Source organism: Pygocentrus nattereri, chromosome 11, assembly GCF_015220715.1.
Source record: "Pygocentrus nattereri isolate fPygNat1 chromosome 11, fPygNat1.pri, whole genome shotgun sequence".
Classification (NCBI taxonomy): domain Eukaryota; kingdom Metazoa; phylum Chordata; class Actinopteri; order Characiformes; family Serrasalmidae; genus Pygocentrus; species Pygocentrus nattereri.
The window spans coordinates 33849715-33906537 of NC_051221.1; the positions used below are offsets into that span (position 1 = coordinate 33849715).

Sequence of the window (56823 nt, forward strand, 5' to 3'; positions counted from 1 at the left end):
ATGTCACTGCTTACCACTAATAACCTTTCAAATAACCCACATTTCATTATAGGAAATGTGCCAGTGCCAATTTGTTACAATCTCATTCAGCTGAGGCGAGACACTACAAGTGAATAAGGTAATTTTTCAAACAATAGGCATCACAATAAACCTTTGCCAGTTGATTACTGGCATTGTTTCAAGTATTGCTTGTTTTTGCAAAAAAAAAAAAATAAAAAATGTATAAATGCAAATATGTTATCTACATAAATAATGCACCGACTAGCATATTTTAAACACACAAAATCTGGCAACTGGATGATGGAATTAAAATGTTTATTTCATTTTACATAGTATTATTGAAATCACATTGTTTTATTGCTTGATGAAGAAAATATTTTGTAGGTAGTACACAAACTAGTGTAAATCTAGCTATGAGCAATATATAAGAAAATCCTTCAGAATGGGCTTAAGAATTAACTTCTAAATGCTGTGATGTTAAATTTTAAATTTTTATTATTATTATTATTATTATTATTGATGTTCTGTTTAGACTCTAGACGAAACAAGCTTTTCAGTGACAAATGACATGGTTATGCCAAGTGATGCAGAGCTAAACTTTAATAAAAGTTGCTAATAGGCCAGTCACAAACGTGAAACTTCAGCTGATGATGAATTGTTTGAATTATTGAATCAGTAATTGCGATAAATTTTCTCTGTTTGCTGTTCATTGTACGGAACTATTAAAATATAAGCCTAAAGTGGTTGAATTGGCTGATTAGCCATCTTAATAATGGTATTAGTAATAAATCCCAATAAACACACACATTTTTGAAGCCACTTATCCTTCTGGGTCATGAGGGATGCTGGAGCCTATCCCAGCGGTCATTGGGTAGAAGGCAGGATACACCCTGGACAGGTCACCAGTCCATTGCAGGGCACACACACACATACACACACACCTAGGGGCAATTTAGCGTGTCCAATTGACCGGAGTGCATGTCTTTGGACTGTGGGAGGGAACTGGAGCACCTCGAGGAAACCAACACAAGGAGAGAACATGCAAACTCCAGACAGAAAGGACCCTGGACCCCCAGCAAGAGAACCGAGCATGAGCTCCTCTTGCTGTGAGGAGACACCATACTGCACCTTAAATCTCAATACATAGGTTTTATTTATATGCATTTGCCTTTACTCAACCCAGTTCATATTCTCTTTGTTGTGACATAAACTTAGGATTGTTAAAGGTGACAAATGTGAAAAATAATTTCAAATAGCATAAATAATTTTAAATGGCTTAAATAATTCTGATCAGCTTATATGATTGAGATCAGGCGATGATAATTGTGGCAAGCCTAGTTGCTCATTTTATAAAATACAGTTAGACAAGAGTGGACACAAAGTCAGAACGCATATCAAAATAAACGATTTTCTGTTGAGTTTGGACGTGAGGATACAATTTATCCAACAAATGTGAAAAATGTTGGGTCCTAAATGACCATTTCTGCCTGTCGTACCTTGCCTTAAATTTCAATTTTGATTTTGGATTCAACAGCTTGGTGAATGTGCAGTAATATATAATCAGTATCTTGAATGTATGAAGTAATATAACATATAGAAATGCTTAAAAGCTCTGTGCAAATACTCCTGCTAGTACTTTAAGATTCTTTGCTGCATTAAAAATCCAGTCAGAATGTTGCATTATTAGATTCCCAAAATGAAGATAATCTGCATCTAAAGCAGTAAGAGTTATGTAGAGAATAAACAATTGGGTGTTACCCAATTGTGAGACCCCCAGCAACGGCCCAGAAAAGTTAGTCTGAAGAGAAATTAATTAAATCACTGGAAAAAGGGGAGAAATAAATAAATAAATCCAAAAAGATGAAAGGAGGCATTGCCTGGTGCTTCGTTTTCTAACAAACCTTGCAGCAGATGAGAGAAATATCAAAGAGAAGGCTCCCATGAAACCAACGGAGCGATACAACACAAGATATACACCCACCATCCACCCCCACCCCACAAAAATGAAGAGGAAAAAAAGGAAATCTTCAAGGACCAGAATAATTACGCTCTGTTACTCGGAATCCCTTGTGTGCATCATTGTAGACAGACATCTGGTGTCGGAAAAGTAGTTTCAAGCCTGATGATTGTAGTTTGTAAGTAGAAGAATGTGGCAATCTCACAGTCAAAATCCAACTTTGATAACGCATTGAATGTTAGTCAATATGTATTGTACTCAGCAGAAGTCAAAGACCACCTTTTTTATTTAACTTCCAAAGTGGCCTTTAAGAACAAGTTATTTTTCTGTGTCAGAAAAAAAAATATATATATATATATATATAATATATATATATATATAAAATTAATATATATATATATATATATATATATATATATATATATATATATATAAATTCAGCGTTTAATTAGTCCACTCTTTAGTTTTTTTTTTGCATCTTACTGCTTTAACTCTTCCATGCTTCCCATCTTAAAATGAACAAAGTACAGCTTTGTCTCACTGAGATTGTTACCCCTCAAAGTGCTAACATTCAGACAAACTACCCATAGACACGTTAGTTGCCCTGTGGATCTCTTTCCCATGTGCATAAAATGTCCTAAGGAAATACACTATATGTACAAAAGTATTGGAACACCTACACATTACACCTTCAGGAGCTTTTATGACACCCCATTCTAAATCCATAGGCATTAATATGGAGTTGGTCCCCCCTTTGCAGATGCAACAGCTTCCACTCTTCTGGGAAGCTTCCTACAAGATTTTGGAATGTCTTTGTGGGAATTTTTGTCCTTTCATCCATAAGAGCATTTATGAGGTCAGACAATGATGTTGGATGAGAGGTCCTGATTGCAATCTCCATTCTAATTCATCCCAAAGGTGTTCAGTGTGGTTGTGTTCAGAAGTCTGTGCAGGTCAGTCAAATTCTTCCACACCAGACTCACTCAGCCATGCCTTTATGGACCTTGTTTTGTGTGCTGGGGCTCAGTCATGCTGGAACAGAGAAGTGCCTTCCCTAAACTGTTCCTACAAAGTTGAAATTGTACAATTGTCCACAATGTCTTGGTTTGCTGAAGCAAGATTTCCCTTCACTGGAACCAAGGGATCTAGACTAACCTCTAAAAAACAATCCCATAGCATTATCCCTCCTCCACCAAACATTACAATTGGCACAATGCAGTCATGTAGGTACCATTCTGGCATTGGCCAAACCCAAACTCGTCCATCAGATTGCCAGACAGAGAAGCGTGATTCATCACTCCACAGGATACGTTTCCACTGAGACCAGGGGGGGCATAATTTACACCACTCCCCCTCACCAATTGGCATTGTGCATTTTGATCTTAGTTTTGTGTGTAGCTGCTTGGCCATGGAAACCTACTTTGTGAAACTCCTAATGCACTGTTCTTTTGCTGATGTTGCTTCTAGAGACAATTTGGAAATGAAAGACAGGAAAGGGTGGTCTCTGACTTTTGCACAGTACTGTATGAAGAAAGTTAAAATACTGCCTCCTCACTTGATCATCTCTCATACTCTCTATCGCATTTCACATGACAGCTCAGTTCAGAAATTAATATAAATACAATCCAAAAAAAATTTTTAAATAACTTGACTTTCATGCTGAGCGAATAATGATTTAAACATTGTACGCTTTTTTTCCTCTCACTGAGAATCGTCACTCAACAAGTTGTAAGACTCAGCAGGTAAATGTGTGTGTGTGTTAACCTGCAGTCGTGTCTAAGGCCTCATACTTCATTCTGATCAGATTTAGTCTTTTCTTCCTCTTCTTCCTTAAAGGGAGCACAAGCACAAGCTACTAGCAGCAGCAGAGACCTTAATTAAACTAGAGAAGCAGAAAAAGCAACGTGACAGCTGTCATGATTAATATTACATCGGTTGACCACAAACAGATGCTGTGGGTGTGTGTGTTCAACGCGTCAGCGTGTCCCATAGGTGTGTGAGTGCGTTTGAAGCCAGCTTGACTCCACCCCAACATCTCTCTCTCTCTTTCTTTCTTTATTACCCTCTCTTTTACTCTCTCTCTCTCTCTCTCTCTCTGTCTCTCTGTCTCTCGCTCTGTATTGCTCTCTGCATTTCTCTTTCCTCTCTCTCTCTCTCTCTCTCTCACACCAATTGACTCATACCCTGGTCTAGCCCAGTATTGACCTGATATGAATTTGGTGCACAAGAATGGTGTTTCCCTCAAGCTAAAACTGTGTCACAGTGAAAGTAATATGTGTCAGTTACTCTTGGCTCAGGTAAGTGTCAAGTTATTTTGGGTAAAAGAACAGCATTTGGGTAGCAGCTTCTCCTTGATGTCCAAGGCCATCACATGAATGTGTTAAATTCTCATAATTGTATTTAATGAAGTGCTGATTAACCAAAGCAGGTATTCATATAAAATAAAGGCAAATAATGCTGGGCTGTGAAAGGAGAAACTTTGAAACGGTTATGTGTACACATTGACATACATAAAATCTACTACTCACTGTACTAATGTTATTTGAATTTGTTCTATTTTTTATGACAAAATAAATTTACTATATTGGCAGTTAAATAGCATGTATATATGTGTACACACACACACACACACACACACACACACACACACACACACACACACACATATATATATATATATATATATATATATATATATATATATATATATATGTATGTATGTATGTATGTATATATTATTATATGGGGCAGTTGTGGGCTGCAGGTTAGGGAACTGGTCATGAGACCGGAAGGTTGCCAGTTCAATCCCCAGGGCCGACAGCACATAACATCCTTGAGCAAGACACCATAACCCCCAATTGCTCCCCGGGCGCTGTGGATAGGGCTGCCCACCGCTCCGGGCAAGTGTGCTTACTGCCCCCTAGTGCGTATGTGGTGTTTCACTTCATGGATGGGTTAAATGCAGAGGTGGAATTTCCCCGTTTGTGGGATTAATAAAGTATCACTTAACTTATATATATATATAGTTTACTCGTGTATTCCTGTTAATAATAGTAACATAATGATCAATAATGATGATAATGAGAGTGTTATTATTAGTAGTAGTATATTTTAGTCACATGAGAAATCACCGGTCGTTGAGGGATCCTCCGCCAGTTGGCGCGCTTTCTTACCGGATGTGATCACTGTAAAGTAAACTCCATGTTATCCAATCATAACTCAACACGGTGAATTTCAACCAATCAGAACTCAGTGAAGGAGGGACTTTGAAAACTAGCGCGGTCGCCGAAGAAATATGGCAGGAAATATCAGAGCGTGTGTGGTGTTTATAGTATTCATCTCTTGCGGAGGGGTCGCTGTAAATGAGTGGTCCGTTCTCAGTCTTTTATAATGAGCGGCGCTGTCTGTTCTGCAGCGGTGCAGACGGAGCTCCTGAAGGCCGCAGTGACACGCACAGGAGCGACGGGGCTGCTGCTGCAGCCCACCAAGACTGACTCAGGCAGGTGTGGTGAGTACTGAGATAGAGCGGTCACTCGCGTCCTGGACAGGAGCTCTCATTCCATACAGTCAGCCGCAGGACACTGACTCTCGGGTCAGCGCACTGAAGCGGGCTCCCAGTGTGAACACGGCCGAGCCGCCATCCTTAGCTAGAAGGCTGGCTAGGCGCTAACGTCAACACTCGACACTTCAGATGCATTTAGGCCAGCTAGCCTAGTAACCAGAACAAACGAGGCTAGTGGATAGCCCTAGTAACGGCTGCTCACGCTCTTTACTCCCGGAGAGATATGTTACAGGACTGGCGGTGTTTTGTTTGCTCCGTTAGTCCTTATTTATGTTTACTCGTAGAGCATTAGAAGCTGCGGTAGAGACGACCGTTAGCGGACGGAGTTCTCTGAGGCACCAAACAGGCACGCCGCTCGGTTTAACGTTACAAGACGAGCCGTCTTCAGGGGGTCATCCCTGTGTTCCCGGAGTCCTTCAGTTTCTCATGTACGTCTCAGCAAACGGCCCAGGGCCTTGTGTTTACCAGGCTCTGTGATGCCTGTGTAGTTTTGTAATGTTCCCAGCGTCCCATAATCCCTCATTGACATTTTCAAAGGAAATGGGGCTAGCACTGTGTTCCCGAGTTGCTTCAGTGGTTTTTGGTACATGTCAACAAAGCGTGAAACTATGTGTGTACATGCTGCTTTCAAAGAGATTCCTTCATTAAAACACACTCTGAACAATTCAGTGGACAAAAGAAAAGAGAATCTGTGATGGGCAGAGTTTAAGCTAATGTTTTAAATTATAATTTTATTTGAGAATCCCAATGATTTCAACACTGTAAAACATAGTCAAAGTTGGTATTTGTTTAAATTATCCCAGTAATGTTTAAAACATAGCCTGGTCAACATGCCCTCATCTCTTTGGAGATTGGAGGATTTTAGTACAATCTCATGTTTGTTACTGTATTCTGTTAACTTCCTAGTGAGCTAAGGAGGCCTACACAACTAGGGGAAAAAAGAGTGGTGCACCACACCTAAACCACGCAAAGCAATTATTCTGAAAGCGTATGAATTATACACTCTGATTTCTCCAAAAAATAAAATTGCAAAGTTTGCTTCGCTTAGCTTAGCCTAGTTGGGGCAAAGTACATTCTTGAAAATCTGCTCCTTTTTGTATGGAGGGTATAACTTCATATAAAGAGATGAATGTTGGGTCCTGGGGGCATAGAGCCGTGGGAACATACAGTTAGGATCTGAAAACTCGGTTTACAATTATTGATTTTTCACCTTCTATTTCTCTGAAGAGATTTTATGCAGCTCACGCAAGGTAAAGCAAAAACTTGAAGCCAAAAATTACTGTGTTATGAAGCACATCAGGTTTATTGCGATTTCTGATATTTTCCAATATGTGCAATGTTTTGTGTTAAAATATCTGGATTCTACTGAGCACTAGTTATATACTGCAAAGATTTGCATGGTTCAGAAAAATACATATTTTGTTTAAAAACAAACTTTATAAAGTAGCTTACCCTTGTGCAAAATGGTTATTTTCTAACATGAAGCATAATCCTGAGCTGTTTATTATAAAACCATATATGGCACGTGTCCTTATTCATTGGAATTACAAAAGCACTGTTAAAACACATCACTGTTGTCAGAATAAAAACCTTGTATCTCCAAAAGTAACTTTACAGGAGAAGGAAAAACATATTTTGCTTTCAATGTACGTCAATGCAACCAGACTTTTTCCAAGTCAATTTGGGTCATTTCTTGCAGTCCATTCGTAATGAAACGTGCATGCAGTGTAGAGGGTAGTAGGCATTTTCAAATTATGTCAAAAATGACAAAAATGGAGATACAAGGTTTTCTTCCGACAACAGACATGCAAAATCTGCACTGGATCTGTTTCTGTTCAATGGCTTTAGTGTATCAGCAGTATATCTAAATTTCAACACATTGTTTTACATGTCCATTTTTTTGTTTTTCAATGTTGTATTTAACTTTTTACACAAAGTAATACAATAGTAAACTAAAAAGTGATGTTCTTAATACATATTTCACTGTATGGCCATGCCAGGGAAGATTTAGTCTGTCATACACTTACATTGTCACCTGAACACAGTTCTTTGAACTGATTGTGGGTATTTTAGTTGACTGCAGTTATTTTCTGCAGTCATTGGAAGTGTACTGGGCAGAAGGAAATAAAACTGCATTTTAAAAAATGTAGATGATATGACTGATCTCATAAAAAGAACAACCTTTCTAATTGGTACTACACTGTATGGTCAAATCTCTGTGTTCTACAGGCATTCACCAAACACAGATCAGACAGCCAGATCATATGTCATCACTTCAAAGAAGAGGCTTTCCAGTGGTGGCATGCTTTAGAAACCCATTTCATGAAGCTTGTGATTCTCAGGTCTTGTTCCAGTGGTGCTTCCAGTGGCAGTTTGGAGCTTTGTAGATAATAGATTATTTATACACATTTTAGCTCTCAGCAGCTGCTCTGTGAGTTCCTGTGGCCTACTGATTCATCAGTGAGCTCTTAAGTACTTCTATTTCACAATAATAGCACTTACAGCTGACTGGGGCAGATGTAGCAGGACAGAAATTTGACTGTCATTTGTGGCAAAGGTGGAATCCTGTAGTAGTGCCACATTTAAAGTTATTGTGCTCTTTAGCATGACCCATTCTACTGCCAGTGTTTGTCTATGGAGATATTATATAGCTGTTAGCAATGAGTGTGGCTGAAACACCTGAACTCAGTAATGTTTGTTTAATGTTTGCTTGCTAATAATTCCGTTATCTTAGTAATAAAAGTTTAAGCTTTGCTTGACTCTGCAGACCATTCTATGTAAGTGTAGTCATGTGAGTGTGTACGTGCATAGAACATTGCAGAGTATAATTTCATGCCAGTTCAACCTAATTAGCATCCAAGATAGCTAATCAGTCAATTTGTCCATTTGGGATTTTTGCTTTAATAAAACCATAAAAAGCACAAAGTTTAATTACAATTATTTATTTGACAGTTCATCAGCTACAGTTTCAAGATTGTGACAGGCATAGGGAAGATACAGTTGGAATAATGAAGTTATATTTGTTTTCTCTTGCAGGACAGATCATACGCTGATCTCAGCACCAGGACATTACCATGTACTACAGCCGAACTTCATCTGAAATGTCCGCTTGGCCCAGCAGCAACAGCATTACAGAGCTTCTAGGGGCACTGTGTGACCGCAGCCTGTCAGGGGTGTCATGGAAGCGCCTCTCTTTGGGCGGTGCCTCAAGGGAGGCGTTCCGCCGCACCCTCCGCAAGAGAGCCTACGGTGCACTGCTATCCAAACTCTTTCAGGACAGCTCCTTCAAACCCAACTCAACAGCAAATGCATTGGCCAACACGCCAGCCCACAACAAAATGCTGATGATTTCCTTTGACCTGCGCGTCTCTGGCTGCACTGAAGCAGCCGAGAGGCTTGAGGTCCTCCTCGCACAGCTCCATGAGGTGGCACTTTCGTCTGGTCTGGCTGAGCTGGATTCTGTCTTGGAGCTGCTGGTGCAGTTGGCTGGTTCGGTTCCTCCACCAGCAGTGTCCTTCAGCAGGGACTACATGCGACGGGAGCGGCCCGTGCTCCGCAGGCCTTCCCTGGGTGGCTACCTGAGCCAAGAGATGCAGAGGCTAGAGAGCAGGGCCTGGGCTTTGGTGTGTGAGGAAGAGTGGGGGGCGTTTGGGGGTGCGTATAGGACGCTAAGCCTGATGGACGCTCCACCAGGGACTGGCCTGCTAGGCCTGGGCAGGAGAGCGGAAGTGGAGGAGAGGTTTGAGAGGGAAACCAGGCTGTCCCTGTTTGGAGCACTGCAGCACTCAAGGACATCAGATATGGACATCCGGCTGGACTTGCCACCTGTGCCCAGTAATGCAGAGGTCACTGGACTCACTATTCGGGTAGGATAGAGTTGAATTTGCAAGGTCAGGCAGATCCTATTACACATTAGTTCAATCTTTTGGATTCTGCCGAATGCACAGATGAGCTGAAACTGAACTCACTTACTTTATATTTGACTTTCATTGATGGGCCTTCACTTTTCACTTTTTCCTAAAAATTGCAATTACTTGTCAAATGTTTAATATTACCCTTTAGCATTTGTGCTAGACTGATGAAATTGAGCCCCCAGATGAAGCATGTGTAGGCTTGATGTACATCTAGTGAATCAGTGTAGGCTGTGAAGAGAGCCGTTAGTGAATTGTGACACTAAAACTGTTCCTTGTGTTGTCTAGAGGAGGATGGGTTACCCTTCTTTTGATTTTTGCTCCTGGTCTTAGGGAGTTTTGCCACTCTAGTCTTTGCAGAATAGGGCATTGCACCTAGATTTCTGTAAAGCTACAATTTGGTGATGACCTTTTTTAAAAAGTGCTCTATTAATAAATTGATTTAAAAGTTGAATTTGAATAGCTTTGGCTAATTTTTGGCTATTTTTTTGTTTTGTAGGTTCCTCAGTGTTTGGATCAGTCAGAGGATGAAGGCTTCCAGTCTGCCTCCAATCTGACACCAGACTCACAGTCTGAGCCCAGCCCTAGTCCTGAGGTTGATATCTGGGAGGCACTGCGCACATTTGTGCCTGGCAGGCGCCGCTGCTGGGAAAACGTGGGCTGGTAAGAACCAGTAACAATATGTTAATATTTGCACCATGTGCAAGGCATACATCCATCTGTACTACATAATAATGCACATAGTTTCAGTTTTGATAATAATATTAAAAAATAAAATAAAATAAAATGAATAATGATTATAAATGATCAGTATAATAATAATAAAAAAAAAAACCCAGTCCTTTTGAGTGTAGCTGTAATTCCTGTAATTCCTGTGTAATTCCTTTCCCTGACCACCCACTTTACTTCATTAGGCTGCACCCATTATCTAATTTTTGATGCATATTAAATTGTTACACCCTTAATCTTTAGTGTGGTGCACTATTAAAAATAAAGGTGCTTAAAATGTTCCTTAGAATAACTTTTGATTTCTTTAAAGAATCTTTTTGAAAATGAAGTGTGAATGTTATCAACATGTTTTAGGCTCTTTAAACTTTTAAAAAAGTTCTTCACAAAAGTTCTTTTTTATTATTAATAATAATAATAATAATAATAATAATAATAATAATAATAATAATAATAATAATATTTAAAGAGTATGTAGCCATTTTGCCTGTTTTGTCCTTACCTGACCCTCTCACTTTCCTGTCTGCTTTTTCCCTGCAGTCCCCCAGGTCAGAAAGAGCCTCCCTATCTGTCGGAAGCAGGCAGGGAGGCGTTTGATCAGCTGTACCGGCTCTGGGAAGGAGAAGTTAGGAACATGATCTCCTCTCAGACTCCCTCTCCTCTCCTGCCTCTACCTCTGGACTGCCAAACTCAATTAGTTAAAGACCTCCTCAATGTGCTTATAGGAGTGGCCTCTACTACTTTCCCTCTCAATGAGGTAACTTCACTCTGTTCCTGAGTAGAATGGAATCACTTGCACATTCTGGAAAACGCCATTTATCTCACCGTTTCTGTCTCTGGAGATGATTATGAAGATAATGAATGTATCTGTTACTTTCTGCTCACGCTGTTCCAGGCGAGTGTGCAATTTGATGTGCGTCCGGATGTGTGTGTGTCAGGAACGTCCCCAGAGAGTGTGTCGCGGCTGTTAGGGGAGCTGGCGCAGTACGGCACACATTACCTTCGTCTGAGCCGTTTCTCTCTGGGCACTGCTGATAAGAAAGGCTTGGTGTTTCAGGTAATGGCTTCCCAATCAGCATTTATAACCTTGGTTTGCCTCAAGGACAAGTTGCCGTTTACCGATCTTCTGGAGTCCAGTTTTCCTCACAATCCCAATTTGTATCGAAAGCTTTTTAAGAGAGATTGGAAATCTAATCTTGCAGTATTTATTGTCCATGTGTGTTTGTGTGTTTATTTATCAGGCCTTCACGGGTGGTCTGAGACGCTATCTGCATTACTATAGAGCATGTGTACTGAGTACACCTGCCTCACTCAGTATCCTCACCATCGGCTTCCATTTCCGCAAGTTGGGACGGCAACTCAGGTTGAAATCTCTTGTACCGTTCTCACAGCATTACTTCCATTTCAGTCACACTGATGGGACATGAAGATCTGGCAGTGATTAGTTAGCCTTGTATGTTTCAATTTTTTACTGGTCTCTCTTGCAGTAAGAAACGGAGCCTAAATGCTTCCTTGTTTATCTTTTTTCAAAGTCATATTTTGGAGTCTTTTGAAAGGCTATGCATTGTTATTGTTGAATTAGAAGATCACACAAGCTAAAGTGGAAAAACATAACCAGTACTACATCTCTTATGAACATACCTGCTCGCCTGCTAGAGTGGTGCCGCAGTCGTCTCTAAAGTGACATTTCCTTGTTTAAAAAAACCTTATGATGATGCGTCTTGAAGATGGAAATAAAATTCGAAAGACTGCAAGTGCTTTGGGGTGGGTTGTTTATTCCTTTAGCAAGGAGAAAAGTTTGACCATCAGATTTGGTTTGTGCTATAACCCCAACTGAGGTATTTATTATGCTGTATTGAACTTGGCTTGGAAGTAGGAAGTTGGAGCTTGAAATCAGGTTGTTTTTGACCTTCTGTGTTTGAGCTACAGAGTGGGGGAAAAAGATGTTATATGTGATTTAATAAATTATTGTTGTATGTCAACAGAATTAAGGCAAATTTAATTTAAAAATAAAAGTTGCTCTTTTACTGTTGAAGGTGTGATTTGACATTCTACATTGACAATACCATGCAAAGTAGGACTTTCTGGCTTATTCTTTGACTTTGCATAGTCAGAGGCAGGAAATTTGGAACTTCAAATGCAGTGTGGTCATCTAGATCAGTGGCTGGCAGTCATGGTTTGTTCAAGGCTTTTGGTTGTATGGTATATTTGCATAAGTGACACAACTCTGTCAAATTTAGGGCTGAAGGGTGCAGTGCTGGGCTGTTGAATACTATGTAACACAAGAAATAACATCTTAAATGCTCATTTTAAGCCAGAATGCACATCACCACCTTAAATTCTAATTAATTAATTGTCAAAATAATAAATAACTCATTCACTAGAGTATTTAGTACTGACGACCCTGCAATGTTAAGATTCAAATTTAAACTTCAAACTTTAGGTTAGATCTCTGATCCCACTGATCAAACCGTTGTTGTCGTGAATGAAAAACCTGTGAGAGGTGGTGCTTCTTCAGTATTCATGCCCTCACTGTGTTTATCAGATACCTATCTGAGCTGTGCTGTGTGGATGGAGCTGCAGGTGCAAAGCAGGCTACCTTCCCTGTGGTAAGTTACTTGAGTAGTTCAGAGAAAGTGCAGTCATTACTGCATGCATGAGCTGTAGTGCTGTTTACAGATGTGTTTTTGTTTCTGCAGGGTGTGAAGCTTCTTTCCTACCTGTATAATGAAGCACAGAGTAACTGCAGTAATGAGAACTACCCTGTACTGCTGTCTCTACTGAAGAGCAGCTGTGAGCCTTACACACGGTTAGAACATCTCTCTCTCTCTCTATATCTATCTCTCTCTCTATCTCTATCTCTATCTCTTCAGGTGACATTTCTGTCCTCAGTGTCTAAATGACACCCTGGGAATTCACCTCAGTCACACTTTAGTATCTTTTGATCAGTGTTCCGTTTCAATAATGTAGAGGGTCCTTTGGGGCATTTGGAACACGCTGCGGTAACTTCTCTTTCTCTTTACTTTCAAATCAGTCTTTTCAAAGCACCATGAAAACCTTTAGGGACAGTTTTCCCATCATGGTATAAATTGAGCTAGTTACAGATTTAATCCTTAAATAGTTGAGTGAATTCTAAAATATGAATTTCTCATGCATTGTCATACTTTAAATTATTTTCTTCTACACTGCTGTGACCTGCACTGAGAGTTATTGATTTTGCTCAGACTGAACCAAAATGTTTCCAAGGTGGTGTGTGGAAAATCAAGTTATTAGAAACACAAGAGATGATTTTGGAGGGTTAGTTAACCACTTTCTAAAAGGATTATTCTTAGCTTAAATGATAACATTCCCTCAACCATATTAATTATGTAACAACTGTCCTCCATAAGATCCATTTGATACAAAGCCATTGTTCTTAGTTTAAACATACAGAAATCATTAAATAAGCATTTTGTCACCATCCTTTATGAGGTAACTTGCCACTTATGTTAATGAAGTTTGAAACAGACCTCATTAAGCACAAACAGCTCTGAAACAAATGTATATAGCTGTTTGTAGCACCGCCTTATGTTGATGCTAAACACGACCACACATTGATTGGACTTCATTATGAATTCTAAGCCTTTCTTCTTCTTGTTGTTGTGATGGCACATTACTGAACACTTGTTCTAGATGAACAGACTTGCTTGTGGCTGTGCACAGAATGCCTTTCTGACCTCTGCTAAACTTTGTGGCAAAGAGAAGACTTAATTTGTTTTCATAGCAAAACTGCTGAACCAGTTCAATTTGCTGTCAGGCATTTCCATCAAGTGTTCTGTGCAAACTTGCAAAGAGTCACTATATTATCATAATTATTTTGTTGGTGTGTCTAGGTTTGTGTCAGACTGGGTGTACAGTGGTGTCTTCAGAGATGTGTATAAAGAGTTTATGATCCAGGTGAATGAAGACTACCTCAGCTACAGAGGTGAGTGAGCGTGTATGGAGGAACGCTTATGCTGTGTTCATTACAGCTGTAAATTCAGACTTTTCACACCCAGAGATTTGTACTAAGCATTAACACAACTTCAGCTTTTTAAAGTTAAAATAAAAAATTAGACACCCGCAGCGTCTGCATTGATATGCAGAACACAGCAAAACTATGGAAGGGGAAGTCTCTGCTACTAACCTGTGTAGCTACAGTACAACAATTACAACTAAAATAAAAATTAATGGAATTTATTGCCTTGAATACATCGTCAACCGTTGTCAGTTGTGAAGAACCCTGTATTTTGTGGCCTACATTTAGTAATGATTTTAGTAAATATATTTTAAGGCTAATGTTTGTTAGCTCAGTTTTGTCTTATTTAAAGCAAATATGATCAGTATTAACAGTGTATATTTAAGTATATATTTCTGTTACCTTGCATTTAGTATGTTTAACAAAAAAAAAATTCAGTTTTAGTTTTTGGCCTATAATTTTCTTTCTGGAGCATCACCAAATAATATAGCACAGAAAATTGCAGTTTGATTAAAAAGATTCTAGAGAATCACACAACCTTCAGATTATCCTACAACAATTGCATTTAGCAATATCATGCACAAAGAGAAACACGAAGAGAAACCTAAAAAAATGTGCTTATTCTGTGGGTGATACCATGTTCAAGTGATGTTACAGGATTGCAACTTGGTAAGTCAGTGCTCTTGAGAAACTTGAACCTTCGGAGCGGGAGTTATGAGTTGGATGGCTGTGTAAATGAAGTTGAAAAATTCCCAGTTCCCATTTAGCCTTCAAAGCAGCATAAATAAATAGTTTGTGTGGTTTTGTTCGCTGCTTTGTCAGTGAAGTAGTAATAATAATAATAATAATAATAATAAATTATTATTCTAGTTTTATTTATTTATTTATTTATCCAAAGAGCTCTCATACAAATGCCTGTAGCTCTCTTTCTATACAAATTTTTTGTTTATACCAGATGCAAATGGTCAATTCTCAGCGTCTGTCTCTCCCTCTGTCTCCCTGTAGATAAACATTTCTGGGTGCAGGGCTACACTCTGATCTCAAGGGATGCAGAGGACTGCGTGCCTGTGTTCCTCCGATACATTGCTAACGACGTTTATGTCTGTGGAAAGACCATCAACCTGCTGAAGATCTGCTGCCCCCAGGTCAGCTATTTATCTGTTTTAGGAGCAAGTGACCGCTGTAAAGAAACTCTGCTAATTCCACAAAACATTATCAGAATGTTAGATCATAATTAGTATAATCACAAATCATTGAGTATTCTTCTTTTTGAGTGGGGAAGAAGTAGAAAACCTGGTTGTTTTTTCTTTCTGTAAATGTAGTAACAATTAGCAGAGGTCGTTATGGCTATATTTATGATAAACTACGTCACGATACAATGATATGCTTTTCTGCGCATGTTGTGGATATCATAAGGACTTTAACAATTTTTGTATTCAATTGCATTTTTCATTACAAAAACAGCATAATTTGTTTTATTCCATCTAATGAAGTGTGAATGTTGGGAAAAAAAAAATCACTTTTTTCATAGATATTGATAGTATTTCTTACATAGTGGCTCTACTGGTTCTTTGTTTTGTGTGATTTTTATGTATGTATGTATGTATGTATATGAGATGTATTTGTGGGTGTATGTATATAATGGTACATTTGGAACACTGATTCCATATCCTATATTGTTAGAATGCATGTAATATTAAATCCAAGCCTAGAGGACTGACCATGCAGTGTCTGACAGCATTACATCTTTTGGTCGGAGTTGCCGGTGCCACGGATCGCAGTAACGTTTTCTCTGCGCGAGGTGGAAGAGATTGAGAGAGACTGTGCTGTGTACCGAGGCCGCATGGAGACCATCGCCAAACACAGTGCCGTCAGCAGAGAGGAGCAGGTACTGCACTTGCACTCATTACAACAACTATAGTATTAGCCTTCTCTGTTTCCAAAGCTAAGTATGTTCCTGAATTTAATGCAAGTTGTAAGTATTTATGAGTGAAGTGATATCAGCCCACTCTGTGGAAATGTAATCATGTGAAGTTGTTTATATCACAGTGAATGTTTCTGTGTTAATATTCTCCCGGGCCTTGTTTGTTTGTTGTACTCATAAAGATGATGTTGGAGTTGCTCCGGATAGGGCTAAATGTATTACTTCTCTGTTAAAGCTCTCAGTAATATTGATATCATAGCTTCAGGAGAAATGAAGACTATGATCCATTAACACATTTCCAGCAAAAAATGCAGGACATTGTAAGCCAGAGGGCTGAAATGTTCTTTTTTTTTTTCTCTTTTTATGACTCCCATTGTCCCATTCTCTTTTCCTCACTCACTCATCTCTCTCGTACCCTTCTGTCTGTCTCTCATTTCTCTTTCTTACTCTCTTCCTACCAATCTATCTCTCTTTTCCTCTTTACTGCATATTTTTTGCCTTCTGTCTTGTGTATTAGGCATTACGAACAGAGTTGGCACGCCAAGAGCTCATCAATCAGGTCAGAGAGTCGGCAGCCAAGACACTGGAGAGCATCCGAGGTCAGAAAAAGTCACCTGCATCATATTTATCACAACACCTCATCTCTCCTACACTTCTGCAAAATGACACATAGGCAGTTCTTATAACGGATTTTGCTCTCCCGGTAAAATATGCCTTTGGGTCTTTGTACCTCAGGCAGAAGTATGAGGCAGTGGCGATGAAGTTATGGCCACAATCCAAAATGTGAGTCATCTTCTAAAGGGACTGCTATGCTAGGCTATTTGTAAAACAAAGTATTGCCCAGAAATTAATTTGTTGAAAGAGCTCTACAGTTCTATTACATTAGTTGAATGCAAAAATGCCTACTAAAATCTGAAGCTCCACTTTCCATATGCCAATCCAAAAGCACAATTATAGCTTCAGACCAGTCTGTGATATTGCACTGATTAGATCGCGAGCGTGCACACACTTTCCAAAGGTAGAAATCAGGCACTAATAATCACATGAAGCAGAAAAGCTGCAGGAACCAAACAACCCTGAATGAAGTGAAATGAAAAGAAATGTGAATTAATGGGCTAGTGGCTGAGCTCCTGCTGCGCTCTCTTGCCCCCTGCAGGCCGCCAGGTGTCACAGCGTCTGGCTGAGGAGGCGAAAAAAAGAGAACGCTTTGAGGAGTTGAGACAGCAGCTGGAGCTCGACCAAGAGGTGAGAGACACACACAGAGTTTCAAGAGTGTGAAGGCTTTGTTAATAAGGATATGAAAGAGAAAGGAAGACCATGTGTGCGCAAAAAGCATGCTCATTACAGCGTTCATTAATCTTCAACCAAACCAGATCCTGTCTTCTGTGTATTTCTCTATAGGTCAAAAATATTCATACGTGAAATTGGGGGGAAAAAAAGAGTTTTTGTAAATATGTCTAAGCTTGGAGGAGCTGCTACATACACGTCACTTCCATGACAACAAGTTTGTAAAACCAAGCACCTAGGCATGCAGACTGCTTCTACAAACATTTGTGAAAGAATGGGTCGCGCTCAGTGAATTCCAGCATGGTACCGTGAAAGGATGCCATCGGTGCAACAAGTCCAGTCGTGAAATTCTCACTACTAAATATTCCACAGTGAACTGTCAGTGGTATTATAACAAAGTGGAAGCGACTGGGAACGACAGCAACTCAGCCATGAAGTGGTAGGCCAAGTAAAATGACAATGAGTGGTCAGCGGATGCTGAGGCACATAGGTCGCCAACTTTCTGTGGAATCCCTCACCACACACCTCCAAACTTCATGTGGCCTTCAGATCAGCTCTAGAACAGTGCATAGACCGCTTCATGGAATGGGTTTCCATGGCCGAGCGGAGTGGAGTAAAGCGGAGTGGAGTAAAGCGCCGCCGCTGTACTCTAGATCAGTATCATGTATCAAAAATTAAACTGTATGGATTAAGAATGTCACTAAAATTCATGCATGTGAAGGCAGACGAGCAAATACATTTGGTAATTGTGTGTGTGTGATATATAAAATCTCACACAAGACACACATATCCATCCATCTATTTTCTAAGCCGCTAAAATATTAGTTTTAAAGAGTAGCTCTTGCTCCCTTCAGTTACTAATGATGACTGTGTAGCATCCTGCCACTGGAATATTCATAATGCGCCCACTTCAAGGATACCACACCTGTGCATTCTACGTTTTTGAACTTGCAGATTAGTAGGTTTAAATCATTTTGCTCTGTTGTTGTTTTTTTTTTTTCTTTTTCCCTGTTAAAGTGGAGACTTTTAAGACTGACAATAGCATAAATGGTATTAGAAGTTAAACACAGGTAAGCAGATTGTATTATGTGAGCACATGCATAAGAGAATGATAATTATGTGTTTCCAGTGGCGCAGTGCTGCTAAAAGGAAGGAGCAGGAGGATGACTTCAGCTTTGCTCGCGAGCTCAGAGATAGAGAGCAGAGGCTGCAGGCCCTGGAGGAACAGCTGGAGCGCAGGGCACGGTAAGGCCAACAGGAATACTGTGAGAGATCATATATAAAAATTGAGTTTTGCCACTTCAACAATAAGAGCAACTCTTATTGCTCAATGTGAACTTGGCTTTAAATTCTCACTGCAAGTATATTTCTTTCTCAGTTTACAATATTCAGTCATTGCACAGAATGAAAAGCACTCATTAAGATTAACAATCATATAACCAATATGGTGCAGTTATCACACTGTGTCTGTGTGTTCAGCATGGATCTGATAGCGCAGTATAGTCGCCTGTCTGAAGAGGCTGCAAAGAGAGAACGGAGAGCTATGTGGAAGGTGCAGAGAATGAGGCTCGATGATGCCAGAGTGACCTTTCTACAACAGGACCAACAAGCCATACAGGTCAGAACTTCTTTAGCAGTTCCAGTGCCTTTAGGGTCCAGCACAGTTTGGAGCATTCTTAAAAATGCCTACTAAACCTGCTAACTAATAACGGAGTTGAATCAAGTTTGTTTGAGCAAGGAGATCACTAAACTGTGCTGAACACCCCTCTGCTACATATTGTTCTTTTGAAAAGATTTTCTATTCAGAAAAAAATGCAGTCCATGAATAGACTTAATCCCTGCTCAGGAAACCAGACTTAAATGTTTCAGATCTGATGACAGTGCAGTGTTTTTTGAGACTCCTGCATTTTTTCCAGGCTTTACTGAAGCAGTATCCTTTAGGGCAGCAACGCCCTGCTCAGGAACTACCTCAACATGAGCAGGTTTGAGATTTCATTTGATATGTCTTTCTGTCCACATGGGGTGTGTGTGTGTGTGTGTGTGTGTGTGTGTGTGTGTGTGTGTGTGTGTGTGTGTGTGTGTGTGTGTGGGGTTTTTTTTTTTTTTTTTTTTCCCCCCTTATCCAGAGTTAACTTTGGTGTGTTGAAGCAGGGAAAAAAAACTAAATTGACCAGGACTGGGGTTGGGAATCACTGCTCCAATGAATTCTCCCCTCTCGCACTGTAGGAACCGCATACTTCTGAACCAACAATGAAAACCCTAAACATGAAGATGAAACCCAATGTTGGTTCGGAGTCAATCCCACCTCCTCCCTGTCCATCGCCACCACTTGGACCTCGCATTTCCTCCACTGCAGTTGCTGATGGGCTCATCTCTGATGAGATTGACATTAGAGACTTCCTCCCTAAGCCTCCGCATGTCCCAAACAGTAAGGCTATAACACAGGCTCTGCAAGACATTGGCTCTGACCTTCCACAATCCTCTGGAAACCCTGCTCCCCTGCTGCTAGATTCAGACTATGACTTCTCCCCCTATCCTCATCAACACCTTAAGCCTCACCATTGTCCTGCACACCCCTCCCTGACCCATACTGAGATTGGGAAAAATGTGTCTGAAGCCCAAAGTTCGGTGCCATCAGCAGAGCCTAGGGCAAGTGAATATGGCCACCCCTCACTCAGCTCAGTGCCGCTGGAGAACAGTGCCGCCTCAGGGCATAGAAGCCCAGACGTCCTGTCACAAACCAGTTTGACTGAAGCAAAGCCAGCAGGAGAGACGCAACAGAAAAATGTGGCCGCGAACCAAAGGCAGGAGGCAGACGAAAAGGCTGGAGAAAGGAACTTGGATGGAGAAGGGAAAGAGCCTTCAGCATGCAGTGCACATTCAGAGCCAAAACAAGCAACAGATGACACAGCAGACGAGGCCAAAGAGAGCGAGCAGCTTGCTCAGCCCCCTCATATGACAGCTAAGGAAACTCCAACTGAGCTGCCTCTCACCAGTGCCTGCAGCCAAGACTCAGGTGCCCAAAGCAAAAATAAGATCAGCATCTCAGAGCTAACCAGTCTTCCTCCCACCACTTTTGTCCAAGGCCATGCTTCTGATGCCCATATTAGGATTGGAGAGCTTGTCTCTGAGGTTACCACTCATCTCCCCACACCCAGTATTCATGGCCATGCTTCAGATGCTCATATTAAAATTGGTCAGCTTGTTTCAGAAGTGTCTATAACTACTCCATCTCCTAATGTACATGGCCATGCCTCTGATGCTCATATTAGGATTGGTGAGCATGTTTCTGATGTAACCATACCTACCCCTTCCCCTAATGTCCATGGCCATGCCTCTGATGCCCATATTAAAATTGGGCAGCTTGTTTCTGAGGTAACTGCCCCAAGACCGTCCCCCAATGTCCATGGCCATGCCTCTGATGCCCATATTAAAATTGGGCAGCTAGTTTCTGAGGTAACTGCCCCAAGACCGTCCCCCAATGTCCATGGCCATGCCTCTGATGCCCATATTAAAATTGGAGAGCTCGTTTCAGAGGTAACAACCATAACCCCTTCCCCTAACGTCTATGGCCATGCCTCTGATGCCCATATAAAAGTTGGTGAGTTTGTATCAGCAGTTGTTCCTTCACGTCCTCGTTGGAGCAAACATGGACACTCGTCAGACAGCACACTTAAAGTGGGATGTGTGATGCCAGAGACTGAACCCTTTCATTTCCCCTTACCAGGCAGTTCTTACGGTCACTCTTCAGACTCTAGCCTAGGTATAGGGTGTGTGGTTACAGGCAGTGAGCAGTCCAACTCCCATTCATCAGCCAACATATATGGTCACAGCTCAGACTCCACACTAAAGGTTGGTTGTATTGTGTCTGGATCAGATCCTCTTCCGTCCCCACTGCCTGGTAGCGCATATGGACATTCATCGGACTCAACACTTGGGGTAGGTTGTATAGTGAAAGGGACAGAACCCCTTAGACACCCTGCTGTCCCAGGCAGTACTCATGGACATTTTTCTGACTCCACACTGGGCATGGGCTGTGTGGTACAGGGGTTTTTGCCTGGAAGCTCATATGGCCAAGCCCTTCAGACAAGATCAGACTTGACCACAGAAGGAAAGGACAAACGAGAGAGCATAGAGACCCAAGGTAAGAACATGAATGTATTGTTTAAGCTGTTCACTTTGTTTTTAAGGAAGTTGGACTAAATATTCAGTTCTTTGCTGTAGTCATGTTATTTAATACAACTGTTTTCAAGTCTGCCGTGTGATGGAGCTGTTTGAGTTTACAGTAGGTCTGTAGCATATGACTAGATCTGTAATTAATTAGCATATCAACTACGGTTTTGATTACTTAACTAATCAAACTATTATGGCTTGTTCAGTTGCAAGAAAACAACAGAAGCTACATACCATAGATATCCATAGCCTCTGAAATATTCATGGGTTTTATAGGCTCCACAGCAGCACCCCCAGAGCTGCTCACTCTGGATGAGGGTCTTGCTGCCTGGGCTCAGGGGCTTGGTCTGTCCCCTGGAGAGAGCCCAGAGGATGACTACCTCCTGAAGCTGGCCTCTCAATACGAGGCTGAGCAGTATGAGGATTCTTACAGCCTGATGAGTGAGTAACTTTTATTTACAGGTGCTCTTCAAAGCTTCTAACAAATGAGATAAAGACAAAATGTTACTAACTAAATGTTAAATGGGTAATAACTAAGGAAATGGATGAACATTAAGAATGCATGTGATTGTATGTGATCATTCTAATGCAGTGAATTGAAACGGGGGGTTAGCTAATGCTCTGCAGCAAACAGTTGTTTGTAATCATTGTCTCTGCTGTTGCGACAGTGATGAACTTAAGCTCCTTTGCATTCTGTTAACCTATTGTGAGAAGAGGCATAACAAAACACTCCAGGTACCAAATGAGTTTTAAATGTAAGTAGGTTATCTATTTCAATATCAAACTTGTGTTTTCTTTGTTCTTAGTGAGAGAAAGGGGGATCCTTGGCTAGATGTTCCACAGTTTATCATGGAGAGGGTGTCCAGTAGGAATGCATAATATGGGCTTGAAATGTGATGTATTTAAAAAAATAAAAATAAATAAATTCCCCACAAAAGCAGCAAAAACCGTTATGTAATCATATGTCTTCATCTACGCACACAAAAAAAATAAACTCTTTAAACTCTTTTATATATTTAACTATGTTGTGATGGTGTCATTATTGCTTCACACATTCAGAGCACAAAATTCTGTGTGAGAATAATGGTAACATTTCATGCTTTTCTAGAGATTAGTAGTTCAGGATGTGGTAATTTCTGAGCTGTGCATGTGTGTTTTTCTTTTTGCACTTGGCTGTGTAGCCAAAAGTTTACATTACTGGCAGGGCAAGGTTTAAGCTCTTAATATTGTATCATGGAAACTCATAACATGATACCAGTAAATAAGTAAGTAAGTAAGTAAGTAAGTAAATAAGTAAATAAGTAAATAAATATTTGTCATGCAGCAAACTGTTCATCATCCTCCTCTCACCCACTCTCTCCAGATTGTCCTATCACTGCCCCACCACTGAACTGGCCTTATCAGTTTGTCTAGTCAGCCAACATCCCCAGCTTTCATACCAGCAAACCACAGTGCTGAGTAATGCTCTGGCTGCCTCTGTCTAGTAGAAAGTTCAACACAGCCTGCTGCACACATTGAATGCCCCAAGTTTCCTCCCATCTGCCTGTTCTTTCCTTTCCTGTAGAAAGCCTCAGTATTGTCCAGTCCAATTCGTTGTTGATCTGTACTGGAAGATATTTGTAATAGTCTGTTTGCTATTGATGGTATTTGTTTTGTTTTGTGTATTGGAAATGTCCTTTGTAGCTGAATGGTTAGAGTTTGCAAGGAATTTAAGAATGGGATAAGCTTATGAAATGCGGGTGGTGAGCAGAGAGATGAAATACCTACACAAATTCTTCTATCTGCTGTAGTATTTTTTTTTTACTCTTAAACATTGTGTGTGTGTGTGTGTGTGTGTGTGTGTGTGTGTGTGTGTGTGTGTGTGAGCGCATGGTCAGTGTCTGCCCCTGATGCACAGCTCCTGCAGCAGGTAACACGTGGCCCAAATGGTTTGCCAGTGGACGCCTCCCTTCACTGTGCCACAGACTCCACTGCGGTCCATCTTAGTGAGATGATGCCTCTCCCTGTGCTTATGAAACACTCGGTCACAACCCCACTCATCACACAGTAAGCGTATCAAAAGCCAAAGATCTTTGAGTGTAGCAAAGTTCCAACATATTGTCATTATTTTGTAAACCTTTTGCTTACATTTGCTGAAGAAAATAAAGAAAAGTAACATATTAACTCTTTTTCCCTTATTGGTTTAGGTTAAAACGGGAGCACAGAGTTTCAAGATTTGTGCATAATTAAATCATTAAGATGCAGAGTCATTCACAGTAGTTTCATGTGATATTTATCCAGTCAGAATTGTTTAGTGCTTCTAATGGCTACTTCACAGAAAGTTATTAAATGAAATATCAGCAATATGATGTTTGATGCAAGAGACATTGAAAGGCTTTATTTGCCACTATTTTACAATTATCAAGATTACATATGAAACTGTGCAGGTTCGCTGGTCACTGTGAATATTAATAAAATGGCTTTTCTACAGTGAACAATGTCACTTAAATCACTCTAAATGACTGTTCAGTGATTAGATTACACAGAAACCTTTTGAAAAATCAGTGAAATTCCTCTTTGTTAAATTTTCACAGGAATTATTGTTGGTGCTGAAACCTTTTTTAATACAAGTATGTAATTGTGAACAAAAAGGCTATTATTGAAATTTTAACTGTTCCAGAAGCCTGTCTTAAGCATTGGCTTTACTGTTGTGAAAACCGTAACCCTCCTGACTGATTTTTATGTTTTTGCTTGTGTCTAGACTTACCTCCTCCTCAAGGGCTTTGTGTGCCAAAATAAATGAATTTGAGTGGTAACTCGAGTGCTGAGCAATTTTCCCTCTCTCCTCCTTTTTCAGTTTGTCTCTGGTGAATAAGGCGGTGGTGGATTACTTCTTTGTGGAGTTGAGAGTGGAGAAGCACTTTGAGGCTTTGAGGCACTTCTTGCTGATGGAGGATGGCGAGTTTGCTCTCTCGCTCACTGACCGCCTCTTTGAGAAAGTGAGAATTCACACAGAACATCAGTGGGCCGTCAACCTGACAGACTCCTCTTTAGAGAATTAGCCTGGGGAGGGGACTGATGTGTGCAGTTTGTGGGATGCCGTGTCTTTCTGCTTAAATTCGCTTGCGCTGTGCTCACTTGAGTAATGGAACTTGTGAGGTTTCCATTAAGCAGATATGCAGTGGCAGCAAAAGTGCTGCTGAGAGCAATAATTGTTCTGTTTCAAGCAGTTACAGTTATGACTGCACAGAGCTATGAGTACTGCTTGATAAGTGCTCCAGTCAAATATGTGTACTTTTGAAAAGGTTACTCATGTATTGTGTGTGTGTGTGTGTGTGTGTGTGTGTGTGTGTGTGTGTGTGTGCGTGCTTTATAGCTGGGCAGCGGTCAGACCCCCGGTGAGCTGTTGACTCCTCTGGTGTTGAACTCCATTCTGAACAAGGCCATGCAGTACAGTCTCCATGGTGACAGTGAGCTGGCCGCTAACTTCACGTTTGCACTGCGCTACCTGCCTGAGGTTTTCCACCCGCACGCCCCTGACTCGCTCAACTGCCTCGAGCTCCGTTACAAGGTCAGACTGCTGCAGCTCCCCTGCTCACTCTCTTCATTCTCTGTCACTCTCTTTCTCTCATTCCTCCACTTTTCTCACTTGTTAAGGTTCTTGAAATGCCTCTGGTATATGCTATAGAGTCAGAGAAGAATGGATGAACCCTTTCTTTTTTGTTTTTAACCTGTTTTTATGAAAACAGGAATAATATGATAAGATGTGTTATAATGGATGTTTTGATTTCAACACCTTAAATACTGAAAGAATCCTTCTGTCTCTCCTGCACGTGTTCATTCCGTCTGTCTATCTCACTCACTCGCTCTCTCGCTCTTTCTGCTCCAGGTGGACTGGCCATTAAATATAATAATAACAGATAGCTGTATGAATAAGTACAACCGGCTCTTCTCCTTCCTGCTGCAGCTCAAACACATGGTGTGGTCTCTGAGCGATGTTTGGTTTCATCTCAAACGGACAGGTGAGCATCTGTAAACATACTGACTCTTTTTATTGGCTGTATTGTCTCCATTGATAAACAGTTAGACAGGCTGAGAAGATCTGGGTGTTTGCTTTAGAGATCCTGCTCCCCAGAATGCCACAGCTGAGAGTTTATTCTCAAGCTCCATCTGATCTAAAAATATATATACACACACACACACACACACACACACACACACACACACACACACACACACACACACTGTGTGTGTGTGTGTGTGTGTGTGTGTGTGTGTGTTTCTGTCTGTCTGTCTGTCTGTCTGTCTGTCTGTCTGTCTGTCTGTCTGTCTATCTTTTATTTCTCTCTTTGTTTCAGCCCTGGTCAAGGGAGCAGGCAGGTCAGTGCAGTTCCGGCAGCTGCAGCTGTACAGACATGAGATGCAGCACTTTGTGAAGGTGATTCAGGGCTACATCGCTAACCAGATCCTGCAGGTGTCTTGGAGCGAGTTCACTCAGAAGCTCAGCAGCGCCAGCGACCTCGACACCATCCACCGCACACATGCAGAGTACCTCAACAGGGCCATCTTCAGGTGGAAACACACTACATACACACATATAATAATATATATAAAGGAGTGGAGGAGTTAATTTAATTTTTATGCCCAAAAAGTGTTTTCGTTAAGCAGTGTCAGGTCATAGTGGTCAAATATCTTTAGATCTACAGCAAAAATATACAAAGTCTTTAATAATATACTTATTATAGCTCTGTGGTGGAGCTTCTCAGAATTTTAGCTAACTTTAGTTAATTTTCTGTTTTTGAGCTCTTATTCAGTTCTCATAGTTGTAAATGTTATATTTGGATGTATTTTTTTTTTTGTTTTGTTTTATTTATTTTTTATGTCATGTAATAACTTTCTGTAAGAGAGCTTTTAGAGGTATTACTCTTTAGACATCTGGTTTGTACCACCACTACTATGAACAGTATTGAGTATTTCACTCTCAGCATTTACATCAGACCATGACAATTTTGAAAAATCAGTGGAATTCCCTTTTAAATGGTACTGATTTTGTTGGCCCAAATACATATTGGTTGAGCCATAGTGCAGAAATGGAGAATGTATGTTGTATTGAGTTAAAATTGCTCAGAGGTAAGTTTAGGAGAGGAGATAAGCTAAGGTTTACATTTCCTTTCTCAGATGCGCTGTAGAGAAATATATTGCTTTGCTTTGAAAACACTTTCTTGGCCATTGCATTACAGGGCTCTGCTGACGGAGAAGGCTGCTCCAGTGATGAACATCATTCACAGCATCTTCAGTCTGATCCTGAAGTTCCGTGGGCAGCTGATCGCACAGTCCTGGGAGAGCCAGCAGGGGGAGATGGTGCACCCCAGCTTCATTGCCATGCAGCAGTCTTACAACACCTTCAAATACTACTCACGCTTTCTGTTCAAAGGTAAGCGGACACACCCCATGGTTGTTATCACACAAAACAAACATATGTTAAGCTCTCTTTTGGTTGTTAATATAAAGGTGATGCTGATAAGAAAAGAGATTTACCTTTTGGAAAATTCTGCACACATCTCCAGAGCAGCATAAAGTAAATGTCTGTGCTCTGTCTGGTTGTTTGTTTATCTGCAGTGGTCTCCAAGCTGGTTGACAAAGGCTACCAGCCACATTTAGAAGACTTTTTGCTGCGTATCAACTTCAACAACTACTACAAAGACTCATGACGTTTTGGCTGTCTGTGTGAACTGCTGATGCAATGGGCTTTTCTTCTAGCTGCTTTGGCACCAGTGCTGACATCAGCAAGGCTCTCTATATGCAAATAATATGCTTATCATCATTGTAGCTGCCCTGCAATGTGAGTCCATGGTGCTGCTCAAAGATATTTTGTGGCTATTCATTACCCAGTTAAGTGCAAGTTACAAAGGTAATGCTAGTTACCACCTAATGCCTGTACAGTCAAACTGAAGAAATGTGGAATTCAACTGGATTCAGGAGTTCTGAGCAAACTGTAAAGCACTTAACTCTGTTGCTAAGAAAGCAAACTGTAAAGGTCTAAGATTTTTTTCAGCATTTTATTTCTAAACTGCTGTCTCCTGTTCTGGTCATAGCACTCTCCTCACATTTTCAGAGCAATTACATACACTTCCATTGCCAAATCAGCGTCAATCGACGTTGAGCCCTTGTCTCATTGCTGTGGTATTGTATATGAATTAAAATAAAATGCTGTTTCACGTTGCGTCTCACATTAATATGAGCAAATGGATGATGAGCCGAAACAAAAATGTTCAGAAGAGTTAGAAATTGTCACATAGCTTTATTAAAGATGTTATTACAGTTGTTTTTAAGAAAAGACAAAGAAAAACGTGCAAAGCCTTCATGACAATAGACAATGCCAAATTAAATTTCACCCAAAGTTTTCTTCCACCGAAAGCAGTTCTGCTCTGAGAGCGCTTCTTTTTTTCAGTTTATTCAAATGCTATTATTTGCCTTTTTAACCTCCTGATGGTACAGTCTATCAGCAGACAAAACAAAAGATGCTGTTATTGAGAAACAGACATGTTTACATGCACTTCAGTCTGTTGTAGTCTTTTCCAGGCTCCAATAAACACTGAAAATGAGCCAGTTCCTGTCCACCCACTGAGCCTTTTCTTAACAGCTTGCTTTTGGTTCAAGCATATAACTGCCACCATTCTTACATAAGCCAGTAATTACTGTTTGGAAAACAAAATCTCATGTATATTCTGCTTTCATGTACAATACTGAAGTGCACCAAACTCATTTTCCTTATGTATATATTGCAGATTACAGCAGGAAAAGAAGTTGCTCATAGGCACGCATCATTCAATTCAGACAAACAAGCATATTAAATAAGGAATATTTAGGAGTGGTGGGGGGGGAGCCCTTTAGGAGAAACAGCGTTGTCAGGGAGCCACAAAAAAAGCCTCAATGATGTGCTTGTTTGGAGAGAAGTGATTCTGAAATGAGCTAACATCTCTATAGTCATTATATTATCCATCTTAAAAATACAATATTTTTAGTATTCACCGCCACCATCTTATTAACTTTATCGTTGTCTGTGTCAAAGTTTTAACATGGACAGCCTTTGTACCAGGAGCCTCTATGCAACAAATCTTCATTTTATACTGAACTAATTACCAGCAGTGTCAAACTCCACTCGCTGCTATTTAGTATTTGTGGAGTATTTTAAACCCCTTATAAAATGATTGTAAACTGCACGTTCAATCTAAATGTGCATGCCACTCACTGTAAACAGAGCACTGCACACATTCCTACATAAAAAATGAAATGAGAATTAATATCAACACCTATTTAGTGTTCTGGAATTTTTTTTTTTTTTTAAACAAATGAATGTAAAAGACATTTACTTAAAATGACCTGAGGAGAATGTATGGAATGAGATTATTGAGTAAAAATACACTTCTTATTCCTTCATGTCTGAGAAAAGTAATTCAGCACAGGTTCAAAGACTTTCAAATCCTTTTGGTCAAGAAGCTGTCTTGCAGCAAATTCTCACCCAAATTGCACACACATATACACGCATACATACAGCCAACAGGGGACAGGTCTTGCAGGGATAGTCTGTTTAACAGCTTGCAGCTTGCCTCTGATCTAACAGCACTGGAGTCTGTGAAGGGGATGCAGACCCTGATTCAGCATCTGCATAATAACCACCCATAGCACGGAATTTAGCTGAATTACAGTATAATATTTTTTTAGTTTCACATTACAGTACCGTTTGTAATTTTAAAGAAAGAAGTAATCCTATCTACTTACATTAGTGCAATTAACCAAACTCTTAAGGAATGCTGTCTTACAAGACAACTCTGGGAAGTGCAGCCATGTTCTGTGCTTAAAACATGTTACATATTTCTATACCAGCAGAAAATGAAGAGAGTAGGTCTAGCTAAGCTGGAAGGTCTAAACTGATGCCCTGATGCCTAGTAATTAATAACATCTGCATAGGCTTCCTTTTACTGCTACTTATTTAGCAGATGAATTGTAACTATGAAATTCAAAGCCCTGGTAAACAAAAACTGACCAGATATTTATTTTATTTAATTTTTTTTTTTTTAGTAAGAGGACCCCTGTACCTCTTTACAGAAAGAAACAGTCTCTATGACGCAGCAGCCAAAAACACTGAACCCAACTATGATGATAAACTAGAGACGGCATCCTTTTAAATCATGCTCCGCAGTACAGAGGTAAGCTGAGATACTGAGTGAAGAGGACTTGTTAGAGGTCAGTTTTGATCCAGTCCAATCAACTTATCCTCTCATAGAAAGCTAGGACCTCAGTGCTCTTAAGAAGCCCCCCTCATTTTTTCCCCCCTTCTAATCTCAGTTCTTATTGAAGACTGGATAGCAGCCAGTAAGACCATTTATTGTCCTACTGTCCTGTACGATCAGCTATAATGAAGAAGAGCAGCTACAGTGTAAAATCTGCTTTAAGGCCTAGACAAGTCAATCTGTGGTTAAGTTTCTTGCAGTGACATGTTAAAAACATGCACCTCAGCTGATTGGCTGCCAATTTAATTTGATAATCAGGGCACACTGAAAAGACCATCAGTAATAATTTGCAGGATTCTCATCTAAACGTACTAATTTTTCTGTATATTACGACAGGAGATCCATGTGGTCTTCAGCAGAAGTATTTAATTGGTCTGTTCTGCATAAACTAATGTAAATTCACTGTATACCCAAATCTCTAAACTCTGTTAGGTGCGAAAATTCATTCAACACTGCTAACTGTTGTTTAAGAGCAAAATTGGCATGTTGAATCCAGGCTTATGGAATAAAGTAGAGCAGAGGGTCAGTTTGCGTCTGACACTGCAGAGTGCTGATCCAGGGTCTCCTCCCACTCCTTTCATTAGGATATGAGAGGTAAAAGATGAGCCTGGATCAGCACTCTTTCTTTGAGAGAGCTAATAAATCTAACTTGAGGGTGGGGAGTGTTCAGGCCTCAGACTCCAGGTCCTCTTGTCCTCCTCCATTAGCTGCCTCGCCTGTCTCGCTCTCCAACAACAGGAACTTCCCATCATTAGTCAGAGGCATTGACTTCATCAGCTGAGCTAGAGCTTCTGGGTCCTAATGCAGGTGGTGGAAGTTTAAAGGTTAAACCAATAATGTAGGTATATTATTATATCTGACATTTTCAGTGTGGTTATCCTAACAAACAAAGATGTTAATTACCTTCTTCGCTTCTGTAATTTCCTTGCCTAAGTTTATTGTGTAGCAGATCTGTAGAAGAGAGGGAAACAAAGTAAAAATAAATATAAAATAAAAAGCAAATTTAAAGATGAACACGGTTATATGTATACATATATAGACTGTTCTACTGAAATAGTTCCAACTGCAGCCCTACACAATTCAGACATTAGATAGTTACAAGGATTGTGTTTTGATCTATTTAAACCCAATGCATCATTTGAGATAGTAACAAGATAAACACACAATCATGTAGGGTACTATAATGAGAATTGATACTCTCAAACCCTAAAACAATTTTGGTTTTTGAAAACAAGGGTTTTTTTTTATTCTTCAGTGTTTTTTTTCTTCTAAAATATGCTCTTTTAAAGGTTAAATATTGTGACTGATCATGAGTTTGCTTAAAAAAAATAAATAAATAAAAAATACTGTCCCACGTTTTCATGTAACTACAGTCACACAAAGACCTTTACTCCATGAGCCTGATTTTAGACACACTCCTGCATTGTAGAAAACATTGGTCACGTTTCACTGTTTCTACATTACATAAGTGATTTATAAATCACTGCTCATGTCGGGTATCAGCAGAACTGAACAGCCACCTTCTCTCCCTCAGTGTTGCTCTCAAAGATGTAGGCACTGAAGGAGGGCTGTCCCTCCTCTGCTCCTTCACTCCAGTCTCTCCCCTCCACCACGAAGCCCATCAGCCTGCTGTTCTCCTGGTGCGCTGCAAACTGAGTAACATCCTTTAGCTGGAACTGATAGAGAGGAAAGAAGGAGAGAATTAAGATGGAACGAGGGAGTTCAGAGTCAGAGAGTTCAGAAATGAGATCTACCCTCAATGGCATTTATGAGTAAGGGAGACTCACTTACACTTATTTTAGTGACCTGTGTCTGAGGATCGATCAAGCTGTTGGGAAAAGAAGAAAAAAAAAAAAGTACAAAATTTCTTTCATCTTTCTATTGCCAGTATGTTTCAGTGTTGATTTTAAATCTAAGGTGTGACTGTGTCTCTGTATCAGACTTGCTCTGAATGCCAAACTCACCGGAGGCAGCTACTGGTGACCATCAGGTGGGACTCGCTGGTTTTGAAGATGTTGTGTATGGCTCGAGCTGCAAGCACCTGCCTCATTGCCTCATAGATGACTTCCTGTGTGTGGCCAGAGCGCACGGCCATAGAGCCCAGAAACCGCACAGCGAACACCTGCTGTAGCAAAGAATCTGCACACACACAAGAGAGCAAGAGGATCAAGATGCAACACAACATTCAGCCAATCTTAATAAAGGGAGCCAAAGCGCAGCTAAATTGAGGTCTTTGCGTTCCATTATGGCGTTATGTGGCCCTTTCTGACCTTATCTATCAGCAACAAATGAACAGCTGAAAAGAAAGAGGCAGCTGTGATGTCTCACCATCAGCACCTGAAGAGCTCTCCTCTTCTGTCTCGCCAAAAGGGTTTGTGCGTCTGTGTAGAAGGGTCATGAAAAAAGAAAGAATTTTTACAAGTCAAGCAATGTTAATAAAGCACATAAAATGGTAAATAGAGACAGTAGATAATAAATGAACTCTAATTTAGCTCTATAAACTATATAAACAGAGACCATAAGAAATGTGTAATATACAAACAATGATTTAAGATTTAAGGGCTGATACAGTCAAAACAATGAACAAACATGGATTCCTAAATGTGCATTAATCTTAGCTCTGGACTGAACTATTATCTCTGTAGTGAGTCAGTATTGGAAATCCTTTTGGTCCAAGCTTCAGTTTGAGAAAACGATATCTTTCACAAGTGAAATGACTGAGGTATCTTCTGACCTCCCTCCAGCTCTGTTCTGGTCCTGGAACTCAGATGCAGGCAGCACTATGTCAAACTGGATGGGCGTTCCGGGGGCGATTAGGTCTTCAGGCTCTGGGACAGTAGTGGCCTTCTTAACGCTGCTGTGAGCTACTCCACCTGGTTTAGCCCTGCAATGACATTTTGAGATTTAATTCAGAACAATCCAGTTTTCTACATTAAAAAAGAAAATGTAAATACAAAGTGGTGAATTTCCAGCAATTACAAGAATGCAACTGTCTTAATTTTGCAAATCATACATACATCTATTTGGGCTACAGTTTATTTAACAACATGTGAGTATGAGCTGAGCCAGTTTTTAATCATGTGCAAAAAAAAGTTTAAAATTGAACTTGGGTTGTATTTTAATGAGGGTGTAGTAAACAAAACTACATATTCTTAGACAGTTCACATGTATGGTATCTGTCACTGTATCTACCATCAGAGAAACTGTGAAATGTGAAGTCTTCCAGAAAGCATGTAATTTTACAGACTGTACGGATTTACTACTCAAGACAAACAAACGTCCCTCCACTCAAAAAAAACACTCCCACTAACCCAGCCTTCATACCTTCTTCATACACTCACTGTCACAGCTGCAGTTTTACAGATGTCTCTGATGGACAGGGCAGCTACATAAAGTCACATATCAACAATGTTACATACAGTTATGTGCAAAATAATAGCAGTGTGTTTAAAACAACTGAGAAAAAGCTCAATCCTCATAATTGCATTTATTTCCATATACATAAAGGCACTGGGAGTACTGCACATTCAATTCCAAATTAAAACATGAACAAAATATCAATTTTTAAACTGAAAATGAAAAAAGAATAATAGGCTGTTCAAAAAATAGCAGCGTCTGCTTTTTCCTTTACAAACTTGAATATTTACAGTATAAACTGAAATTTGTTTACAGATTGAGCTTTTCTGTTAATCGTTGAACTTATATTTAGTTGTATAACCTTTATTTCTTTAACTGCTTTACATCTGTGTTGCATGGAGCCAACTAACATCTGATACCTGCGAACAGATATTTCAGCCCAAGCTGACTCGACTACATTTCCACAGTTCTTCTGCATTCTTGGATTTTGATTTTGCATCAAAAACAGCAGACTGAGGTCTGGGGATTAGGCTGGCCACTTCATAGCATCAATCTTGTTAGTCTGAAATCAGGATGCTGCCTGCTTGCTGGTGTGTTTGGGGTTGTTGTCCTGCTGAAACACCCATTTCAAGGGCATTTCTCCATCAACATGACCTCTTCCAGTATTTTGATATATTCAAACTGGTCCATGGTGCCTGGTATGCGACAAATGAGCCCGACTCCAAAGTACGAGAAAGATCCCCAAACCATTATGCTTGCACCTCATGTTTTACAGTCTTCACAGTGTACTGTGGCTTGAATTCAGTGTTTATGGGTCATCTCACAAACTGCAGCCTTTAGACCCAATAAGAACAATTAGCAACTCGCTCTCATCTGTCCATAGAACACTGCGCCACTTCTCTTTAGTCCAGTCAATGTGTTCTTTGGCAAACTGTAACCTTTTCAACACGTCTTTTTTTTCAGCAATGGTACTTTACGAGGGTTTCTTGCAAATGGTTTGGCTTCACGTGGACATCTTCTGATTGTTGCAGTACTCACATGTAACTGAAGATCTTCTTTGATTTCCCTGGAGCTGATCATTGGATGCTTCTTTGCCATTCTTGTTATGCTATGTTCCACGTGGATGGTAATATTTCTTTTTATACCACGTGTTTCGTGTTTCGTTTGCTATTTTAAAGCATTTGAGATCATATTTGCTGCACTTCTTTATATGTTTTCCCCTCTCCAATCAACTCCTTGATCAAAGTTCTTTCTTCTTTGGTACAATGTCTGGAACGACCCATTTTACTCTCTGAGCAAAGGCTAAAACCAGCAGGTACAAACTTTGCTGCCCTCCTTACAACACATTAGTGATGTTAGACTGCTATTATTTTGCACATAACTGTATTTGTGTTAGTGACAAATACAGTATACTCCTTTTACTCATTTTACTCGTTCTTTCTGTTGGCTAACTGGACCCGATTCTGTTCTCTCTCACATATGTTGGGGATATAGCCAAGCAAATAGGCTCCAGATATATTCAGTAACATGCTTCAAATCTTTACTGAAGGAACCAACACCCAAACTGCACCACACAAATAGAATAGGTCACCTGGATGTCTGTTACAAGCATCAAGTGTCTGTGTTTATGCTACAGGGCTTTTATAAAATGTAAAATAGTTCTACATTATCTCGGTGCTAATGTAACTCTGACATTCCTGTTACGATGCTAACACAAACAAACGCTTCTTAAAAAGAATTTAATGTTCAGACTTGTTATTATGACAGAAGTGCATGTTTGTTTAGAATTTTCATGCCAATGCTGTATTTACATTAACAAATCATGACAATGATCACAAGTATTTCTGCCCCTAAACCTGAACGGTCTGTCCTGGGAGTTCAGTCAGCTGTGTTAAATCAGGAAAACCATCTGTGATCTGACTCCCTTGAAGAGTTCATTTCATAAATAAAGCCCTGAAATATAACAGTGTAAACAGACATTGTTGTAGTATCATTGTGACCTGTCAGGGTTGGGGGAGCCCTCTGCTCTCTTTTCAAAACTGGTGATGGGCGTGACTGCCTGGATGGCTGTCTGATTCAGCCTGATGGCCACTGCCTGAGAACAAAGAACAGAATCTATTCACATCAAGTCAAATTAAATAATTAAAAAAAACAAAAAAAAAAAAAAAAACACAACAACAACAACAAAAAAAACAAAGTTACTGAATACTGAAGTGCTGAAAATCAGATTAAAATAAAAAATGAAAAATAACAATGAAAAAAGGAAAGTACATTCATTCAATGAAATAATGATAAAATACAAGCCACAGTACAAGACAGTACAGAACAACGCTGACCCAAAACATACATGCAAGCTGAAACAATAAAACACAATTTAATTGAGAGGTAAACGGTTTCATTCCAAAGGAATCCGTTTTTTTTCATTATCTCTGTAACTACATGGTAAGACGTTTTAAGTGATCCAGCAGCATAATCCGAAATGTTTTACAACACTGAAATCATAGGTAAATGAGGGAGGGTGCATTAACCAGTGTCCCTAAGTGTTAAGGCAAATCAATCATCACCACAAGGGGCAGGTGTGACTGCAGGTTTTCATGGTTTTCATTCCAATCAAGCAGAAGCACTAAGTAGTTATTTGAGCTCCTGCTTGTTTGAAATAAAAACCTGCAGCCACAGCAACCCTCCGAGGATAAGACTGGGCACATTCTGCTTTAAGCACTAATTAAGCAGTGATCCAGGACGATCACTAGCAGCTGGAAAATGCAGATCAAAGTCCATTCGTATATTTGCTTTAGAACGGTCAAACACCCTCTCTCACAGACTGTGCCAAAACTAAAAACCTTCCCCATCAGTACAAGCTGAGGGATGTCAGCTCTACTTTCCACCAGCTCAATCAGTCAAATTAGCAAAGTATGCAAATAAGCAAAGTTAGCAAAGGTGTATTTTTACAGGAAATGTCCATCCTTGTCCTTATCTACACTATATACGTCTGGATGCATGTCTGTCCATGTCTGATCAATGTGCCTAAGTGGACATGTGGAGAGAGACAGTACCTCAGGGTTGTCTGTCAGGTAGATCTGTCTGGAAATGTTGTTGATGGTGCAAATCCACTGTGAAAAGGAAACGGACAATATAGTTCATTTACTTCAAGAAACAGTTAAGCAGAAAATCAGATTTGCATGATTTTCTAGTAACCCTAAATGCAGATCAGCCAAGACATGTTTGAGGTCCAAGTTTTGCTCCTTTAGTTTAGAACTGGAGCAGCCAGGGTAACAGTACTAACACTAGAAGTAAAGTGTCACCTAAACCTTTTCCAGTAACACATGTCTAAAATCTTAATATATCTGCTTCAAATTACATTGATAAGCTATGAAAATGTGTAGAAAAAAGAAATGTCTCTACGCAGCTTTGTAGTGTTAGCACAGTAATACCTAAAGCTTACTTACAGTAAGAGTTGAAAGTTGCATATCGTATAAAGATAAACCTATAAAAATGCCGTTTTGCAAAGACGGACCAAAGGAATCCACAGGCAGTCTGATATTTTACTACTGATTTCCTTTTGATGCAGACACAAGCAAACTTTTGGCCCTTGACAATGAAGCATAAACTATCAAAAGAGATGTTCAAGTTACAGAGCAAAATCTCTGTGCATGAGCTGATCATTTTTCAGCTGATGAAGATGAGGTGAGGAAGATCTTCAGCAGGATATAAAATCTATAGCTGTGCCAAGTATATTTTTACAGATGGCAACTTAATAAAATAAACCTAACATAAGCACGGTTTACTTTATCTCCTGTGTTGTTCTCACTTACTGTCATGCCACTGGTGGCTAAGAGAACAAGCCTGAAGTTGGCTTCCTCTGCGGCAGCTTCTTATTCCAATTACGTTTGGTGCTTGAGGTGCCATAATGTAATTATGCACCCTTTAAGGTGGAAAAGAATAGAAAGGAAAATTTGAACAGGAAGCTAATTTTAGCTTCAAGCTACAACATGGTCCAAAAGTCACTGATGCATTTCTTTATGTGTATTTTCAGGTTCAATCATATTTGACAGACTTATTTGTGCAGAAAAAGTCATTGTTGGAGCCCAATTTAGTTAAAATTTTTAATTCAGACTCGTTTTGCTTGCTGGGTTTTAGTCTAGGACTTTTATTTTGACACGGCCTTAGGCCACCTGTTCAGATAAAGATGATAAAGAAGATAAAAAGTCTTCCACATGGTAGCCAGTCTCCGTTAGACAATGGAAGATGCAGTAATTGAATAGTTTTTACCGCTTTAACCTTAACATTTGAACTACACCCATTGGAATTTAGAAAACCCATTGGAATTTGTGTTAAACTTTGAACTTATACTTTGGATTAACCCTATCTTTTGTGGATTACAAACAATTTGGATTTACTCCACTGTGTACCACCTGCTTGCCTGCCTGCCACTTAAGCTTTCTCCCTACCTGCCTGCCTCTGCTACCATCTATGAAACCAGGTATGAGCAGCAGCCGGACACAGTGTTTTTAAGATAAGCGCAGAATCATTTTTACAGCATCTACATATTGGAATAAGTTGGCCATAACAGTAATCCTCAAACTTGTAATCAGACATTGTATTGATTTTCTGAGGACACTCACTTAGCAAGTGTTGTGGATTCCTTCAGCACCGTCAAAGTAACTTTGCATGGAAATGGTGATTTTGATTATCCTAATTGGCTCCACATCAACATTTTTGTTTTTGTGGTCATACTGTGCTCTAAACCACACTGAATCGTCTGCACAGCTTAAAACCCGATTGTGTCTATGCAAGTTAAAAGCGGTTTTGGGCATGTATTTGCTGAAACAATTTGGGTGACTATTGATTTCCAGTGTTTGTTAGCACTGTTAGCCTTGTAGCTCCAGTTCTAAATTAAGTTAACAAAACTTGGACAACAAACAATGTCTTGGCTGATCGACTGATTTTGGCTAGTCAGAAAATTATGTAAATTAGATTTTTTTTTTTGGTCAACTTCAACTGTAGAGGTCAAAATATGGCATGAAATAGTGGAAAATGTTAAAGTAACACACCTCTTCATATTCCCTTTTGCTCTCTGCTTGAAGAATCATAGACCTGGGATTAGAAAGCAGAAATGAACTAATTTCATCACAGTAATAATCTGTGAAAACAATAAAAGCCAACAAAGCTGCAATTAATTAAGACATGGCTAACGCTGAAGGACGATTGCCGGTGCCAGATTTGTGACCGCAATCGTCTCATGTCAATACGTATAAAAAAAAACATCGCTGGAATATCAGTCTGTCTTTTCAGAGTCTGAACTGGAGCTGCATTCAGTAGCATCTGTCAGCCACTGTTCTGTGTTCGCATACAGCTTGTAACAAAGCAGATTGGATATCACAGGAAATGTCTGTATAATTATTTCCTCTTAGATTAAACAATGCTCTTGAGAAGTCTCTCTATCTCTAACTCTCCTTGGCATCCAGCCAGCATGCTGAAGCCCACTGCACATCTCACTCGTCCTCACAGTTAGGAAGACACTAACATAGTGACAGGAAATTGATTTTGGGGGTGTTACTCTCACAGGACGGATGCTAGAAATAAGCTGTTGTGTGAAAAGCAGATCAAAAATAGCAAGTCAATGAAAAGGTAACCAAAAACACCTGATGATCCATCACACATTTCACAAGCAACTTATGGTTATTATAACCATATAATAACCATATATTATAACCATATAATAAGGTTATTATACATTAGTAACCATCTGACATTAGCATGTTATTTATACACACACACATATATGCGCGCAAAACTTCTCTGGATAAGAGCATCTTGCCCTGGCCTTTGACAAGCTCTAGCAGCTGAGCCTCCGACTCTTGAGTATTCAGTCAGCCGATAAATTATAGATGGAAGGACAGAAAGAGAACGGTACACTTCAGGAGAGGAGTAGAAAGAGACTGCGAAAGTGTGGTGTGCAGCAAAAAATAAATAAATAAAAGGACAACAGTAAAGTGAGGACTATGACTGGATAAAGTTTTTTTTCTTTCTACCATGCATCTTCATTCTAACCGTGTGTACTCTAATTCTATATCCTGCACTGCAAACTCAGACAGTAACCAGATGGAAGATTAAGCCATTTCACATAAGGCTTTTCATGTTATCCAAAAAAAAATATTTATCTCCATACTGACTACCTCAGTCTGTTTGAAAAGAGTGGAATTTATTTACATTTATTTACAAGTAAAATATAATTGTCTTAATTTACAGGCTAAATAATGTACACTGACTTGTAAGTATGCAAACTTCAGTTCTAAAAGTTGGGACAGTCTGTGAAAAATGCTAATAAAAACAGAAAGCAGTGATTAGTAAATTCTGTTCAGCCTGTATTATATTACAGCACAAGACATTTCATAATCGTTTCACTGCAGACACCAATCGATCCAGTTTTGAAAACACAATTTGAAAGCAGACAGTCCCGTCCAGCACTCACACTCTCTGACTAAGCAGCCATACCATTGTAACATTAAAGTACGTGGCTGCTGTCACGTTTAAATTAGCAGGGACGTCCCTGAAAAAAGACGTCATCTAGTAGAAAGCTTATGTTGCACCAAAATGTATATATAATTATCAGCATAAAATTTGCCTTCACAGATATAGACGTTACCCATTAATGTCCCCCTACACCATGACAGATGCAAGCTTTTCAACTTTTTTCAACATCCATTATTTCCATAAAGTTTGACTCAAGTTCAAGCCCAGAGACATCTGAGTCGTTTCTGAATGCTGTTGGTACACAGCTTCTGCTGTGCATAGCAGTTTTAATTTGCATATGCAGCGACAAGCATGTTTATTGGCAATGGTTTGTCAAAGTATTCCTGAGCCCACATCCTGATAAACATCACAGAAGCATGCCACTTTTTAATGTCGTGCCATCTGAGGGATCGAAGGTTACGGGCATTACATTATGGCATTTGACTGACACTCTTGCCAAGGACTCTTATTGGTATAGTGTAGGGTGCTTACCCAGGCAGGGAATTGAACCCTAGTCTAAAGCGTAGAAAGCAGAGGTGTTACCCACTACACTACACCAACCACCGCATTCTACAGCTTGTGGTTTCTGTCCTTGCTTTTTATGCAAAAGATTTCTCCAGAATCCCTGAATCTTTTTTTATTTTGCAATGCAGAGGATTGACACATTGGGCATATTTCACCAATATTTTCCTCATTTTTTTCTTAAATTTGTTCTTGAGAAAGTCCTAAGAAAAAGTCTACATCAGATTCATGACGTGCTCTTAAACAGCAGAATTATTTGCACCTTTGTTCTCTTGAACGTGTGAAGGTCCTGTTCTTATCAGAAAACAAATCCCTAACAAGAAAGCATTGGTGAGTCTCAGAATCTTTGTGAAAAATGAGTAAGTGGGTTTTAAGAAGAAATTTCTTCTTACAAACAGTCGGTGAATAAGGCCCAATGTTCTTAAACGGCTGGCTTGTTCACTGATGCAGACTAAGCCTTTCCTGGATCCTCCTTTTACAGCAAAGCATGATGACTTCACCTGTTTAAGATGTCTTTGAACGTTTCACAACATTCCTATGCTTAAAAGTGCCCTTGTCTCAACTTCTTTGGAACATGTTGCAGGCATCAGTTTCAGAAAGAAGAAAAAAAAATTTAATATCTTGTCTTTGTACTGTTTAAAAAATGTACCAATCACCGCTTTCTGATTTTATTTGTATATACTGTCTCATCTTTTTCAGTACTTAAGTGTTAACAATAGTCATAAATATCTGCACCACTAAGAGCAAGCACACGCGTTCACTGATGTGAATGAACCCATGCAATCTTTACGCATCTTTATACTGCTTTACAAAGTATGTTTAAAAGATACCAAGCACTATAAACATCTGAAATGTGGAACTATATCAAAGTGTAAATGAAAACTTGAAATTTCTTCAATGTCAGTGTTTTGACTATGTAAGCTAGTCATCTTTCATCAAAACATAGGCAAGTAAAATGTTCCCACGTTGCTTTTGCACTTTGATTTTGAACTTTATGCAACTTGCCATGAATGACATGCCACTAAAAGCATGCGGTACCTGTGACGTATTTCTCTCGCAAATGTAATAAAGTCAAAATTCCAGCGCCACTAAAAGCAAGCACATGCTGATCTGAATGAAGCATATCTTTTTAAACAGCCATTTGCACCATCATCATCATTCACAAGCACTTTTACATGCTCAGAGAACAACAAGAACACTACCATGCACATTCTTTACTGGCTGCTATTGTGCAGACAGGAGCCAGACACGGCTCTATTCTTTTCTCATACAAATCTAGGTAGTTATATTCTCAGCTCTGAAGGTGGCAAATGGTTCGGTACTGGCTAAAAGCTGTGCAATACCCAATGCAAGACACACCTTTACACCACTCTCAGAGGTGTGCCCCACAGCATATTACAGGTTTTAATATATGCACAAACAGCTCATTGCCATACGTTTTTCCAGTAGGTGATGTGATCTGAAAGCAGTAACGTCTGTCCTCGCACTCCACGGCCATGACAGAGCTGTTGTCCAGGTCCAGCACCATGCCCCCTGCCACTGCACCACGCGGCTGGCACATCAGGTTGCCTCCTTGCGTGAAGAAATACAGCCGGTCCCAGGCTGTGGTCACCAGCCCCGTCTTACTGCAGGAGAATACAGAGAGAGAATGAATAAACGGAAGGATGTGGGCTGAGACACTAAAATAATTTGGAAATAATTTGCAATAAAAAAGTTTGGATATTTGTAGTTTTACGCTTTTATTTACTGTTAAAATCAAATCAATTATCTTGGGGACATACATTTTTAAAATGTATAAAATGATTCTATTATGATCCTACTACAGTGGAACTTCATTTGTATGATGATGAAAAAGGTTGCCAGCTATACAGAGCTGCAGATTATCCTATAATGACAGAGAAAGTCCTAAAACATTGAGAATGACATTATACAAAAAATGGGTGGTATGGTGGCTCAGTAGGTAGTGCTGTTGCCACACAGCCAGAAGGGCCTGGGTCTGATTCCCAGCCAGGCGACCTGGGTCCTTTCTGTGTGGAGTTCGCATGTTCTCCTCCCACAGTCCAAAGACATGCAGTCAGGATGACTGGACATGCTAAATTGCCTCTAGGTGTGTGTATCTGTCTGCCCTGCGATGGACTGGTGAACTGTCCAGGGTGTATCCTGCGTTCCACCCAATGAGAGCTAGGATAGGCTCCAGTGACTGAGGATGAGTGGTTGCGATGGTGTATGTGCGTGTGATACTAAAATGAATGTACAGAATGCATAGTCAAAACCCAGGCAGATAATGTATTAATGAAACTGTAAGTAGATCAGTACAATATTTTATATATCACTTAATAAGGTCTTGGTGTTCTCAAATAACTTGAAATGAACAAAATAACTTCTGTTGCCTTATTGTATTGTATTTACACAGCAATTATTAATATATTCTAACTATTAATATATTCCTAACTTTTAAACGGTAGTGTACTTTTCTGAAAAAAATGCTTTTTTAACTCTTTAGTGCTAAAAGCAATTATTTCTGACTTTTAATATTATCTATCCTAATAAAATTGTGATTTCTCAAACTCAGATATTTTTTTAATGCAGAGATGCATACTACACATTTCACTCATTTTTAATATTATTTGATTAAACCAATAAATATTAAACCCTGAGCGATCTTAATTCTGTGCTGAATGTGCAGAAAATCTCATAGCAGCACACACAGTGCTCCCACTCTATATGCTGATATAGGCAGGCACACACACCTACACTGAGGGCAGATTTTAATGAGTAAGAGAGGACATTGCCAATGTTTCGTAATGTACTGCTGATCAGAAGTTAAGTTTGATAGGGTTAATGATAAAAATTATTGTGGAATGTTATATGGTGATATGTATGGTGGTCTGTGAGCTAGGAAATGTCCCTCTTGTTGAAGTCAGAGGAACACTGGATACGTCCCTTGTTAAAAGCCAATGTTGCCAGCAAAACAGCAAACAGGCAACTTTTTATCAGGTAAGTTTCTTTTTTTTTTTAAAAGGAAAACATGCACGCACACACACACACACACACACACACACACACACACACACACACACGCAAAGGATTCCACTGATAACAAATAAGACACACAATGTAAGAGAGAAGAGTTGTTTACTTTCTAATGTTGAGGTAGCCTGCTTTTTGGATGAGTGTGCGGTTGATGGGCACCAGGTCGTGGTCAGGCATGTACACCGTGTCCTCCACTGACAGCAACTCTCTCTGAGACAAACGCATACTCTCTGCCTCTGCATCTAACTGAGCCTGGATGCTTCAGAGACAAAGAGAGAAACATGCAACAAAGCTCCTCTGTGTTAATGTCACAATAACAAAGCTGAAATTTACAGTACTGTGCAAAAGTCAGAGACCAGCCTTCATTTATCTAATTAATGGTCAGAAATGATTGTTTTATAGTGTCTAGGGAAAAAAAGAAGCTGAAAACACATTAAAAAATACACAGAAACTTCAATAACTAAATATCAAAAATTTCAGTATTCTTTTTGTCTATACTTGCCTTCAGTTTTTCAATAAGTCTACAGGGATTTTTTTTCTACATATATAAAGTTCAGTTTTAGAAGTTGGATGCACAATCCAAATAATCCCAAACACATTCAATGATGTTGAGGACTGGACTCTGGGGTGTTCAGTCCATTGTACTGAGAACATCATTAGCTTCTTTGTTTGATCTGCATATTTTCTTCTTTTTTGTCTCTCTTCTTTTCTCAGTAACAGTTTCTTCACAGAGGCACATCCTTTCAGACTCGTAGTGCTAAGGTGTCTTCTCACAGTGGAAGTATGGACAAAAACACCTGTGGATTTTTCAGCTCTAAAGCAAAAGTGGAGCTTGTTAATCTTTTGATGGTCTACCAGGTCTCGAATGGTTGTTAGGAGTCTCCTTTTCTCTTTATCTTTGAACTCCAATGAAAAATGCTTGCTTCTTTCACTTATCTTTAACTTTCCCCATCCTTATGTGTGTGGATTATGTATTACATCTCCTCATAAATATTTCCTGAAATATAAGTGAAATATTTTGACTGGAAATTAAATTAATGAAGACTGTTCTCTGACTTTTGCCCAGTACTGCATATAAATATCCTGCATGTATAAAACACTCTATTTAGAAACCTGGCTGTTTACCTTTGAGTCATGCTGCTCACAGAAGCCAAGAAACTGTCCATTTTCTTGGAAACCAGTTCCATCCCTTTCTTAAAGAAGTTTATCTGTGTGAGGGAGGTAAGAATAAAGACAGAACAGCATATGCAGCTGTAAATGTAATAATATTTGAGCGTGTGTCAAAATAAATTTGTAAATGTTTATGTATTATGAATTTATGCCATGTTCTTTCTGCTTCTTGGCTGAAGTCACCCACGTAAGACCTAGGATCATCAAGTTCAGAAGAAAAAATAAAACTGCTCTCAGACCTGTGCTTGTGTGTATCCCAGCAAGGGTTCCAGCATGGCTACTCTCTTCCTGTACTGTAAGGCATTGAGAGCACAGTAATACTGCATAGAGGCCTGGTGCTGCTTTCTTCTGCAAAACGCCACCTCCCGCACAACCTCTGCTTTCAGCTGGGGGCAAAAGATACACACAGAGACACACATACATACAAGCACAATTATATAAATATCAGTTTCTGTTGTGTAACCGACATGCTAAATTGCCCCTAGGTGTAAGTGAATGTGTATGTCTGTCTGTCTGCCCTGCGATGAACTGGCGACCTGTCCAGGGTGTATCCTGCCCTCCGCCCGATGACAGCTGGGATAGGCTCTAGCACCCCCCGCGACCCAGAAGGAGAAGCGGCTCAGATGTGCGTGTGTGGGTGTTGTGTTGTGTAACTGCCACATATGTCGTCTTCATCCAGCCTTTATATCGAACAGAAAAAATATGATGAATCCTGCTTGAATTACCCACCTTTTCATTCTCCCTCTTCTTGGGGAGTCTACTGTATTTAACCATGGCTGCCTCGTGTTCTAAGGAGGAAGAGGAAAAGTATCATTTTACACAATATGGTCATTTTCTGCACTTGTAAAACTATGAGAAAAACAGTCAGCATTCCCTGAAATATATATTCACTTTCTCTAAATCTCCTTATGGTTATTTGTTGTGGCAATAGACGTTACCACTTCACACAATTTCCATTGACAGAGATAATAATCAATAGGGTAGAAGGATATGGCAGTCTTTGAGTTTCTGTGTGTGCACTCTGTGACTGGCTTTACAGCAGAGTCAGTCACTCTGTATGCATGAGACCTGGATTCAGACTTCTAACACTTCATTCCCACTGATCACTCTCACTGGGTACACGTAATATAATTTGATCTATTTTGTTATCACAGCCTTTAATGATGTTTTCATCGCAGCAACTCGATTTGCTATTACCATAAAAATAAGGTTCGTTCTGCAGCCTTACAATCACACAAAAATATCCCTATCCTCTGGTTTGTCCTTACCATCAGTGGCAATTCCAAATATCTCTTTCAGTGTGCTTATCTCTGAAAGAAAAAACAAACAAACAGTATGTAAATTCCAAAATGCCACTAAAAACATCCAGAAAGGAAATATTTGTCAATATTTAGTTATTTTAAATTCCGTCTCAGAAAGCTTCAGTGTATGTAGGCAGAAAGGCAACCCAGATCAAAACACAACAGAGAAGGACGCTTGATTCATTTTAATAAGTGTTACAAGCATTAACACTGCCATACCAGTCAGGTCCTTCTCTCTGAACTGCACCACGGGAAACACCATCCTGTTGGCAATCTGAGAGGCCAGGTCAGTATGCAGAGCATTCAGCTGAGAGAATAAGAGCGAAAGAAGATGAGAACAATAGAAAATAAAATAATGACTACAAGCCTTACTGACAACACTGCAAAATGAAAAGCTCAGCCAAAACAAAACAATGCACAGTTCATCTGCTATTATCTAAGACAACCAATAACACAGGATATAATACTCCTGCCTAGGCTATAAGCCTGAAAATATTCAACTTCCCTCAAATTAAAAAAAAATAAAATAAAATGGTTTTTAACAGCAGGTGAGAGGACTGTGTCGTCTGTGCAGTAGTTTCTAGCCCACAGTATCTAAAACCTTGACCTTGCTGGCTGGGAAAACCTGCCATCTGTTACTGTGCCCACTGCTGGAACCCCACACTTTCTCCACCTGCATTGCTGCTGGACGCCTCCACCCAGCTGAGCTTGCTCACCGTTCACAACTAATTACACTAAAATATATCATCACTGTCATCACACAACCTCCTATTTCCAAACTATTAACTGTACTGGGGAAGGAAAAAAAAAATTCTTCTTTAATGTACATTTATTTAACACAAATTTTTAAAGATATTTTTAAACTATTGCTGTTGCTCCATTCATCATGAAATATTCACACCATGTAATCAGTAGCTGGCATTTCAAATTTTTTACAAAACTGTAGTTACGAGGTTTTGGCATGACAGCTATGTGCTAGACCTACAAACACATGTGTTATTTATATATATATATATATATATATATATATATATATATATATATATATATATATATATATATATATAACAAGCACTCAAAGAGATGCAATCCCAGAGTCAGATGCACATACAGACTCAGCAGGCAGAGCCCTCACCTCTTCCACAGTTCTGGCAAAGTGCTGAAGCGTGCTGATCACCTCCTCATCTCCCCTCCCCAGAGCAAAGTTCTGCAACATCAAAGAAACCCTAAAAATACTCGAAGTCCAAAACACTGAATAATTCAGTGTTCATCTGTCAACCCACAGCCATTTGTGACATCTCTGGGTCATAAAGAAACCTTTTACAGTTACATCTGAAATTTAAAACAAGGCATCACTTGTCACTGCTACATTATATTTGGAATGGCTGATTCAGCACTATTCTGACTATGACAGATCAACGCACATTCACCTGTTAAATTATAGAACACACAGACATGTTACCTGTTTCTCATACTCAAGTAACTGTTTGGAGAGCTGTTCTGTGGCCAAAGCCATCTCATTCTAATAAGAAAGAAAGAAAGAAAGAAAGAAGGAAAGAAAGAAAGAAAGAAAGAAAGAAAGAAAGAGAGATGAACTAGACATGATTTCTACAAATTGACAATGTGATTATTTCATTCTTGAGTACAAGTGAATACATAAAACTGTCAAACAGTTATCAATTATGGGAGGCAAATCCAGCCAAAAAGGAAATGAAAATGAAAACAATAAAATGTAAATGCAAACCTCTTTTTGCCATTTCTTTTTCCAAACATCTGCACAAATATCCTGAAATATAATTGGCTGCAAATCTGACAAAATTAAAATGAAAATGCAAAATGGATAAATCAACATTAAAGTGACCGTCTGTGATTCAGTTTTCGGTGCTGACGCACTTTAACTGTCAGAATAAAAATGAAATGAAATGAAAACAAACATCAGCGCCACCTGCTGGAGATTCACTTTTCCAGTTTTCATTTTCTTTTTCTAATTGACCAACATGCAAATATAAGTTAATTAGCACTAGGTGGGGCTACGGGGTACATTTTAGGACATCCTCAGCCATCTGAGGAAAAACACGTCATGTCTCAGATCTGGTGACCAAACGGCCCAAGAGAAAAGGTATCAGACCAAACGGCCTCAGAAAAAACTGTGAAAATGTTACACTGGCATTTATATCGAGATACACAATTGTTTTCTAAGTTATACAATCCAGTCTGTGCTCGACCAGGCTTGTATTTGGTCTGATACCTTTTCTCTGAGGCCGTTTGGTCTGACAGCTTTTGATCTGATGTTCAGTTTCACCAGATCTGAGTCATGACGGTGTTTTCTCTGGAGACTCAAAGTCTTTTATCTTGAGAAATGATGGCGATTCTGACACAGATAGGTAAGGATGTCCTAAAACGTACCCCGTAGCCCCACCTAGTGCTAATTAACATATATTTGCATGTTGGTCAGTTAGAAAAAGAAAATGAAAACTGGAAAATGAAAAGTGAATCTCCAGCAGGTGGCGGTGATGTTCGTTTTCATTTTGCCTTTTTATTCTGACAGTTAAAGCACGTCAGCACCGAAAACTGAATCACAGACGGTCACTTTAATGTTGATTTATCCATTTTGCATTTTCATTTTAATTTTGTCAGATTTGCAGCCAATTATATTTCAGGATATTTGCGCAGATGTTTGGAAAAAGAAATGGCAAAAAGAGGTTTGCATTTACATTTTATTGTTTTCATTTTCATTTCCCTTTTGGCTGGATTTGCCTCCCATAGTCAAACAGTTAGAACACCCCCAGTCAAATAACATGTTTTGTTGATCTACGTGAAAATAAGTTAACACAATTTGTACAGGAAACACACTTAAATATGCTGTTTTTCTGCACACTTTAGGGCACAATTTCTATGTCTTTGCTAAGTTTACATAAAATCTAAAATGTGCCACAACTTTTGCACAGGCCACATTTATATATATTTAGCAAATTGTCAAGTTTATAACTGATGTGGGAGAAAAGTCATTAGAGTGTAATGTTAAATCATCTTGGGTTTAAAAACTGTAATGCTACATGGAAACCCAAGTACTGGCATTTTATTATTAATATTTTTAATGTATTTTAATCTCACTATTGGACTGACAGATTACCAAAACGCATTTCTGCCTTAATTCATATGATCTTTTTGGTGAGACCAAGTCTACAGTCAGTGGATGTACTTTGATGAATGTTTGGAAAGATTAGAGGATAACACTGTCTGCTTCTGGGTGCGGAGCAACAGAAATCAGAAACTACATTTGAATTGTTGTTTGTTTACAACCAAAAAGATGCTATCAGTCAAATATGATACAAGACTAACATTTTTTGTTATTGTTGTTGTTGACGTATCTACTGCACAGGCCTGTTTTGCTTTGAAATAAGGATTTAAGAGATTAACATAAGGTGAACAAAGTGTGAACTTTCTTTGGAGGAATAATTTGTAGTCAAAAGTAATAAATAGTAACATAACAGTACGTCATATTGCAAAACTTACATATTGTGAATTTACCGCAACTAAATCATATCATCATATCAAGTATTGTGATAGTATTGTATTGTGAGACCTGTACAGTTTGCATCTCTACTCAATAATGCAGCACATGGTATATTTCTGGTATATACATCCACAGACTCCTCTGTCGAGGCACTATATGTGTAAAGTGTGTTTGTGTACCTGTGCCCCGAACACTCTCTGCATAGACTGCAGGAGCTGGTTGGTGTAGTCTGTGAGAGTCCCTGCATCCTCTTCAAACACACTGAGCAGTGAGCGAGTCTGAAACATACAAAACAGATCAAGACACACTAAATCAAACTGAGCAGTCATGCAGACAGAGCAGTGAAAGAGCACAGACATGGGTTAAATGTCTTCAACACCTGTAGGCGCGGGTGTGGCTCAAGCACAAACAAAAGAAGAATATAATTAGGCTTCTGCAGAACTGAATGTAATGTGGTTAACCATTCAATCACTAAGGGCCTGCATGCGGGCCCACACCTCAGTTCTTCACTCTCATGACAACATAATTTACCTATTAGTTTAACTGTAGTTACAGAACAGTTAATAGTGCAAAGCTAACTCCAAAGAGGTTATGACAGGACATGACATGCAAATAAAACTAGCAAGCAGTGATTTGTAAATCCACTTTGATCTGTCTTCCAACTTTAAGGGCAATTGGCCTCATTCACCAATATCTAAATGTTTTCTTAAATTTGTTCTTGAGAAAGGTCATAAGAAAAAAGTCTACGTCAGATTTATGACGTGTTCTTATACTGCAGAAATGTTCACACCATTGTACATTTGAGTGTGTGTACATGCTGCTCTTACCTATGAACAAATCCCAAATAAGAGAACACTGGTGAATGTCAGAATCTTCAACAGTTAAATTTCACCTTGAGAAAAGTTGATGAATGAGGCCCAATTTTTTTCTGTGTATAATATCAAATGTGATACAACTGAATTCCCAAGACTTTCGATCCTTCAAACAGCAATGCATTAAAAACCTGTATTTCTGTGATGGACATCACCACATGTGCTTAACAATACTTTGCTAAACTTGTCAGTAAACATTGTACATCCCTGCATCCACAAATGCAAGTTAAGACTGTACTCTACACAGTGGAAGCCATAAGTCAACAACATCCTGAAAGGCTAAATTCCCTTCGGGATCACTACAGTATGTGTGTGTGTGTGTGTTTGTGTGTATGTATGTGTGTATGTATCTATCTATATATCCATCTATCTATCTATCTAGAAACGCTGCCAACTTCTCGGGGCTCAAGCTCATCTGAAATGGACTGATGAACAGCAGAAATGGACTGTGGTCTCATGATTCAACCTTCCAGGCTGTTTATAGAAATAATGTGTGTGATGTTCTTTGAGCCAACGACGAAAAGGATTTTTATTCAGGTTTTTCAGGGATATCAATGCTTCTTTCAACAGGACAATGTCAAAACACATTTTACAAGTGTTACACCAGCATAACTAAGTATTCAGAGATTGTGGGTACTGAACTGGCCTGCCTGCCTCAAGATTGAAAACACGTGACACATGTTATGAAATGCAAAATAACACAACAAACACCCTGTAGAGTTGCACAACTAAAGAATAAGAATTGGAAAAATTCCACTTTCAAAACTGAATCAATTTGTGTCTTCAGTACCCAAATGATGCTTCAGTGTTGTTATAAGGAAAGGTGATATAACACTGGGGTAAAAATGCTCTTGTCATTGATACTCTATTTGCATTTCACATACTGTTTTTTTGGAATTGGCTCTGTAGTTGTGTTTTAAGTCATTAGACTAATAATAGAATAAACAGCATAGAGCCGAAGGTGGAAGACACGACACTTGAGCACGACACTTCAGACTTGCCAAACCTGATTAATTATATCCACCCTTCCAATTACTTAGAACTGCAAGATTTTACACACATGACAGCAGCAGTTATTCAAATGAACCTAGACTATAAATTACACTGCTGTTAGAAAGAAAATTCACATATTAAGGAGTCTCATTTTTAACCATAATTGGACTTATGGATGTCTGGATTAGTTTGGCTAACTGGATCTTATTTCAGTGTCATAAATATTCAGGAGTGCCTGAAATTCATCAGCAGGCCTGAATTTCTGTGAATCATCAGAACACTCATGTGAACAAGTTTTGTCAGCATGCTCTCTGCACACTGAAGAGTCTGTAGCAATAACTAGGAGCAGCTGATTGTGCTGTATTATGCAATGCTTTTTTGCAGAGGTCAAATCTGCAAAAACAAATCAGTTAAGTCAGCTAACTAAACTGATGAGTGTATACTAGTCCAGAAATCTGCATCTACAGGTTTAAAGCTGAAATACAGTCTAAAATAGACCAATCTAGTAGGCTACTTATCACAGTTCACTTTCTCTAGTTTCCTATTTGTAGCTTATCTACAGTAGACAAACAGTAGGAATAAGGCATTAACTGGTGCTGTAATTATTTTAAAGTGGTACAGTGGTGGGTGGGTTACTGTCACCACATGTATGAAATATCTTGCCCTAAAAGAAGAGCTTTCCCCTTAGAAAGAGCCATGACCCCATACAACTCAACAGCTGGCCCTGCACTGAAGGTCTAAATCTAAGTCTATTCTTCAAATCCAAACCATCACCCAACTTCTCACCATCGTGAAAACTGTAATAGACATGTTAGCATGTCTGGCACATTAAGTTTCACATGTTGATCCCTACTGCATATTCTCACATCTGCTGCTAGTAAGACAGGTGTCATCTATGAGAACAAAAAGCAACCATTCCAAGTCACAAGATACAGCATTTCAATGACATTTGAAATGCCAACTGAGTGCAAGAGGCCAACTCAGGGCTTCACATGGACACTTTTCAACAGCTGTTTGATTGACCAAACTCCTCTGACAACAGTGTGTAGCAGCAGTTTTACTCTGACTCACTTGACCCTGCACACCAGGAGCTTCAGAGAAGGAGATCACAGGAATAGTGTGGGGACTCCACAACTGACTTTGGAAACCTCTGATGAATTTACTCACCATCCACTTCACCTTCCACTCACTTCCATTCAGTTCCTGCTTTATGAGGTCCATCTACCTAATAGGTTCACTGTATACAGTACTGTGCCAAAGTCTCAGGCATCTGAGATAATTGTATGTAAAGCTATTTATCTGGGCAGTTTATTTGTTAAAAACCACTAACAAGATTATGAATAAGCACATATACATACATTATGACTGTATGTGCATGAGTGTGTTAGCATAACCATTTTCAAAGTTTCAAAACTCCTGTAACTATATTCTTCTAATTCAGTAAACAAACATTCTTCTAATGGGTTTTTGCATTTAATTTAATTTATTTATTATTTATAGTGTTTCACCAGCATAAATGTGCTTACTGCCGATAAAAACTGTTTTGACTTACTTTCTTTAGGTGCCTATTGACTTCTGCAGAGTAGTGTATAAGTTGCATCTTAGTTTAACTTTTTAAAATGTTTATACTGTAAAACATTGAGATTTTAGGCTGTAATTCATTAGCATCATCATATATAAATATGCTACTGTATGAATCCGGATTCACCACCCCAGCAGAGCGTTTCAGTAGGTTCCTGAATGTGTCCAGGGGTCAATGTGTTTTTTGTTTTTCTGATATTACAGTGTAAAGGATCCTAATGTTTTAAAAGGTGATCTGAGACTGGTCATAGATGCCTCTGATGGCTTCCTAATGGGATCTAAAGGTGCTCTACAGGAAACTAGAAGTCTTTAATAATAAAAAATCAATTCCTATTAGAAGGAAAAACCATCCGGTTTAGATCCTAACAGTCTTTTTGAGCAGGGACAGTCAACTGGGTGATGTTTTCTCAGCGCAGTGTAGTGTAAGTGTGCGGTGGTCTGTCTCCAGTCTGGATCAGACAGTGTTTGACAGTCGCTCCCTGTCTGTCACACAGAATAATATTCAGCTAGTCCAGCTAATCAGGCCCCTCCCAGACTGCCGGACTCGGCTGCAGGCCCTGCGCTTTTAGACTGATCGCATGCAAACAAGACACTTCTAGCTGAAATGTCTCGCAAACGACTCAACATGGCCGTTGTGGAAAACGCAGCACTCTGCTCTGCACTGATCTGCTCATTTGTAGCTCGCTGGGAAAGTCGTAAACAACTGACATGCAGGATGCGTTCACTCACTCCCTCACTCGCCTCCTCCTCCGTGGCCTTTACTCCAGGAAAACAAGCAGACGCTGCTGTTTAATACCCTATCGAGATCACCCAGTCGTGTCCTCTACTCTGGACAAACATCAGCCTGTTCTGATCGCTCTGTAAGATCAGAATGAAACACTAACCGACCTCAGTGAGCTCCCATCAGCGGTGCCTGGACAAACGGGATCAACAGTTCACGAAGTCCGCAGATAAAATGACCCACAAACTGCGAATACAGCCTGTAGTACAGCAGGCACTGCAGCAGAGAAGTGTTTGTCCTACCTGAGGACTGTCTTGCAGGGCTTCTTCTAGCAGTAATTTATGAACGGCCGGCATCTTGCTAACAAGTGATGCTGCTTGAATTACTGAAGACGTGGACTCGGTTACCCAGAGAGCAGTGCGCGACCGGTCACCGAAAAGACCCGCCTCCAGACCGGTCATGATGACTTAACGTAAACATTTTAAAGGTTATAATACCATCAGAAAACCTATAGTTTAATCAACACATAAATGAAAGTATCACAGATACTCCGTTAGCACTAATACTGATTTACGAACTTACACAAAATGACACCGAGTTTTTCTCATACACTCTGAATGTGATCCAGCAGCGCCCCACACTGGACGATACAGTCACAGTGGACCATACAGGCATACTAGATCATACAGTTACACATGATAATACAATTACAATAAATAATAGTCTCACTGGACGACACTGTCACACTGGATAATATAGTTACACTGGATAATACAATCACGCTGAAGGATACTGCCACACTGAATAATACAGTCACACTAAGGATACTATAATAAATAATACTATAATAAATACTACATATACTATATATATATATACACACACACACACACACACATATATATATATATATATATATATATATGCTATAAATGCTATAATAAATATAGTAAATTATTAAATTAAATTATTAAAGTGTTTATTGTTTTATATAAATGGCTGCAACTGTAACAACTGCAATTTCCCCCTGGGATCAATAAAGGAATCTGAATCTGAATCTGAATCTATCACATTGAATAATACAGTCACACTGGACAGTCAAACTGAATATTACAGTCATGCTTGATCATGCAGTCACACTGGATGAAACAGTCATCCAGGATACAGGATATGAAGGATACAGTTTCACTGACCATGCAGTCACACTGGAGGATACAGTCACACTGGAGGACATAGTGATGGAGGATACTGGAGGATACAGTCATGCTGGATCATACAGTCAGACTGGAGGATATAGTCATGCTGGATCATACAGTCAGACTGGAGGATATAGTCATGCTGGATTATACAGTCACACCTGAGGATACAGTCATGCTGGATCAAACAGTCAGACTGGAGGATACAGTCATGCTCGACCATACAGTCACACTGGAGGATACAGTCATGCCTTGATCATACAGTCACACTGGAGGATATAGTCATGCTGGATCATACAGTCAGACTGAATTGTTTCCTAACTCTTATCAGTGCACTTTTTTTGTATTTTCCTGCTCTGACACCCCTGATTCAGTTCAAGAAAACAACATTAGTTGTGGTACAGAAACATGTGAAAGTGTAGGGACTGAAAACTGGAGGAAACAGACAGAGGCCCTGTCCTAAATAGTCACTCATTCACTCCTACACTCGTCTGAGCCCTCTAAATGAAAACCTACACAGTCTGCTAGACATGTCCAGTCTGCCGGCTGACTAAGGCAGCAATTGCAGATGAAAATTTGCCATTTGACCAAATCTGGCACCACATTATGGAAAATTGACCCTGATTAGTGTGCATTGTTCCTGCCAACAAATAAAGTTGGCAATTCTACCAGTGCCTCTCTAGCTAGCTAATATGTTTTGCTCTTAGTGAGCAAATATTAGTTAACTAGAAGTATAGCTACAAAAAGTGAAAGATTTCTGATATATGAACTTTTTAAAAAGAGGCCTGTGCAACAGCAAAAGTAGGCACCGGGAAAGCTGTACAATAAAATGTAAGTTCACAGCTTACATTTGTATGTGAAAATACTTTCTTGTACTATCTTCAGACCACTTAGCAGATGAAAGCATATGGTGTCAAAAAAGGGCCAAAAAGATTTTGGGCTTGTAAAACAATATTCGCAACCAAAAAAAACAATAAATCAAATTCACAAATGCATAAAAACATTTTGAATATATAGAAAGGATTTTTGAATGTTAAAACAATTGCTGTTGTGAATGTGTGAGGAGAGGAGAACCACAAGTGAATGGGGGCATGAGTCCCAAACACTGCCAATGGATGCGAGTGACGGCAGGAGGAGGACTTCAGTGGCTAGAAAGGGTAGCATGACAATGGCAGCCACGAGAGGCCTTAACGCGGAAAGCAACTCCTAAGCTCGGCCACCCAGGTCGAATGAGAAGCAAATTAAAGTGGCCTCACTGCGGGACCAGACTGCAAATTCAAATGTCCATAGTTTTTTGTTCTGTTACCTAACATGTACACATACTGCTAGAATCAGATACCGATATGTCCACATATGCCTTCAGTCGAAGCGCCATTAGAGGCGGGTACCAGCAGTTTACCGAAGCTTTGATTGACAGCAACGAGTCAGGGTTGTGATTGGATAGTGAAACTCACTTTCTGATTTACCAGTTCAAGCTTTCCATCGGTCCATCAAATTGCCCTCAAAACAAGGTCAAGAATCCACAGTAGTGAAAAGAACTTCACACAAACAGAAAGGAACTTCTAACTTCATGTGATTTTATGGTCTGGCACAATGTAAATCATCTGAGAAGTACTGATTCATACATTCACAACATTTCATTTACAAATGCCAATCCTTTTTACACATTCAAATATTTCTATTTATTCAAGATATTTTTATGCCTTTGTGAAATTGTTTACATTTTTTTTGTTTCATATTTGCAGATTCCAAATTATTTCTGAATGTGTATTTTACAAGTATGTAGTCACTCAAACACAACTGCAAATTTCAGTACATATGTTAATATTGTTTTACAAGCTAAAAATTGTTTTACCCTTTTTGACACCATAAAAGTTGTCTGGAAACTCCAGACTATCTGTGCTCCACTCACTTTGTGAGTCTTTGAGCTAAGGAGTTCAATTTATCATTGACATAGTATAAGTGCACTATTTATGGAGTTAGGATTGATTGAAAACACCATCCTGACTCTAATTTTATGCATCACACCTGGAAATAAGTTTAGTTGGGATTTAATTCCTAGTATGTTTTCATGTCTATTACCCCAAAAATCTAGCTAACTGTCTTACTCACTTGAATGCACTGTTCACTTTAAGTTAACCTGTTGCAAACCTGTTAACATCCTAAGTATTCCATGTTCAGAAAGTTAACTATCACTGATATATTATCTCCAGCTCCACACTGCTTTTCTATTTGAT

General features: G+C 39.5%; 2 protein-coding genes across 5 annotated transcripts; one reads left to right on the forward strand and one right to left on the reverse strand.

Moving 5' to 3' along the window:
• Positions 1 to 5223: 5223 nt before the first annotated feature.
• On the forward strand, positions 5224 to 27752 carry tubgcp6 (tubulin, gamma complex associated protein 6). Of its 4 annotated transcripts, none has more exons than XM_017706749.2 (25): positions 5224 to 5465; positions 8556 to 9385; positions 9930 to 10093; positions 10697 to 10913; positions 11052 to 11213; positions 11398 to 11519; positions 12702 to 12765; positions 12856 to 12965; positions 14029 to 14120; positions 15159 to 15298; positions 15892 to 16041; positions 16595 to 16676; positions 17234 to 17322; positions 18494 to 18609; positions 18844 to 18982; positions 19281 to 19346; positions 19591 to 21508; positions 21814 to 21978; positions 23415 to 23583; positions 24374 to 24515; positions 24893 to 25087; positions 25406 to 25538; positions 25875 to 26088; positions 26757 to 26950; positions 27136 to 27752. In XM_017706749.2, exons 2-25 carry the CDS (start codon positions 8594 to 8596, stop codon positions 27225 to 27227), a joined length of 5727 nt encoding a protein of 1908 aa, XP_017562238.1. In that variant the 5' UTR covers positions 5224 to 5465; positions 8556 to 8593; the 3' UTR covers positions 27228 to 27752. The 4 variants fall into 4 exon arrangements, with proteins under 4 accessions (XP_017562238.1, XP_017562241.1, XP_017562240.1 ...); XM_017706752.2 differs by having other exon boundaries at positions 8561 to 9385; XM_017706751.2 differs by having other exon boundaries at positions 5224 to 5460.
• Positions 27753 to 27797: 45 nt separating this feature from the next.
• On the reverse strand, positions 27798 to 53819 carry appl2 (adaptor protein, phosphotyrosine interaction, PH domain and leucine zipper containing 2). Its single transcript, XM_017706754.2, has 21 exons — positions 53693 to 53819; positions 49403 to 49501; positions 47169 to 47228; positions 46842 to 46913; positions 45926 to 46013; positions 45674 to 45715; positions 45135 to 45193; positions 44645 to 44791; positions 44361 to 44443; positions 43342 to 43494; positions 41639 to 41827; positions 38219 to 38261; positions 36221 to 36277; positions 35168 to 35262; positions 32545 to 32694; positions 32139 to 32191; positions 31775 to 31949; positions 31602 to 31638; positions 31331 to 31486; positions 30714 to 30761; positions 27798 to 30608 (listed from the first exon to the last, which is right to left on the reverse strand). The coding sequence occupies exons 1-21, from the start codon at positions 53744 to 53746 to the stop codon at positions 30477 to 30479; spliced, it is 1992 nt and encodes a 663-aa protein (XP_017562243.1). The 5' UTR covers positions 53747 to 53819; the 3' UTR covers positions 27798 to 30476.
• Positions 53820 to 56823: the final 3004 nt, after the last annotated feature.

Coding starts and splice junctions, on each gene's coding strand:
- tubgcp6 (XM_017706749.2), top strand. CDS start 8,594: ATGTACTACAGCCGAACTTCATCTGAAATGTCCGCTTGGCCCAGCAGC. Junction 12,766..12,855: donor AGCAGGCTACCTTCCCTGTG/GTAAGTTACTTG, acceptor TTGTTTCTGCAG/GGTGTGAAGCTTCTTTCCTA. Junction 21,509..21,813: donor AGAGAGCATAGAGACCCAAG/GTAAGAACATGA, acceptor TGGGTTTTATAG/GCTCCACAGCAGCACCCCCA.
- appl2 (XM_017706754.2), bottom strand. CDS start 53,746: ATGCCGGCCGTTCATAAATTACTGCTAGAAGAAGCCCTGCAAGACAGT. Junction 49,502..53,692: donor CCCTGCAAGACAGTCCTCAG/GTAGGACAAACA, acceptor TGTATGTTTCAG/ACTCGCTCACTGCTCAGTGT. Junction 35,263..36,220: donor ACCTGACAGACAACCCTGAG/GTACTGTCTCTC, acceptor CTTTGTTCTCAG/GCAGTGGCCATCAGGCTGAA.